This window comes from Piliocolobus tephrosceles, chromosome 6, assembly GCF_002776525.5.
Source record: "Piliocolobus tephrosceles isolate RC106 chromosome 6, ASM277652v3, whole genome shotgun sequence".
Lineage (NCBI taxonomy): Eukaryota > Metazoa > Chordata > Mammalia > Primates > Cercopithecidae > Piliocolobus > Piliocolobus tephrosceles.
Window position 1 is genome coordinate 35,378,548 of NC_045439.1, and position 72,089 is coordinate 35,450,636.

The following is a 72,089-nucleotide window of genomic DNA, read 5'->3' on the forward strand; positions in this document are numbered from 1 at the left end:
ATACAATGTGCAATGATCAAATACAGGTAATTGGAATATCCATCACTTCAAACATTTTTCTGTTGGGAACATTAGAATTCATCTTTTCTAGCTATTTTGAAATATACAATAAATCATTAACTATAATTTCCCTACTGTGCTATTGAATACTAGAACTTATTTCTTCCATCTAATTGTATTTTAGTCCCCATTAATCAACTTCTCTTTATGCCCCATTCCTCCTTCCCTTCTCAGCCTGTGGTAATTACCATTGTAATCTGTACCTTTGTACGATCCTCTCACTCCTACATATGAGTGAGAACATGGGATATCTGTCTTTCTGTGTCTAGCTTGTTTCAGTTCACAAAATTTCCTCCAGTTCCATCCACATTGCTGGAAATGACAAGATTTTATTATTTTTTGAGGCCAAATAATATTCTATTGTGTACATGTCCCACATTTTCTTTATCCATTCATCTGTTGATGGACACTTATGTTAATTCCATGTCTTGGCTATTGTGAATAGTGCTGCAATAAACATGAAACTACAGATATCTCTTTGATATATGTAAATCCTTACTTTTGGATATATACCCAGCAATGGGATTCCTGGATCATACAGTAGTTTTATTTTTAGTGTTTTTGAAGAACTTCAATACTGTTTTTCATAATGACTGTATTACTTTACATTCTCACCAACAGCGTATGAGTATTTCTTTGTATCCTCTCCAGCATTTGTTATTTTTTTCTTTTGTCTTTTTGCTAATAGCCACTTTAATTGTGGTGAGATAATATTTCATTGTGGCTTTGATTTGCATTCTTCTGATGGTTAGGGATGTTGAGCATTTTTTCATATGTCTGTTGGCCATTTGTATGTCTTCTTTTGAGAAATGTCTATTCGGGTCTTTTGCCCATTTTAAAATTAAATTATTCAATTTTTTGCTGTTGACTTGAGTTCCTTATATATTTTAGTGATTAACCCTTGTGTTGGATAGATCATTTGAAAACATTTTCTCCCATTCTGTAGGTTGTCTCTTCACTTTGTTAACTGTTTCCTTTGCTGTGCAGAGGCCTTTTTAGCTTGCTGTAATCCCACCTGCCTATTTTTGCTTTTGTTCCCTGTGTTTCTGAGGTCTTCTCCAAAAAATCTTTGTCCAGACCAATGTCCTGTAACATTTCACCTATATTTTCTCCTAGTAGTTTCAAAGTTTCAGGTCTCACATTTAAGTCTTTAAGCCCTTTTGAGTTGACTTTTGTAAATGGTGAGAGATGGGGGGTCTGGTTTCATTCTTCTGCATGTGGATATTCAGTTTCCCCAGCACCATTTATTTAAAAGACTGTCCTTGTCCCAATATGTGTTCTTGGCACCTTTGTTGAAAATCAGTAGGCTGTAAGTGGGTAGATTTATTTTTGAGTTCTTTATTCTGTTTCATTGGTCTGTGTGTCTGTTTTTATGCCAGTGCCATGCTATTTTGGTTACTACAATTTTGTAGTATAATTTGAAGTCAAGTAGTGTGGTGCCTCTAGCTTTTTTCTTTTTGCTTAGGATTGCTTTAGCTATTCAGGGTGTTTGTGGTTCCCTACGAATTTTAAGTATGTTTTTTCTATTTCTGTGAATAACATCATTGGTATTTTGGTAGCGATGGTATTGAAAATATAGATTGCTTTTGGGAGGATAGACATTTTGACAATATTAATTCTTTCAATCCATGAGCATAGGATGTCTTTGCATTTGTGTGTGAGTTCTCTTCAATATCTTTCATCAGTGTTTTACAGTATTCCCTCTAGAGATCTTTCACTTCTTTTGTTAAATTTATTCCTAGGTATTTTATTTTTTATTTTTGTAGCTATTGTAAGTGGGATTGCTTTCTTGACTTAGTGTCAGCTAGTTTGTTATTGGTGTATAGAAACACTACTGATGTTTTTAGCTGAGCATGGTGCACACACCTGTAGTCCCAGCTACTGGGGAGACCAAGATGTGAGGATTGCTTGAGCCTAGGAGTTTGAAACTTCAGTTATCTGTAATCACACCACTGTACTCCACTGTACTCCAGCCTGAGTGACAGAGCAAGATCTCATCTCTATTCAAAAAAAAAAAAAGATAGCCAGGCCCAGTGGCTCACATGTGTAATACCAGCACTTTGGGAAGCCAGGGTGGGAGCATTGCTTGAGCCCAGAAGTTTGAGACTAGCCTGGGCAACATAGGGAGACCTCATCTCTACATATAATTTTTTAAAATATCTGGCGGTGTGGTGGCATGTGCCTGGGATCCTAGCTACTCTGGAGGCTAAAGTGGGAGGATCAACTGAGCCTGGGAGGTCGAGGATGCAGTGAACAGTATTTGCGCCAGGGCACTCTAGCCTGCGCAACAGAGCAAGACCCTGTTTAAAAAAAGAAAAGAAAAGGAATTACTGATTTTTGTATGTAGATTCTGTATCTTGCAACTTTGCTAAATTTGTTGATCAGTTCTAAGTCTCTTTAGGTTTTTTAAACTTAAGATCATGTTGTCTGCAAACAAGGTTAATTTGACTTCCTCTTTTCCGATTGAATGCCCTTTATTTCTTTCTCTTGCCTTATTGCTCAGACTAGGACTTCTGGTACTATGTTGAATAAAAGTGCTAAAAGTGAGCATATTTTCTTGTTCCAGATCTTAGTGGAAAGGCTTTTAATTTTTCACCATTCAGTATATTAGCTGTGGGCTTGTCATATATGGTCTTTATCACGTTGAAGTATGTTCCTTCTATACCCAATTTGTTGAGAATTAAAACAAATATTTTTTAGGCCAGGCATGGTGGCTCACATCTGCAATCCCTGCACTTTGGGAGGCCAAGGCAGGCAGATCACTTGAGCTCAGGAGCTCAAGACCAGCCTGGGCAGTATGGCAAACTTCAACTCTACAAAAAATTACAAAAACTAGCTGGGCATGGTGGCATGTGCCTGTAATCTCAGCTACTCAGGAGGCTGAGATGGAAGGATCTCCTGAGCCTGGGATTTTGAGGCTACAGGGAGCTGTGATCACACCACTACACTCCAGGCCAACTGACAGAATGAGTGCAGCAGCAAAATCATAGCTCACTGCCGCCTCAAACTCCTGAGCTCAAGCAATCCTCCCACCTGAGCCTCTGGTGTAGCTGGGATTACAGGTGCAAGTCACTGTGCCTGACTTGTTGAGGATATTTATCATGAAGGGATGCTGGATTTTATCCAATGCTTTTTTAGTAACTACTGAAATGATCATATGACTTTTGTCCTTGATTCTATTGATGTGATGCATCATGTTTGTTGATTCACATATGTTAAACCATCCTTGCATCCCTGGGATTTATCTCACTTGATCATGGTGAATGATCTTTTCAATATGTTGTTGAATTTAGTTTGCTAGTATTTTGTTGAGAATTTTTGCAGTGATGTTCATCAGGAATATTGGCCTGTAGTTTTTTTTGTTGCATCTTCCAATGCTCTTTGAACCAGCCTTACCATTTCACTGTTTCCCTCATTAATGAATGAGTTGAATAAAGCTGTCAACCTGTGTTCAGTAAGAAAGTCATGCTTTTAGCTGGGTACAGTGGCTCACACCTGTAATCCCAGCACTTTGGGAGGCCAAGGCGAGTGGATCACCTGAGGTTAGGAGTTTGAGATCAGCCTGGCCAACATGTGAAACCCTGTCTCTACTAAAAATACAAAAATTAGCCAGGTGTGGTGGTACACATCTGTAATCCCAGCTACTTGAGAGGCTGAGGCAGGAGAATCGCTTGAACCTGAGAGGCAGAGGTTGCAGTGAGCTGAGACCTCACCATTGCACTCTAGCCTGGGTGTCAAGAGTGAAACCCCATCTCAAAAAAAAAAAAAAGAAAGTCATGCTTTTAACTTTTGAACATTATACTTACCCAGTTAGAAATTGGGGGTTCTAAGTATTATGAGAGAAAAAAATGTGAATTGACATTATAACTTTATGATAGACTAAGAGAGTCATTACTCAGTTCCACTGTTAACAAAAGGAACCAGAGATCCCAAGGCGGGGATCTATCAGAAGGAAGAGCTCATAGACTAATTCAGTATGTTCACAGGTGAGGTTTGAGATTGCTTTGCTCATGATGTGTGGCTCAAGCTGTAAGCACTCCCCAGACTTGGAAACCTTAGGAAACAACAGCAAAATATGTGAGCATAACATTTAAAGGGCGGTTACCTTGGTGCCCCCATGTGCAGGCGTCTGGACCAGCTTGAGCATCATTCCAGCAGGGCAGGGCACTGGTCACATTGATCTGTGTAGGACTAGTTTTCATCAAGGCACCATTAGCAGCAATGACAATGGAGACCTAGGTCCCATGCGTGTCTGATCAGATATTCCCACCCCAGTCCCACTCTGCCTGACATTTGTACTCCAAACTGGTAAACTTGGTCACACCCATTATATATACATGAGGACATGTAAGAGATTTCCTTTCAAATAAGAAATCCAGGCCAGGCGTGGTGGCTCACACCTGTAATCCCAGCACTTTGGGAGACCAAGGAGGGTGGATCACCTGAGGTTAGGAGTTCAAGACCAGCCTGGCCAACGTGGTGAAACTCCATCTCTACTGAAAATACAAAAATTAGCCAGGTGTGGTGGCATGTGCCTGTAATCCCAGCTACTCAGGAGCCTGAGGTAGGAGAATCACTTGAACCCAGGAGGCGGAGGTTGCAGTGAGCCGAGATTGTGCCAGTGCACTCCAGCCTGGGTGACAGCGCAAGACTGATCCAGAAAAAAAAACAAAAACAATTCCTCAGCTAAAAAGGAAAAATTTGGAAAAGTCTTCTCTGGATCTGTAGGCAAGCATAAACAAACAACCAACCCCGTGAAGGAGGAAAGGAAAACCCCAGAGAGCATGAGCATCCTCCAGTGGTCACTCAGATCAGTCTGTGGGGCAGACCACGACAGCTAGGTTGGGGTTGTGTATCAGTTTCGCCATGTAACAAATCATCCCACGTTAGGGGCATAACGTAACAATCATCATTACCACGAATCTGTGCATTGGCTAGACGGTTCCCCAGTCTAGGCTGGACTCTGCTGGGTGGTTCTACTCCTTGCTGCAGACCTGTGGGTTGGCAGGGGTTGTTCTGCTCCCTTGCAAGAGGGCAAATAGAAGAACATGAGGCCTCTTAGGCTCAGAAGCATGCACTATTGCCTCCATTGGCATCATTGGCTAAAGCAAATCACACAGCCAAGGTTAAGGTCAAATTTTTGCCTATAATTAGGCCATGGCAAGGGTTTGGATGCAAGGAGAGGTGCAGGATTGGGGCCATCATTCCTAGGAGAGGAAGGGTTCGTGTGAAACCTGTGCTAATGGCCTATGGAAGCCCCAACCTCCTGCGTGCTTGCTTCCTTCTGGTGCAGCAGGCAGGGCTGGGCTCCCTGTCAGCCGTACCTCCACGTGCCCAGCCAGTCTCCAAGGGAACCAGGGCCAAGTCACACAACTGAATGGCACTGGGCCTGCAAAAAAATAATCATCGCCTCACTCTTTTTTTTCTTCTTCGTTTCCCTCCTCTGATGAATATTGTAATCATTTCAGAGTCGGTTCCTACAGCCCATTAAATTGGTTCTTGTTCCACCTCATTGTGCAGTGGAAGTTTCAAATCAGTTTAATTACCGTGTTGGCATCCAGGGACAACGCGACATGTCAAGTGGATTCTAATGGAGGCCTTGTGTTTACTGTGATGGTGTCTACAATTATCAATAAAATTTCTTGCAGCCCCTGTTGCCCTCCCTCGTGAGGATGGAGAAGAATTCTAATGACTAGACTGTGGACTGTGAGTTGGGGCCTCAGGACACAGACAGATAATCAGGGAACCAAACAACCACAGTTACTGTTTATTGGGTGTGACCCAATGCCCAAGCCATAGTTACTGTTTATGGGGTGTGACCCAATAATGTGGTGAGCCCTGGGAGGTATGTAATTGTGTGGGGGTCAGGGACCAGAATTCAGGGAGCTGGAGGGGGTGAGGAATTTCTGGATGTGGCTGAAATCAGAAACTGTTTCATACCAAATTTCCTGGCACTGTAGAAAAGAACCGTGTGTGTGTGCGTGTGTGTGTATGTGTATAAGAAAGAAAGAGAGGAGAGAAACTGGGTGCAGTGGCTCATGCCTGTAATCCTAACACTTTGGGAGGCTGAGGCGGGTAGATCACTTGAGGTCAGGAGTTCGAGACCAGCTTGGCTAACATGGTAAAACCCTGTCTCTACTAAAAAAAATACAAAAATTAACCAGGTGGGGTGGTGGGCACCTGTAATCCCAACTACTGGGGAGGCTGAGGCAGGAGAATCACTTGAACTCAGGAGGTGGAGGTTGCCGTGAGCCAAGATTGCACCACTGCACTCCAGCCTAGGTGACAGGGCAAGACCCCATCTCAAAAAAATAAATAAATAATAAAATAAAGAGAGAGAGAGAGAGGGGAGAGAGAGAGGTCAAAGAGCTGAGTAATTAGAGAATACACTCAAGCCTTGGCACTTACAGCCAGCAGCCCCCAGCCAAGGCCATGCAGATGGGGGAGGTGGAGTGGAGGAATGTGAATTTCACACACTCTGCAGTCATGGCCACTCCGTCCCCATCCTCATTGTCCAGAGGAAACAGAGACCATGGTGGCCAGGGCTTGCAGCAGCCAGCAGGAGCCCGGGATGCAGTGAGGTGCCTAGCTAGCTCTCTACTAGTCCACAAGGCAAGAGAGGAGGACAGTGCAGGAGCAGCCCAGAGTTCCAGTGCGACTCAAGTGACAGCAACCACCCAGATTCCTGCTCTACAGCAGGCTGGTGAGATTCTCCAAGTTCCTCTCCACAAGGAAGTTGCAATCAGGACCTGATGCCTTCAGCTGATTCTGCCCCTGGGGGTAGTGGATTTATCAGGGAAGGACCCCCCAGGAGCAGAAGGCTCAGGTCATGATAGTGACACAGATGACCAAGCCATTTATTCTGAATAGTAGATGAAATGTGTTCTTACATATACTGCACACTGGAGACATAGAACATAACAGCTGTACACATATTCTCCCTGCTACTTCACAACCCTGGGAAACAGATATGATTATTACTATCACTCCCATTTTACACATGAGGAATCAGAGGCTTAGAGGGGTTAAATAAATTGCCCAAGTCACATTTCTTTGATCCCATAAGGAGTTTTCAGTCCTTCTCCTCTTTGTTCTAATTCTCTGAGGTTAGACCCATTTTCATCCAGCAAGAACTGGCCAAAGCCTGGTCAGTCCTGTGCATGGACAGAGCAGGGCATCAGGCTGGGAAGAGAAAGCAGCCTGGAGCGGGGCGGATGAGCTGGCTGGAGGTGATGGGGCAAGCTGCCTCCCACAGTTCAGTGCCAGGGTGACAACAGACACTCAGAGGATCTCTAAGGAGACTCAGATGTGCTTGAAGGATACAGGGCTTCCTGAAGCTCCCAGGATGCAGGTTGAAATGACAGTTATCCAAATCTCTAAGGAATGGTTGGCTCTCAAGGGCTGGGGAAAAGGGAATCTATAGAAACCTGGACTGTGTGCGCTGCATCCCAGATACATGGTAAGTGCCGTGGCTTTTACATACATTAACAGGTTTTATCATCGAATTTTTTTTTCTTTTGAGACAGAGTCTTGCTCTGTTGCCAGGCTGGAGTGCAGTGGCGCGATCTCAGCTCACTGCAACCTCTGCCTCCCTGGTTCAACTGATTCTCCTGCCTCAGCCTCCCGAGTAGCTAGGACCACAGGTGTGCACCATCACACTTGGCTAATTTTTGTATTTTTTGTAGAGACGGAGTTTCACCATGTTGGCCAGAATGCTCTGGATCTCCTGACCTCGTGATCCACTCTCCTCAGTCTCCCAATGTGCTGGGATTACAGGTGTGAGCCACTGCACCCAGCCTACCACATTCATTTTTAACTGCTGCATAGTGTTCCACTGAACAAACGTATCCCTCTTTCTTTAATCAGTCCCTCTTTCTTATGGGTAGATCCCTCTTTCTTTAATCAATCCCTCTTTCTTATGGATAGATGTCATTCAGACTGTTACTAGGGTTTTTCAGTTACAAAAATGCTGCAGTGAGCATCCTTAAGCCTACATCTTTACCTACATATATGAGTGTCATATAACATCCCTGAATTTTAGTACATTTATTTGAAATGCTTGAAACTAGATGTGCTTTGGATTTCCATTTTCTTCTGGATTTTAGAATAGTTGTACACTGGTTGCATATCCCAAATCTGAAAATCTGAAATTCTCCAATGAGCATTTCCTTTGGGTGCAATGTGGGTGCTCAAAAAGTTTCAAATTTGGGGGCATTTCAGATTTCAGATTTTTTTATTTGAGATGCTCAACCTATAGGCACATGGCTCCCAGAATAAAGGCTACATTTCTTGGCACTGCTGCATTCAGGTATGGCCAAGGGACTAAGTGCTAGTCAATGGGACATAGCAGAAATGATGTGTGTAACTCTGGGATTGCTGCTTTAAAGGGAAGAAGTGTGGCTGTGTACCTTTCCCCATTGGCCCTGGCTGGAGTGTGGATGTAGAAGGGAGCTCTTTTCTATCATGCAGATAAGGGTAGCAGTCTGGGATAGCAGAGGAACAAAATATGAACCCTGGGCCCGCAACACCATGGAATCACACACTCCCACACCAACAGCTGTAGATTGATTAAGCTGGGCTACTATGTCCAGAAAGAGATATGCCTCTATTGTGTTTACGCCACTGTTATTTGGGTTCTCAATTACGGCAATCAATCCAATACTCTAATTAAAATTAATACATTCATAGGAGAAATTCAGAGCAGTGGAATTGCTACATCAAAAAGTGTATGCATTAAAAAATTTGATTACTAATGCCAAATTGCCTTCCACAGCTGCTGCACTAATTTACACTCCCACTAAGAGTACATGATGGCACCTGTTTTGCCAGAGCCTTGCCAACACTGCCCATTATCAAGCTTCAAATATTTGCCCATAGTTGAAAAATAGCTAATAATTAAAAATTTTACATTAATGCAATTATGATGGAAAGGCAGAGTCTATGCCTACGTTTATTATTTTTTGCATACACTATCTTTCATCCTTATGCCAATTCTATGGCATGTTATTATTATCACCATTTAGTTTACCTCTAAAATGTTAACTGTGCAAGATGGCACAGTGCGTAAGTGACGGAGCCAGCTCCGAATTCGGGTCTGACTCACTCTAAAACCAGAGCTCTTTTATCTGCCTCGCCAGGGTTTCCACCTCCCTATCACCACCTGTATGTGTACTAAACAGGAACATGAGGGCCCAGACAGGCAGATCGGCCTCCATGGCCAGGTCCGCCTGGGCCCACTGAAGCATCGATAAATTACGATCATCAGCTCTGACCTCAGGTAGTTGGACTCATGAACTCCTGCTTAAGACAGAGTAGCTGTGAGATCTTTTTCTGCTTTTTTCATTGAATGGGAAAGGCTACCAAGCTTGACCAACTTGTAAGCATCTTCAAAAACACATTTTTTCCTTTAGTTGTGTTATGTCTAAAACCAGTGGAGAAAATTGCCTTTCAGAATAAAAGTTGCAGCATGATCATCGATACCCTACATTCTAGGCAGAGAACAGCATCCTGACCAAAAGAAGAGGCCTTTGAGCTTCAATTTCCTCATCTTTATACTGAGAATAATCGTTAGCTTCTTATGTTTGGTGAGAGAGAAGAAGTAAATGTAAATGTATGCTTTGTAAATAGTAGACACTCCATAAATTATACCTGTTACTTTTTAATTGTTAGGACTTCTTTCCAATAGCCCTGCAGCTCACAGGTCTATGAAGTACACACATTTTTACTGATATAACTAGGCTTCATTTACAAATTCATTCAGAAAATATGTATTGCTGAGTCTTGACATCTTTGGGCATGACATGAGGATAAGAGTCATAACACCAGCTAACACATGCATAGTTCTTACACCAATCCAGGCACTGTTCCGTTCTTTTCATGTACTGACCCACCTAACCATCACAACCACAACTCTAATCTGGAGGATCCCCATCTTACAGATGGAGGAGTCTGAGTTGAGAGGGGCCAGTGAGGCCCACCTCTCAGAGCGTAACACCAGCGGCCTGGGTGAATTTCTTACACCTCCTGTAGCCACACCAGGCTTCTCACCATTCTCACTGCTGTTCCCAGGTGTTCCTCCCCTTGGAGAATATCCTAGCCACCTGTATTAGTCCATTCTCACACTGCCATAAAGCAATTCCTGAGACTGGGTAATTTATAAAGAAAAGAGGTTTAATTGGCAGGGCTGTGAGACAATTAAACCTCTTTTCTTTATAAATTATCCAATTAAACAGGAAGCAAAGCAGCTTCTGCTTCTGGGAAAGACTCAGGAAACTTAGAATCATGGCGGAAGGTGAAAGGGTAGCAGACACGTCTTAACGTGGATTAAGCAGGAGGAAGAGAGATAGCAGGGAGGTGCCACACACTTTTAAACAACCAGATCTCATGAGAACTCACTCACTATACAGTACCAAGGTGGGGATGGTGCTAAACCATTCATGAGAACTTTGCCCTCATGATCCATCCAATCACCTCTCACCAGGCTCCACTTCCAACATAGGGGATTACAATTGAATATGAGGTTTGGGTGGGGACACAGATCCAAACCATATCATTCTGTCCCTGACCCCTCCCAAATCTCATGTTCTCACATTCCAAAATACAATCATCCCTTCTCAACGGTTCCCAAAGTCTTAACTGAGTCCAGTAATAACTCAAAAGCCCAAAGTCCAAGTCTTATCTGAGATTAAGCTAGTCCCTTCTACCTATGGGCCTGTAAAATAAAATTTAAAAAAATAGTTATTCCCAAGATACAATGAAGGTGCAAGCATTGGGTAAATACTCCCATTCCAAAAGGGAGACATAAGCCAAAAGAAAGGGGCTGCAGGCCCCATGCAAGTCTGAGACCCAGCAGGGCAGCCATTAAATCTTAAGCTCCAAAGTAATCTCTTTTGACTCCATGTCCCACATGCAGGACACACTGGATGCAAGGAGTGGGTTCCCAAGGTCTTGGGCAGCTCCAGCCCTGTGGCTCTGCAGGCAATAGCCCCTGTGGCTGCTCTGATGAACTGTTGTTGAGTGCACATTGCTTTTCTAGGTTCAAGGTATAAGTTGTCAGTGGATCTACCATTCTGGGGTCTGGAGGATGGTGGCCCTCTTCTCACAGCTCCAGTAGGCAGTGCCCCAATGGGGACTCTGTGTGGTGGCTCCAACCCCACATTTCCCCTCTGCACTGCCCTAGTAGAAATTCTCCATGAGGGCTCTGCCCCGGCAGCAGGCTTTTGCCTGGACATTCAGGCTTTTCCATACATCCTGTGAAATATCGGTGGAGGCTCCCAAACTTCAACTCTAGCATTCTGGGTACCCACAGGCTTAAGACTATGTGGAAGCTGTGAAGGTTCATAGCTTACACCGTCTGAAGCAGCAGCCTGAGCTGTACCTGGGCTCCTTTGAGCTAAGGCTGGAGCTGAAGCACCCAGAATGCAGGGTACAGTGTCTTGAGGCTGCTCATGGTGGCAGAGCCCTGGGCCTGAAAAAATTCCACATGGCATTTTTATAGCAATGTCCCACTTTTCAGTACCAATTTTCTGTATTGCCGAGACCAGCTCAGTCATGGGGACCCTAATGCAGCAGTGCTAGAGGAATTAAAGGCACACACAGAGAAATATAGCATGTGGAGTGGGAAATCGGGGTCTCACAGCCTTCAGAGCTGAGAGCCTCGAACAGAGATTTACCCACATATTTACTGACAGCAAGCCAGCGATAAGCATTATTTCTATAGATTGTAGGTTAACTAAAAGCATTCCTTATGGGAAATAAAGGGATGGGCCAAAAAAAAAGGCATGAGTCTGGCTAGTTATCTGCAACAGGAACATGTCCTTAAGGCACAGATTGCTCATGCTATTATTTGTGGTTCGGGAACATCTTTAAGCAGTTTTCCACCCTGGGTGGGCCAGGTGTTCCTTGCCCTCATTCCAGTAAACCCACAACCTTCAGTGTGGGCATCACGGCCATCAGGAACATGTCACAGTGCTGCAGAGATTTTGTTTATGGCCAGTTTTTGGGCCAGTTTGTGGCCAGATTTGGAGGCCTGTTCCCAACACTGTATTAGTTCGTTCTCACATGGCTATGAAGAAATAACTGAGACTGATAATTTATAAAGAAAAGAGGTTTCATTGGCTCACTGTTTTACAGGATATACAGGAAGTATAGTGGCTTCTGTTTCTGGGGAGGCCTCAAGAAACTTAGAATCATGGTGGAAGGTAAAGGGGAAGCCAACATGTCTTACATGGATGGAGCAGGAGGAAGCGGGGGGTGCAGGTGCTGCACACTTTTAAACAACCAGATCTCGTGAGAACTCACTTACTATACAGTACCAAGGGGGGCTATGGTGCTAAACCATTCATGAGAATTCTGTCTCCACGATCCAGTCACTTCCCATCAAGCCTCACATTGGGCATTACAATGGAACATGAGTTTGGATGGGGACACAGATCCAAACCATATCACTGCCATTTCCTTCCTGGCGCACCTCCAGTATCACCTTCTCCTCCCTCCCTTTGTATTGTTTCCTACCCTGCTTCTGCCTCCCCTCAAGCCTTCTCAACTCCCTGCTTTATTGTAGGTCTTCACTGAGACCTATGACAGCCCTCAAGGGCAGGGATGTGTCTGATTCATCTGCGCATCTTGAGCCTGGTCTATCCAGGCAGAGGCAGTCTTTCCAGAGAAGAACTAAGGGAACAAGAACTCAAGGGAACAGGCCAGGAGCTCCCTGGTTTAATGGAACTAGGGAGAATTTTGCAATAGTATCTGGATTCTTAGAGTACTGGTCCATCTCTGTACTTCTTAGAGTATAGGAGAGAAGAGTTGACATCCACAGAGCCATGAGACCTCATTGAAACAGGGGGGAAATCTGCCATTTGGAAGACATGGCAGGAACATCTCCCACCCGACTCCCTTTTCTGAGACAGAGAGAAGCACTCACAGGAACATCTGCCCACACAGCCTGTGGGAGCAACCACTTCCTGTAGACCCTGGTGAGGGCTGGCTGGGGAGGAGGGGAGGGCAGCAGCAGCCCAGCATGTTGCCAGGTGGCTAAACCTCAAGGACAGTATGTGCCCCGTGGATCCCTATGCTGATGTCTCCAGGCTGGGTTTAGGCTGGCCCCTTCTCTTGTGTTTGGGCTTTGTATTCTGGGAGAAGTTTCCCAAAGATTATGTCCTAAGACAAGACAGTCAGGTCAGGAGAAAGAGTTCCTGAGTCTCCCTGAACCTAAGCACCAGGTGCAGGGGCCCAAGACTTCATGGCCATGGGGTGCCATGTGCCCGCTTTGGCATGTCCAGGAGAACTAAGACCCATCCAATACAAAAAGGGAAAAGTCCAGGGGATTTCCATCAGACAAGAAATCATAAAGTTGTACATGTTTTGCCTGACTTGAATCCAGCCAGATTTCTAGGTGGACCCGGGGAAGAAGTCAGTGGGCCAGAGGGCACTTTCTTATGGGACTTTGGCCTCTGACTACTGCCGGCAGTACTGGACCAGGAATGCCTTGAGGATGGGGATGGAGTATGACTCTTTTTTGTATCCCTAGCCATTAGCACAACCCGTGACATACACTGAGCTATCAATAAGTTTTTATTGATTGAATTAATGAATAGAAGGATAAATAGATAAAAATGAATGAAATGAAGATCATTAATGGATCTTTTTTTATTATTATACTTTAAGTTCTAGGGTACATGTGCACAATGTGCAGGTTTGTTACATATGTATACATGTGCCATGTGGGTGTGCTCATTCTGAGCAAACTGTCAAGGACAGAAAACCAAACACCGCATGTTCTCACTCATAGGTGGGAACTGAACAATGAGAACACTTAGACACAGGGTGGGGAACATCACACACCGGGACCTGTCGTGGGGTGGGGGGAGGGGGGAGGGATAGCATTAGGAGATATACCTAATGTAAATGATGAGTTAATGTCCATTAGGATCTTGATGATTCTAGTTTAAAATGCCAGTCATTAGCTAGACCACCCCTCCCACCACCACCGCCTAGTAACTAACATCATCTCCTTTCCCAATAATTAGACACGTTTTATGATAACTTAGGTCACACCTGCCAAGATGTCCCACATTTTACCTACTGAGACTAGAGAACAAGAACATTCCCATATGTGCTTCCAGGATAAAATCATTAGACCTTATTAGTTGAACGACTTTGAAGAACATTATAACTTCCGTTTCCCAATCTATAAAATGGGGGTAAAAAGCATAACTATCTCCAATTATCTCCAAATTAAATGAGATAATTCATGTAAAGCACTGAGCTGAGTTCAGGGCATCTATTAAGTTCTTAATAAATGCTAGCATCATTATTCCTGTCATTCCTGGTAGTCCAGGATACCTTTTCTTTTCTTTTTTCTATTTTTTGCTACAGGGTCACCCACTCAGTCTGTTCCCCGGGCTGGAATGCAGTGCACAATCATAGCTCACTGTAACCTTGAACTCCTGGGTTCAAGCAATCCTCCCACCTCAGCCTCCTGAGCTCGAGCTGGGACTACAAGCACGAGCTACCATGCTTGGCTAATTTTAAAATTTTTTTTGTAGAGACTGGGTCTCATTTTTGTTGCCCAGGCTGGTCTCAAACTTGTGGCCTCAAGCAATCCTCCTGTCTCAGCCTCCCAAAGTGCTAGAATTGCAGGCATCAACACTGCACCCAGTCCCAGGATACTTTTTCAGTGGACTTTAATTCCTTCATACTTTCTGTTTTATAATATTTTAGAGAATGGGATTTCCCACCATCAATGTTATTCTTGCCTGCCAAGCACAGGTGTTCTGTCTTTGAAAAGGACAGAGGCTTCTCTTTGAAAGACAGAGCCCCAGGACGGTGGTGGCTGCTGCCTCCAGAATGTGGTCTCCCCAGAGCAAGCTGGACTGTGAAGTCTGCCAGCCCCAGAGGGACTGAGCAGGAACTAGGTCGAGCAATGGCCTGGTGGCCACTCTGGATCTCCACACTCCCATCCCGCCACTCCCACCTGCAACGGAGGGCACTCCTCAGTCCTCCGGGCTGCGGCTCCCCAGGAGGGCTGCAGGGGGAAGGTGCTCTCACTCTGGCTACAAGACTGCTGAGCGCGGTTAATTTCAGAGCCAGAGGGTGGATTCTTCTTCAGGTTGTCAGCAGCATCTATCCCCAGCACGGATCCCTGTCAGCTCCTGCAGGCCCCATTCTGTGAAAGGAAATGGGAGACTCAGGGTCAAATCATTTGGAAAGACAGGAGTTCAGGCCTTGACAGAGTAAGAAAGAGGTCAAAGCCTGAGTTACTACCTTTACTGGGCTTAATTTCCACATGGGAAGGTAAGGCAAACACAGCAGCATAGCACGTTGTTGCTGAATGGAACACAGGTTGATCTGGTCTGGCTTTTCCGTTGTTCAGTTGAGGACACCAAGAGGCTTGGTCGCCCTGCCCAAAGTCACAGAGACACCTTGGGCTGAGGCAGACTAGACCCGGTCTCAGGCCTCATGCTCGACTATCCCTTTTTTTAGGGTCTAGTTTTTGTCATAAGGGAATGACCACAGTTTGCTGAGGCAGCCAGAGAGTTGTTGCTACTGGCATCTAGCGGGTAGAGGTCAGAGATGCTGCTGAAAACGGCACATGTATGACAGCTCCACAATAAAGAACTGTCATGCCCAGAGCGTCAACTCAGCTGGCTCTGTCAGCGAGCGTAGGTAACACTCTAGGCTGATCAGCCAAGCTTCCCGGAAGAGTGGAATTGCAAGAAGGGAAAAAATGTAGGAGAAATAGCTTGTAGTTTAGCATTTCCACTGTTTGGTGAGAGAACAGGTGTAGTGTTTTTTTCTGACACTTCTGATACCAAGTGTGTGCAGTGTGTTCCACACTCGTGACCTGTGACTCTGACATCAACAGGAATCCAACAATCAGTTCAGTTCTGACACTAACTCCTGGAGTTAGAGTCGACTGCGCATGTTCAAGGCTCCGTCCCAGACTGCCCCCGCTTCAGATGCCAGCCACAAGTCCAAGAAGCCGCCCATACCTCTGACCGACTATACGTTTGGGAGTTTCTACAACCCCTTCCTCAGTTTTGATAATTCACAGCTCATAAAACTCAGGAAAACGCATTAACATTTGCCCATTGATTATAAAGGATACAATTCGGGAACAACCAAATAGAAGAGCTGCATAGGGAGGGGGAGGTTTCCAGGCCCTCTCCAGATGCACCATCCTTGAAGTGCATCAATGTCTTTCTTTTATTTTTTAAACAGCGTCTCACACTGTCACCCAGACTGGAGTGCAGTGGTGAAATCGTAGCTCACTATAGCCTCAACGTCCTGGCGTCCTGGGCTCAAGCAATCCTCCTGCCTCAGCCTTCCAAGTAGCTGAGACTACAGGCACATGCCACTATATGGCTAAATTAAAAAAAAATTGTTTGAGGGGCTGGGCACAGTGGGTCATACTTGTAATCCCAGAACTTTGGGCTTAGGTGGGAGGATTGCTTAAGACCAGGAGTTTGAGATCAGTCTGGGCAACATAGTGAAACCTCGTCTCCACTAACAATAAAAAAAGTTGGCTGGGCATGGTGGTACACGCCTGTGGTCTCAGCTACTCAGGAGTCTGAGGTAGGAGGATCACCTGAGCCCAGGAGGTCAAGGCTGCAGTGAGCTGCCACTGCACTCCAGCCTGGGCAACAGAGTGAGACCCCCGTCTCTTAGAGGCTGGTCCTGAATTCCTGGCCTAAGGTGATTCTCTCACCTTGGCCTCTTAAAGCAATGTTTTACTCAACCCAGAAGTTCTCTGAATCTCTGTCATTTAGGTTTTGTTCTTGTTTTTATTAAAACAAACTTTTTTAAAGAGATAGGGTCTCTCTGTGTTTCCCAGGCTGGCCTCAAATTCCTGGGCTTAAGCAATCCTCCCACCTCAGTTTCCTCAGTAGCTGGGATTACAGGTTTCAGCCACTGTATCTGACTTCACTTAGGAATTTTTTGGGAGATTTTTATCTGACTTCATTTAGGAGTGTTTTTGCGGGGGTGGGGGGTGGGGGCAGGGATTTTAAACACAGCTATGCTGCTGTGCTTCTCTTACTTTCCTACATGGAAATTAAGCCCTTTAAAGGTAGTAACTCAGGTTTTGACCTCTTTCTTGCTCTGTCAAGGCCTGAATTATGCAGGCATGATTGATGAAATCATTGGCCATTTGGTGACTGGACTTAATCTCCAATCCCTTTTCCCTCCTTGAAGGTCAGGAGTGAGGAGGCGGGGCTGAAAGTTCTGACCCTCTAATCACATGGTTGATTTTTCTAGTGACCAGCCCCCATTCTGGAGTTATCTAGGGCCTCTCCATGATTCATCTCATTAGCATACAGGGCAATCAATTCCAAGGATTTTGAGGCGCTGTGTCAGGAACCAGGGACCACGACCAAATAATTATTTTGTATTATACCACAGCAAGCCCTGGATGGCTCAATGTCTTGGGCTGAAAGGGAGGGGCTGTTTGAGTCATGAGACAAGAGAACAACAGTGGGAGGTGTCCTCTGTGTTGATACTCTCCTGTGCAGCTTGGTGAGCCTCAGGCTTTACAGGATGTAGGTGGTGTGGGCCCTCCATTACCTCATCCTATACTCAGGCTATGAAATGCGTCAGATGCCAGGTTTCTTGTAAAGTTGGGGAGAGGCTGCTATGGTCAGAATGTTTTTGTTCCCTCCAAAACTCACGTGTTGGAAACTTAATCCCCGATGCAACAGTATCAGGTGGTGGGGCTTACCGGGAGGTGTTTGGTTCATGAGGGTGGAGCATGAGTGGATTAAAGCCAGTCTAAAAAGGGCTTGTGGATGCGGGTTCCGTCTCTTCTGCATTTCTGTCCTGTGAGGAACAGTGATTGCCCTGCTGTTGAGGATGTCATGTGTAAGGTACCATCCTGGGGGCGACCCTCTCCAGACACCAAGCCTGTTGGCACCTTGATCTGGGACGTCACAGCCTCCAGAACTGTGAGAAACAAATTTCTGTTCTTTATGAATTACCCAGTAATGTTTATAGCTGCACAAAATGGTTTAAGACAGACGTCATAGCAAGCTTCAGTTTTTACTTTTTTCCCTTGCATCTGAACAATTGCAAGCAGAAAGAACAACTGAGTGCTTTGTTTCTACAACCAACATGCTGCTACTGAGTGAAGGGAAGGGAGAGATAAGAGCTTGCCTTCTTTCCTTGTGTTAATTGCAGCATCTTCCAAAATCCAGTAAGGAAGGTATGAAGTGAGCCTACCTAGGCCAGTCTCCAGATGAGGGGACTGTAGCTACAGATTGCTATGTTTCCTGTTGGTGGTGGTGGCAAGATTTCATACTGTCCCGGGCTTGCCTTTGCTCAAAATGAAAGGCACTGATACCAAAGGAAGTGGTGAAACTGTGGGCATTCTACGCTTTAGAAATTTGATATTTGGAAACCTGCAGACCTGAAGAGGCAGTAGCTTCTCCTGAAGATCTGATACCCAAGTGCTACCCAGACAAGGAGCTGACTTGTCAGGAAGTGTGGTGGACCTTGACGCAAAAACTCAAACCACAAATGTTTCACTTCTAAATTTTGCAGCCTTTGTTATACAGACATTTTTGTTAAGCCCTGTATAAAACAATGGGACGGCTGGGTTCTTTCCCTTCCTCATGGTGACTACGTGCATCTACTATGAACATTCCCATGTCACGTGGTCAGCTTCCAAGAAAGACTTTACCAATGAGTCTGTTTACAGATTCTCAACCAGAGGACTTACAGGAACGCACAGTAGCTATTCTTTTGGGATGCAGAGGTACATGAGCCCCAGACCTCATCCCCAATCAGGCAACTGGGTGAAAATGGTGTGGTTACTGATGGTGGGAGGACAGGGATGGTGGGGAGTTTCCTGTGGAGGGTCCACCACTGAAGAAATCTCTCTATCTCCTGATTTGATCCAGGCTTTCCAGGGATAAAATAAGAGGGGAAAACAAAGAAGTAATCATTCCCCAGCCACGAATATGCCCCATCTCTGACTCAGCTCCCAGCAGAGCAGTAACAGGTCCTGGCTTATCAGATGGCTTCAGAAGGGGGTGGGTGCCTGGGTGGGTGCCTGGCTGTGTGCAGTTAGGAGGTCTCAGCAGCAGCTTCTGAAGCCAACTGCTTGGCTGGAATCTACATGTGCTACTCACTAGCTGGGGAACTTACAGCAAGTTACTTCACCTCTTGTAAGAGTCTCAGTTTTCTCATTGGTCAAAAGGTAGAACTAATAGCAGCTTCATTCACAAAAGCTGAAAGGTGGAAGCAAGCCAAGTGTTCACCCGCTGAGAAATGCATAAACAAAATGTGGCCTAGACATACATGGAATACTATTCAGCCTCAAAGGAAGAGAATCTGGACACGTACTACAACACGGATGAACTCTGAAGACATCCTGCTGAGTCCAAGGACAAACACTGTATGATTCCACTTAGATGAGGTACTTAGAGCCATCAAATTCATAGAGATAGAAAGTAGAATGGTGCAGGTCAGGCATTCAAGACTAGCCTGGCCAACATGGAAAAACCCTGTCTCTCCTAAAAAATACAAAAATTAGCCAGGCGTGGTGGTGTGCACCTGTAATCCCAGCTACTCGGGAGTCTGAGGCACGAGAATCACTTCAACCCAGGAGGTGGAAGGGTGGAACCAAGACCACACCATTGCACTCCAGCCTGGGCAACAAGAGCAAGACTCGGTCTCAAAAAAAAAAAAAAAAAAAAAAGGAAAGTAGGATGGTGCTTGCCAGGGGCTGGAGGAAGAGGGAAATGGGAAGTTCTTACTTAATGAGGGAAGTTTCAGTTTTGCAAGACGAAGAGTTCTGGAGATGGCTGGGAGGATGGATGCACAACAATATGAATGCACTTAATGCCACTGAACTGCACACTTAAAAACGGTTACAATGGCAAATTTTGTGTACGTGTATTTCACCATAGTTTTTAAAAATAAATTAAATAAGTAAGGAGAAATAGTACCCACATCAGGGTTGTTCTAGGATTAAATGAGTTAATCGAGTCAATTCACTGGTTCTCTACCAGCGAGCTTTTGTCCCCTCCACTCTGCCCCCCCAGGGAACATTTTGTTCCCAGACCAAACTGAGGGTCAGGCTGCTATTTCTCGCCACCCAATAACGAGATGCAGATGAACTAGGGGGCAAGAGAGGTTTTATTTTCTGCAATCGGTTACAGGGAGAAGGCCTGGAAATTATCGCCAGACCAACTCAAAATTACAAAGTTTTTCAGAGCTTATAAGCCTTCTAAGCTATATGTCTACATGTAAGTGTGCATCCATTTAAAGACATAAGTGATTAACTTCTTTTAATCTACAACTAAGGTCTGAGTCCTGAAGACCTTCCTCTGGAGCCTCAGTAAATTTACTTCATCTAAACGGGTCCAGGTGCTGGGGTGATTACCCTTATCTTGTCTCCTGTTAAATCACGGAGGTTTGAGGAGTTCCTTTAGACCCCCAATAAACTTATTTGTGGAGGCCTGGGGAGTTTCTTCAGACCCCCAATAAAATTCGTTTAATCCTAAAAGGGTCCTGTTAAGAATTCATTATTCTGTCATGCTTTAAGGCCCAGGAAAGGCCTGGGCAAAACTCTTGGTGGGCTTGTGTTACATTCCAGCCTTTGTATAAGGGCACTAGCTTTTTTCTTTTAGCTTTTAATGTTTAACTTAACCACGCAATCAGTACTGAAACAGTTGTTATGGAGGCCTGTGTTAGTGAGACCTGGCCTGCCACAATTTGACAAAAGTTGGTTACCACAACTTGTAGAAGGTGGGTTGGTGCTACTGGCATCTGGCGGGTAGAGACCAGGGATATGACGGGACAGTGCTCCACATCAACACATCAAAGACCTGTCCTGCCCAGGATGCCCAGGTTGAGAAGTTTCAGTGTAAAGTACCTGGTGCAGAGGCCAGAGGCGGTGGCTCACGCCTGGAAACCCAGCACTTTGGGAGGCCGAAGTGGGCGGATCACCTGAGGTCAGGAGTTCAAGACCAGCCTGGTCAACATGGTGGAACCCTGTCTACTAAAAAATAACAAAAATTAGCCGGGCGTGGTGGTGCAGGCTTGTAGTCCCAGCTACTCTGAAAGCTGAGGCAGGAGAATCGCTTGAACCCAGGAGGCAGAGGCTGCAGTGAGCTGAGATTGCATTACTGCACACTGGCCTGGGCTACAGAGTGAGGCTCTGCTTCCAAAAAAAAAAAAAGAAAAAAGAAATCTCCCTTGTAATTTCTATCAGTTGTCCTCATTAAGATTGGGTGTGTGCACACATCCCTCACCTGAGTGTGTGTCCGCAGCACTGAGGCCCCTGCACCCAGAGGCTGGCTGCCTGTGATGTCCTCGTGACCCAGGACACAAACGATCATTGTGGCATATTAGAACACCAGACACTGGCCGGGCGCGGTGGCTCAAGCCTGTAATCCCAGCACTTTGGGAGGCCGAGACGGGCGGATCACGAAGTCAGGAGATCGAGACCATCCTGGCTAACACGGTGAAACCCTGTCTCTACTAAAAAATACAAACAAAACAAAACAAAACAAAACAAAAAAACACCAGACGCTAGGCGTCCTTCGCTGCAGCGCAGTCACCTTGTCGCCGTCAGCGGTCCCTCTCTGTGCGGACGGAAGCAGGGCAGTTTGCTCTTTGTTCTCTACAGGCTGCCCTCACCTCGCTGTCCCCTGAGAGGAAAGGGTTAGTGGCTGAAGGCACATCCAGAGTCATCCTTACAGCCCCGCGTGCAGCCTCTCGTGAGAGTCAGTGCACTTTGCACACAGATTCTGCAATACCCAGGATATTTCCACCGGCGATTGTGATGGTAAAGTTTAGGGTGGCAGGGGTCGTATTTAACCAGGAGAAAGAACTTACACGTGGCAAATGCACAGAAGTATAGGAGTCACGCAATAGATGTGTGCACGAGAAACGGCCAGTTGCCAGTAGTGTGCAAACTCCTGGCTTAAACAGGTCCTAAGAGCCCTTCATTCATTGATTTTTCCTTTCTCACCTCTCTTTTGGGATGCGCGCATGTCTTGGGGGTCACTTTTCCATTCCTCTGACCCCAGCACCCCACCCTCAGGCTCTCGCCAGCGTCGGCTGAGCTCCTGCTGCCATCTTGTGGCCGTTCACGCAAGGTGCACCAGAGAGGCGGAGCCCCTGCTGTCCTTGTCCTAGGACTTGATTTGCAGATTTGGGAGCCTTCCTGACTCTGGGGTGCTCATTTCCTTCACGAACAGAAAGAAAAGCCACTCCTGGGCACATTGCTGTCATGTGTGAGGCTAGAAGCACTCCCTACCATGGGATTCTCTCAACTGTCCCTAATTTGCCTCTCTAGTCCTCACGTGCAGTGTAATTCACTGTGTGTGTGTGTGTGCGCGCGCGCCTCTATGAGTGTGTGTGTGTGTGTGTGTGTGTGTGTGTGTGTGAAAGAGAGAGAGAGAGAGAGAGATTATTGATAAGGGACAGGTACAAGAAGCAGGGTAGGCACTGATGCTAGTACTGTACTTCGAAGTCCTCAAGGAAGAAGTTGCCTCGTTTTAAACCAAGGATTTGGGTGTCTCTAGAGAGGAAAAACGGGAGCTGAAGAGCTCATGAAAAGGTCCATCCAAGAAGGATTGTCTTGTCTTTTTAGCCACATCCTCCCATTCACATTGCAGCATATTGAGATCTGGACACTGTCTCCACTCTTTCTTTGGCATATGGCTTCCAATTTGAGCTCCCCTGAGGTGAAGAACCTTTCAAGTCCACAAGCTGCATCTCACACAGGGCTGAGCCTAGGGAAGGTATTAAATGTTTCTTGAATGAAAGAACCTTATCTTCATTCAGATGCTATGAGATCAGCATATCCTGTCAATTTTTCTTCCAGAAATCATTTTCCTATCCCTAGCCCCCTCTCTTTATTCCCAGTGTCAATGTAATGCATGCCATGTGCCATTCAGCCACCCAGATTTTCCTTTATGATGAGATGCTCATTCCCCTTGACTGCACAAAGTTAAGTCCCTCCCCAGGGATTGCCCTCCATCCAAAGGAAACGGATTCATCCAAGGTTAAATCTCCTCCTGGGGGCAGCCCACATTCCATAACTAATCAATGCTGGCGGTGGTGGCCCCAGCCCCTGTACCTCAAATCGACACAACTCCAAAGGACCATCAGAGACCCAGAACTTCCCATGGGATTGGCTGAGGCCTCTGTGGTGACTGCATTGCAGTTCACCTTCCCCCTCTGCCCAAAGTGCTTCCTTCACTCCTCACAGGTTGAGGGCTATGGTTGCCCTGGAGAAAGACAGCAAAAGGCCGAGAGCAGTTACTCTTTGCAGAGGACAAAGTGTCAAAGTCCAACAGGCCTCCTTGGTAGCATATAAAGAGATCGTCGTCGTCTTCAACCAGAGGGCAGAAGCAGCTGAGGCTCCGAAGGGAGTGGAGCTCCAGAGAAGACTGAACTCTCAATTTAGACGAGTCCACTATGCCAAGGCCCCAGCTGGGAAGGAGACTTGAGATGGGAATCATGGCAGTTCTAGAGCTGTCTGTGAGATTGGCTGAAATCTCTGTCATAACTGCATTACAGTTCAACTTGAGGTTCTTGAAACCCCAGGTCCTCCAAACACTGGCCTACAGATGTGACCCATACCCCTCTGCTTGAAGACAACTGAAAGATTCCTCATCCCTTCCATAACCTACTCCCACCTCCCTGCATGGCTAAAAACTATGGTCAAGCCACAACATAACCAGGCCAGGAATGTACTGGGTCCCCTGAGGGAGAAGGAGACCATACATCAAAGAAGCTATAGGGCCTAGCCAGCATGTACTGGCAGAAGCAGAGAGGATATATATGGGATGGGATCTGGAGGGCACTGAATCTAGAGAAATAGAACATAAAGTTGGACAATAGAGAGTTTATTAATATGAGGACATTCTTCTATGATACAAGATGAATATCCTGTTGATATAGACAGGAGACAGGGAAATACTGGGTAGAAGAGGACAGTTCCTCAGTAAAGGCCCCACCCTCAAGCCTGGATACCCATGGCCCTAAATGGGAACAGGCAATCCTGTTTTCTTTTTTTTTTTTTTTTTTTTTTTTTTTGAGGCGGAGTCTCGCTCTGTCGCCCGGACTGGAGTGCAGTGGCCAGATCTCAGCTCACTGCAAGCTCCGCCTCCCGGGTTTATGCCATTCTCCTGCCTCAGCCTCCCGAGTAGCTGAGACTACAGGTGCCCGCCACCTCGCCCAGCTAGTTTTTGTATTTTTAGTAGAGACGGGGTTTCACCGTGTTAGCCAGGATGGTCTCGATCTCCTGACCTCGTGATCCACCCGTCTCGGCCTCCCAAAGTGCTGGGATTACAGGCTTGAGCCACCGCACCCGGCTACAATCCTGTTTTCATGTTCAAAAGTTGCCTTTTGGCCTGCCACACCTGGTTATCCTGTACCCATATAAACCCCAAACCCCCAGCTCCAGGAGTAGATGAGCAGATGAACAGAAGAGCAGCAGAGAAGGAGAGAAGAGAAGGAACATTGGGAGGAGTTCAGCTGGGGACAGCTGGAGAGGAAATCAGCCTCAGGACAGCCAAACTCCATGGAAAGATCACCTTCCTACTTCATCCCCTTTCCAGCTCCCCATCCATCCCACTGACAGCCACTTCCACCACCCAATAAAACCCCTGCATTCACCATCCTCCAAGTTTGTGTGTCACCTGATTCTTTCAGAACACTAGACAAGAGCTCAGGATACAGAAAGCTGTCACACTGGCCCTCTGCCCTTGTGAAAAGGCAGAGGGTCTACTAAGCTGTTTAATACTTAAGCTATCAGTGGATGGCAAAGCTAAAAGAGCACACTGTAACACATGCCCACCTGGGCTTCAGGGGTCCCAGGCATCCACCCTTAGATGCTGCTGTGGGGCCAGAGCCCATAAGCGCTCGCCCCAGCTCCTGCACCTGCCTGTCTGTGTGCTCCCCCTCCCATAAGGGGTTTGAGCAGTGGCTGTGGCCAAACAGACAAGCCACACCCCATTGCGCGTCCTGCAAGGGGGGTCAGGGAACCCTCCCATGTCCTTATCGAAGTTCCTATATGCAAATATGCTGCTAGGTTGATTCTTAGAAGCTAGGAAAAATCACCAGCCCATACTAAGTGAAGCAGAAATGCCAGAATTGCCATGGCAAGTGATAGAGAAAGGGACCAAAGGCCCAGAGAAGTGGGCTTGATAACTTCTCTGGGCCCTTCAAAGGCATTTTATATAAAGTGAGAAAACCCACTAGCCAATTACGTTTCATAGGATGGAGGCCTAGAAAGAATACTTTGACTAGCAAAGTGATAAAAAATGTGTTGATGAGAGGGGCACCAGCATTACTGAAGAAGCTCAGTGGTGGCCATCCTTTGCATACCAGGGCTGAGACTAGCAAATGCTCTTATAGAACTAGCTTTCCCTATAGCCACAGGATGATGGGGTTTCAAATTAACAGAGGCCAGGAAGCACATGGCATCAGAAACCAGGTGTTTATAATTACTGTAATAAGGAACAAGGTTGGAGTGGCAGCCAGGGCAGCCTGATCCAGAGAGAATGTGACAATTGTTAATAGAACATGGCATTCTGAAGGTCAAGATAGATACGTGGGCAGCCACCAAGGGTCTCACTCAATCTATACAATCAAGGAGTCTGAGGGAAGCACTCTCATAAAAAGTCACAATCTGTTGTCTAGTTTCTACACCTGGGTCAGTTTTCAGACCTAGAACTTGGTGGCTGAAAGAAGAGCTGGGCCCTCAGAAGAACCTTGCAACACCACAGCAATGTATATGCTATGATTATATTTATTTAGCCTTCCCCACAGGACCTATGGGCCAAAGGCAATATCCAGAAACTTTGAGGACTGGTTGGACACAGACACAAGGCCTGAGCTAATTGATATTGGACACCCAAGCCACCACCAGGGAGAATGGAGGGTGAGGAGGCCATATGGGGACCAGCTAAGGAAGTCCTGGTGCAGGTCTCATGGTGGGCTCATTGGGTCAGAGAATTGTCCCATGGTTATTTCCCATGTCCTTAAGCATATAAGCAGAATGGACATATTTGGCAGTTAGGTGAACCAACTAGTTAATCAACCACACTGGGGAAGGCCAAGTGGAAATCTATGAGATTTCTCCCCACTTCCAGCCAAGTTGGTAAATCACAAACAATCCTATTAATATATCCTGTGGGGACTAGAAGAGACATAAAGGAGAGGGTTTGTGGCCTCCATATTCCAACTGATTCACTAATCATCCAGCCACCCAACAGGTTCACATTGCTCACTGCCTAGACAGAGCCGATTTACCAAGACAGGGGAATTGCATCAGAGAAAGAGTAATTCACATAGAGCCGGCTGTGTGGGAGACTGGAGTTTTATTATTACTCAAATCAGTCTCTCCGAGCATTTGAGGATCAGAGTTTTTAAAGATAATTTGGCAGATAGGGTCTCGGGAAGTGAGGAGTGCTGACTGGTCAGGTTGGAGATGGAATCGGGGTGGAAGTGAGTTTTTCCTGCTGTCTTCTGTTTCTGGATGGGATGGCAGAAATGGTTGAGCCAGATTATTGGTTTGGGTGATGTCAGCTGATCCAGGGAGCACAGGGGCTGCAAAATATCTCAAGCACTGATCTTAGGTTTTATAATAATGATGTTATCCTCAGGAGCAATTTGGGGAGGCTCAGACACTCACAGCTGGAGGCTGCATGACCCCTAAACTGTAATTTCTAATCTTGTAGCTGGTTTGTTAGTCCTACAAAGGCAGACTGGTTCCTAGGCAAGAAGTAGGTTTTTTAGGGAAAAGCCTAGTATCAATTTTGTTTCAGAGTCAAATCATAAACTAAATTCCTTCCCAAGATTAGCTTGGCCTATGCCCAGGAATGAACAAGGACAGCTTAAAGGTTAGAAGCAAGATGGAGTCAGTTGGGTCTGATCTCTTTCACTGTCATAATTTCCTCAGTTATAATTTTTAAAAAGGTGGGTTTCAGTCAGGCCCCTATAAAAAGCATACAAATGTGGTATCTTTCCTAGAGCAAATTAACACTGTATCAGGTACATGACATACAGCCACTCTGGCAAGTCTATTCTCATCCACCTCTGCAGAAAATGAGCACCGGAAGTAGTTTGCATTCGTGAGGTGAATAATCCTTTGCATTTGTAGGCTTGCCCCAAGGTTATGTTAATTCTCTGCCCTCTGTCAAAATATAGTCTGAAGAAAGCTGAACCTTCTGGACATGCTGCAGAACATTACATTAATCCACGACATTGATGACATTATGTTGATCAGACTGGATGAGCAAGAATTGGGAAGTCTAGTGAGAGATAAACCCTATCAAGATTCAGGAGCCTGCTGGGATATCACCTTCAAATTAAAGGACTCAAAAGGAATCATATGCCCTATATGATCAACCTGGGTTCTGAGATCAGCATAGTCCATTCATGGGAACATTATTCTGGCCCATTTGCCAAGACACATGGAAAGCTACCAGCATTGAGTAGGACCCAGAGGAGAAAATAGCTCCACAGCCAGTCCAGGCTGTGATATAAGCAGTCTTGTCACTTGGTCCATGCAACCTGATATTCAAATTATCTGTGATTGAGAAAAAATGCTATATAGAGTTTATGGTAAACCTAACTGGAGAATCACAATGTACACTCATAGGGTTCTGGAGTAAGGTAACAGAGAACTATATGCTACAGTTTATATATTTGCAACAGAGAATTACATACTATTTAGAAACAGCTCCTGGTTTGCCACTGGGGCTTGGTAAAGAGTATTTGATCACAGAACTTGTCAGACACTAAGCCACATGTCTGAGGGGGCCTAGCAGGAATCCATCCTAAGATGGAAGTGGCACAGAGGACCTACACAGACTGTATGAGCAGGGGGTGCAGACCCTCCCATGTCATTCACTACTGTCACACGAGGACCTTTCCTCAGCTCACGCAGATGGCCAATAGGGTGAGGGGTGAATCCCTTATAACCAACTGATGGAGGAGGAAAAAAGCCAAGTTCGGCTCAAGATGGGTTGGTTCAATATGTATATGCAAACCATTAATGGGCTGCTGCAGCAATGCAGCCCCGTGCTGGTGGCCTTTAAGACAGTAGTGAGGGAAATCAGAGAGAGGCAAACGTCAGGCTATCAGGTCATCCACTTTATGTGGAAAGAGAACAGAGGCCAGAAAAAAACATGGACTCAGGGGAATAGCAAATGGCTGGGCTAGTTGGTCAGGGGCCTAGGAGAAAGAAAAGACTGGGGACAAGGGTAGAGGCACATGAACGGATCTCCAGGAGTGGGAATGGAATGTAAAGATCTTTGAGTGCACGTTCATGCTCACCAGAGAGTATATGCTGTGGAGGAGGCACTCAACAACCCAGTAGTCCGAATCATTGGTAGTGGTCCAAACAAGTAGTAGTCTAGTTGACATCAGCCATCTTCTTCCATGGCCACTCCTGTGCTGGCAAAATTGGGTGCATGAGAGGAATAGCTATGCTGGCAGCACAGACTACATGTAGAAAGATTCCATTCACCAAGAGTGATCTAGCTACTTACTTATGCTGCCAAATATTTAACCTGAGTGCAACAGAAAGCAATGGTGAGCCCTGATACAATACCCATCCCTTAAGGAGGGCAGTCATCCCTCTGATGGCTGGTTGTTCACGCTGGGCCCCTTCCACTCTAGATGGGAGCAGTTGTTTATCTTGACTAGAATTGACACATCTTCTAGGGTTTTGCCTTTTCTACTTGCATAGCTTCAGCCAACAGCGTCGTCAAGGATTTATCGTGTGTCTGATTCACCAAACACATGACCATGGGACCCACTGATCCTATCACATACTGTAGAAGCTAGTGACTTGATAGTGCAATTGGATGGTCCTTTAAAAGTACAGCTGAGATGCAAGCTTGGAAATAATATTCTTTGAGGATGGGGTAGCATCCCTTAGGATGTGGAGTACACCCTAAATCAATGACCACTATTGTGGTTATGTGGCCCCAATGGGTGGAATACATGAAACTGAGAACCAATAAGTAGAAACAGAAGTGGCCCCACTTACCATCTTTACCAATGACTCACTTGGAGAATTTGTTCTTCTTACTCTTGCAGCTTTAGGCTCTGTAGATCTAAAGATCCTGGTTTCCACAGGGGGAATACTTCCATCAGCAGAGACAGCAAGAGTCCCATTCAACTTTAAGCTGTTGCTGTTGTAACTGGACCGAGGTTCAGCTGCTCACTGCTAGAAAGCCAGACATGAGAGGTGAGAGTTGGTGGAAGGAAAAGTTGGCTTTAAGCAAGTGCTAGCAGGCTTGTGGAGCTGGTCTTTACAACTTGGTTATTTTTCCTTCCACCACCCTCACTTCTCATGTTTGGCTTTCAAGTGGTGAGCAGCCAAACCTGGGTCTGGTTACAAACATGGCACCCCATTAGATACGAAGTGACCCCCAGCCCCGGCTCTGCCAGCCATAACTACAGCTTTAATTAGACAAGAGACTGATTTTAGTAACTTTCTCCTAATAAGAGATCATGAGTATGCACTAGTTCCGGCCTGTTTAGAGAAATTGTGCACTTGTATGCCTTTGTGTCCCGGAAAGAACTTTTTTTTTTTTTTTGAGACAGAGTCTCTCTCTCTGTCGCCCAGGCTGGAGTGCAGTGGCACAATCTTGGCTTACTGCAAGCTCTGCCTCCTGGGTTCATGCCATTCTCCTGCCTCAGCCTCCCGAGTAGCTGGGACTATAGGAGCACGCCACCATGCCTGGCTAATTTTTTTGTATTTTTTAGTAGAGACGGGGTTTCATCTTGTTAGCCAGGATGGTCTCGATCTCCTGACCTCGTGATCCACTGCCTCGGCTTCCCAAAGTGCTGGGATTACAGGCGTGAGCCACTGTGTCTGGCTGAAAAGAACTTTAGACATATAGGGCCTAATTGTAATAGATTTAAATGTTAAGTCTCCACCCCAAAGGGAACATGGGTCATGTTACATGCATATTTGTTTGATACATGTCATGAATACACTTTCATGCATATTAATAGCTTCTCCTATAACCTGTCACATATATGTTTAGCTAACCTGCCATGTTGTCCCCACAGGAGCTCTGGGTACAATTGACAGCAGGGAATGTGCACTATAATTAAGACTGAATACTGTGTGTACATTCCGGATAACTCTGGAAATACATGCTCAACCCTACAAGACAGGCACAAGCAAATTAATGCTATGTCTGATCCCACAGTGTCCTTAAATCAATGGCCCTCTTCATGATCTAGGATAGGCCCCTCCTGGTGAAGAAAAAAAAAAGTTGCTCATAATTTTGTTACCAGGAAGGGGTCTTGATCCAGACCCCAAGAGAGGGTTCTTGGACCTTGCACAAGAAAGAATTCAGGGTGAGTCCATAAAGTGAAAGCGAGTTTATGAAGAAAGTAAAGGAATAAAAGAATGGCTACTCCATAGTCAGAGCAGTAGCACGGGCTGCTCAGCTGAGTATCCTTACAGTTATTTATTGATTATATGCTAAACAAAGGGTGGAATATTCATAAGTTTTCTGGGAAAGGGGCAGAGACTTTCTGGAACTGAGGATCCCTCCCCTTTTTACACTATAGGGTAACTTCCAAATGTTGCCATGGCATTTGCAAACTGTCATGGCTGGTGGGAGTGTCTTTTAGCATGCTAATGCATTATAATTAGCATATAATGAGCAGTGAGGACTACTAGAGGTCACTTTCACTGCCATCTTGGTTTTGGTGGGTTTTGGCTGGCTTCTTTATCACATCCTGTTTTATCTATCGGCAAGGTCTTTATGACTTGTATCTCGTGCTGACCTCCTATCTCATCCTGTGACTAAAAATGCCTAACTTCCTGGGAATGGAGCCCAGTAGGTCCCAGCCTTATTTTACACAGCCCCTACTCAAGATGGAGCTGCTCTGGTTCAAATGCCTCTGACAACTTTAGCCATGATTATAGGGATACGTTTATTCTTCTGCTGTGGGCTGTATTGCTGTCACACACTCACTATGATGCTCCAGCAGATGTCTTCTGTAAGTCCAGGGACTCACAAATACTTTCAACTCCAGGAAGACAGGTTCCATTCCATGGCCCCCTAACTATGCTGTTTTTCAGCAGGAAGTAGCCAGATGAATATGCCATCCTTATTCCATAGAGATGGAATACAACTCAACAGTGGGGGAGTTTGTAACCAGGAACCTGAGTTTTAAAAAGTGCCCACTTTCTTCTTGCTTCCCTCCCCTCTCATCTCTTCCTTCCTTCCCTCTCTTGGCACTCCCCTCTGACAGTGCATGCTTATCTAATTATGCTTTTGCTTGAGAAATCCCAGAGGCTAATCTTGAAACAAACCAGGAATGGAGCTTCCATTGTGGAATTCTCCTGCTTAAGGGGAGTCATGAACAATTAGTCCACCACCACCACCAAGGTGGAGGGCGGGTGGGTTAAGACAATGCCAACTAGACCTTGAGAAAAGTGATGATCTAAGAAAGCCCTCGAAACAAGACATACAGATTCTGAACCTGCACTCTGCCTGCATGTCTCCCATACCCAGTTTCCCTTTCAAAGTCCTAAGGTAAAATTTAAAATTTAAGGTGGTACTTCAGAACACTAGTTCACCATCTTCTTGGTTTGCTGGCTCTCCATTTAAACCTGCTTTTCCTCCCTTCAGTCCTCTGTCTGGCTTTTGCATGGTGAGCAGCTGAATCTGGGTCCGTTTACACTGTCACCTAGTCACTTGTGCAGAGACAAGCAGGCGAGGAAAGAAGCTACCACCATGGCAGAGGTAACCCACCAGGATCACCAGGAGGAGGCGGGGCTGTCACACAGTGGTGGTAGGAGGGCACACATCTGGCATCGAAGTGATCCACTAGGGTGTCTCATGCAATCCCTGCCCAATTTAAATGGAAGATGGTCAGCCATGTAGAGCAGACACTGAGAATCAGGGCATGTGGACTAGAGGTTCCGAACTCTCAAGGATAAGGGAGCTTGGGTCACACCAGGAGGTAATCCACTTTGACTAGGAGAGGTGCTGGCTAAGGGGAACTCTCAAAAGGGTAGTAGGGGAGGGAGATATGCAGAGATGAGCAGTACAAGAACTAACAGGGATGTTGTGGTATTCTGCCCAGATTCCACTTCAGGAGGGAGGTCATCGTTCCCCTAGATTCCAGAAGTGATCCCTTCCCAGGAATCACCCCCAGCATTCTTTTTAAAATTCAGGACATCTTAGAAGGGTCATCTAGCTCCAGGCCTCCCCATGGATTTTGACTAAAGCCTTTGTTATAATTGCACTGCAGTGCCATTTCTTTCTCTGTCCTATTTGCTGGTGCTGCTTTTTTTTTTTTTTGAGACGGAGTCTTGCTCTGTCGCCCAGTCTGGAGTGCAGTGGTGCTATCTTGGCTCACTGCAAGCTCTGCCTCCCGGGTTCATGCTGTTCTCCTGCCTCAGCCTCCTGAGTAGCTGGGACTACAGGTGCTCGCCACTACACCCAGCTAATTTTTTTTTTTTTTTTTGTATTTTTAGTAGTGATGGGGTTTCACTGTGTCAGCCAGGATGGTCTCCATCTCCTGACCTTGTGATCCACCTGCCTGGGCCTCCAGAAGTGCTGGGATTACAGGTGTGAGCCACCATGCCCGGCCCTATTTGTTTCTTTCACTCCTTCACACACATTGTTCCTAAAAGCACTCTACCCCAATAAACTTCCTCTGCAAAAATGTCAGGCTCAGAGTCTGCTTCCACAGAACCTAACCTACTGCAGTCAACATCTTAGTTAGTCCAGGCCAACATTGCCTGGCAGCTGAATTACTGTAATAGCCTTCAATGACTTCCTTAGGGACTCCCTTTCAATGCAAATGTCCTTTAGGTCTGCAGTCTAGCTCCTAAAACTAAAAAGTCTGTTCAATTTAGCGCTGATAATGTCAATTATAAGCGTATCTTCCCAGATACAGAACAAAGACAGATGAGATCAATGTTGCATAATCTATTCTTTTTTAACTCCCTTTTTCTTCTTCAAACACTTTTTTTTTTTTTTTTTTTTAAGACAAGGTCTTGCTCTGTCACCCAGGCTGGAGTGCAGTGGTGCAATCATAGCTCACTGCAGCCTTGACCTTCCAGGCCCAAGTGATCCTCCCACCTCAGCTTCCTGAGAAGCTGGAACTACAGGCACAAGCTACTACACCTAACTAATTTAAAACAATATATGTATATTTTTTGTAGAGACAGCGTCTTCCTATTTTGCTCAGGCTGGTCTTGAACTCCTGGGTTCAAGTGATCCTCCTAACTCAGCCACCTGAGTAGCTGGGACTACAGACATATGCCACCATGCTCAGCTAATTTTTAAAATTTTTTATAGCGATGAGGTCTTACAGTGTTTCCCAGGCTGGTGTCAAACTCCTGAGCCCAAGCAATCTTCCCACCTTGGCCTCCCAAAGTACCGGGATTATATGTGTGAGCCACTGCATCTGGCCTAACCTTTCTTTTAAAAATTAGACTTTACTTTTAATGTCTTTGAAGTATTTGTTTGCTCCTAGTTTAAAAGTTATAAGAAAAAATATTTGATATAATTCTCCCTCTGCCCCAAATTGATGGTGTATTTGGGAAAAATAATTAAATTATTCTTAGTTAGAAATGTAATAAAGTAGGAGGTCTTGTAAAGAGGTATCCTTTGAACTGTAAGATGAAGGGAATTTCCAAGGCTTAAAACTAGTAAATTTGACATCTGTGGTTAAGATCTATTCTCCCCAGACAAAGCAGGAAGGACAAGGGCTGCAGTAACCCAATTAAAGTGGCTAGGCAGAGGTAGGAGGTGGATGTGAAAGCTGGAGCCTAACTCAGTTGTATGAGCATAACCAAAGCAAGAACTTGATCATGGAAGAAATGGGGTTGTTCTGCTCGGAGTCTTGCAAAAGGAAGTCTGGTTGGGCGCAGCGGCTCATGCCTGTAATCCTGACACTTTGAGAGGCCAAGGCAGGTGGAAAAGGAAGTCAGTGAAAATTTTTGTGTTTGCTGGAGTAAGGATAAAAATGAAAATAATTATTCTATTACTAGTGATTCAGGATTTTTCTCAGCCCCTTCATGAGACTTGTGACAGGGGTTCCCCATTTACTTGGCCTGCCGCACTAAACCCCTTGTGGGAGACTTGTGACAGGGGTTCCCCATTTACTTGGCCTGCCGCACTAAACCCCTTGTGGGAGAGAGCATGTGAGTGAGTGTGGGATCCAGCCGGCCACTCTGGGTGCCAGCAGGAGCAAGCTCCGTGTGGGGGTGCCTGTGACTCCAAAGCCCCAAAGGGAATGTTACAATGCTTTCTCAGCTATGCAGTCTGCAGATGGCTGTGAGTTAACAGCTCAGTTGGCCCCCTGCCTTGTCACGTGGGGTGGGTGCCCTCCACCAGCAAGGGCAAAGGGCCAGTGTGACAGCCTTTTTGGGTGCTTGCACTTGGTGGCTCCCAAGCTCTTGTCCAAGAAGAATGCAGTTGCACAGATACTTGAAGGATGGTGAAGGCAGATACTTTTATTGAGTGATGGAAATGGCTCTCAGTGGAGAGGGGAGTTGGAGAGGGGATGGACAGGGCACTTAGTCTTTCCTGAAGTCTGACCACCTCTTCCCTGAAGTCCAGCCATCTCTCCTCTCTACCAATTGAATCTGGGGTCTTTATAAGCACAGAATGGGGGTGGGGCGGGCCGTAGGTAGTTTTGGAAAAGGTAACATTTGATTGGTAAAAAGGCATTACTCAGAAAGAACCAATCAGGAGATGGTGGGCAAACAGGAATATTAGTTCGCACTTTGGGCGGTGAGTTTCAGGCTAATTTGACTTGAAGGTGGGGTTTCATCAGGACCTGCCCATCTGCCTAGAATTTCTCTGTCGCTCGCCTCTATCACTAGAACAGTAAAAAAATAATAAAGCATGTGTCTCCCAACACCGGAAGAAAAAATATACTTCCTTGTGCTCTGTGTTCATTAACTTCTGATGCCAGTGTGGCCTCTCAGCTATCTTCTGACAGGAAGCTGGGAGTGCCCTAAATCTCTAGAACTGTAAATTAATAAACTGGCATATTGATCAACATATTGATCTACTACTTTTATTACCATTAGTTGGTTCTGAGGCTAATTCAGGTTCTCAAAAAAATTAAGTTTATAAAACCTTTAGGTCCTGAAAAAAATCAAGTTTAAGAACTAACTCCTAACAAACCCTAAAACCAACTATATTTCAAGAGTCAATCTGTCCCTCTCCATCCACATTAATTCCAGCTCTTATGTCAGCTTTCTCCTTTATCTAAAACACACCTGGTACTTTTGAGGAAGTAATGTTAATAAAAATTTCATTATGAAAAAATGCATCCCAAATTTGATTTTATTTTCCATGTTATCTAGAAGAGCAGAGACTGAGGATCTTGGATTTTTAAAGATCTCATGTCCAGTTTCCATGAGGCTTGCTGTGTGGCCATGGGCAGGTGAGCCAGGAGAAAAGGTGAGCTTGGCGTTATGCCAAGCCATCTAATTACTGGAGACGCCAATGCCTCCCCTGTTTCGCTAGCCACCATTTTTCTTTTCTTTTTCTTTTTTATTATACTTTGAGTGCCAAGGTACATGTGCACAATGTGCAGGTTTGTTACATAGGTATACATGTGCCATGTTGGTGTGCTGCACCCATTAACTCGTAATTTACATTAGGTATATCTCCTAATGCTATCCCTCCCTGCTCCCCTCACCCCATGACAGGCCCCAGTGTGTGATGTTCCCCTTCCTGTGTCCAAGTGTTCTCATTGTTCGAATCCCATCTATGAGAGAGAACATGTGGTGTTTGGTTTTCTGTTTGTGACAGTTTGCTGAGAATGATGGTTTCCAGCTGCATCGATCTCCCTACAAAGGACATGAACTCACCCTTTTTTATGGCTGCATAGTATTCCATAGTATTCCGTGGTGTATATGTGCCACATTTTCTTAATCCAGTCTGTCATTGAGGAACATTTGGGTTGGTTCCAAGTCTTTGCTATTGTGAATAGTGCATATAAGCATATGTGTGCATGGGTCTTTATAGCACCATGATTTATAATCCTTTGAGAATATACCCAGTAATGGGATGGCTGGGTCAAATGGTATTTCTCGTTCTAGATCCTTGAGGAATTACCACACTATCTTCCACAATGGTCGAACTAGTTTACAGTCCCACCAACAGTGTAAAAGCATTCCTATTTCTCTACATCCTCTCCAGCATCTGTTGTTTCCTGACTTTTAATGATGGCCACTCTAACTGGTGTGAGATGGTATCTCATTGTGGTTTTGATTTGCATTTCTCTGATGACCTGTGATGATGAGGATTTTTTCATGTGTCTGTTGGCTGCATAAATGTCTTCTTTTGAGAAGTGTCTGTTCATATCCTTTGCCCATTTTTTGATGGGGTCGTTTGATTTTTTCTTGTAAGTTTGTTTGAGTTCTTTGTAGGTTCTGGATATTAGCCCTTTGTCAGATGAGTGATTGCGAAATTTTTCTCCCATTCTGTAGGTTGCCTGTTCACTCTGATGGTAGTTTCTTTTGCCACACAGAAGCTCTTTAGTTTAATTAGGTCCCATTTGTCAATTTTGGCCTTTTTTGCCATTGCTTTTAGACATGAAGTCCTTGCCCATGCCTATGCCCTGAATGGTATTGCCTAGGTTTTCTTCTAGGGCTTTTATGGTTTTAGGTCTAACATTTAAGTCTTTAATCCATCTTGAATTAATTTTTGTATAAGGTGTAAGGAAGGGATCCAGTTTCAGCTTTCTACTTATGACTAGCCAGTTTTCCCAGCACCATTTATTAAATAGGGAATCCTGTCCCCATTTCTTGTTTCTGTCAGGCTTGTCAAAGGTCAGATGGTTGTACATGTGTGGTATTATTTCTGAGGGCTCTGTTCTGTTCCATTGGTCTACATCTCTGTTTTGGTACCAGTACCATGCTGTTGTGGTTACTGTAGACTTGTAGTATAGTTTGAAGTCAGGTAGCATGATGCCTACAGCTTTGTTCTTTTGGCTTAAGATTGTCTTGGTAATGTGGGCTCTTTTTTGGTTCCATATGAACTTTAGTTTTTTCCAATTCTGTGAGAAAAGTCATTGGTAGCTTAAAGTCACTGAATCTATAAATTACCTTGGGCAGTATGGCCATTTTCATGATATTGATTCTTCCTATCCATGAGCATGGAGTGTACTTCCATTTGTTTGTGTCCTCTTTTATTTCATTGAGCAGTGGTTTGTAGTTCTACTTGAAGAGGTCCTTCACATCCCTTGTAAGTTGGATTCCTAGGTATTTCATTCTCTTTGAAGCTATTGTGAATGGGAGTTCACTCATGATTTGGCTCTCTGCTTGTGTGTTATTGGTGTATAGGAATGCTTGTGATTTTTGCACATTAATTTTGTATCCTGAGAGTTTGCTGAAGTTGCTTATCAGCTTAAGGAGATTTTGGGCTGAGACAATGGGGTTTTCTAAATATACAATCATGTCATCTGCAAACAGGGATAATTTGACTTCCTCTCTTCCTAACTGAATACCCTTTATTTCTTTCTCCTGCCTGATTGCCCTGGCTGGAACTTCCAACACTATGTTGAATAGGAGTGGTGAGAGAGGGCATCCCTGTCTTGTGCCAGTTTTCAAAGGGAATGCTTCCAGTTTTTGCCCATTCAGTACAATATTGGCTGTGGGTTTGTCATAAATAGCTCTTATTATTTTGAGGTATGTTCCATCAATACCGAATTTATTGAGAGTTTTTAGCATGAAAGGCTGTTGAATTTTGTCAAGGCCTTTTCTGCATCTATTGAGATAATCAAGTGGTTTTTGTCTTTGGTTCTGTTTATATGCTGGATTACGTTTATTGATTTGCATATGTCGAACCAGCCTTGCATCCCAGGGATGAAGCCTACTTGATCATGGTGGATAAGCTTTTTGATGTGCTGCTGGATTTGGTTTGCCAGTATTTTATTGAGGATTTTTGCATCGATGTTCATCAGGGATATTGGTCTAAAATTCTTTTTTTTGTTGTTGTGTCTCTGCCAGGCTTTGGTATCAGGATGATGTTGGCCTCATAAAATGAGTTAGGGAGGAGTCTCTCTTTTTCTGTTGATTGGAATAATTTCAGAAGGAATGGTACCAGCTCCTCCTTGTACCTCTGGTAGAATTTGGCTGTGAATCTGTCTGGTCCTGGACTTTTTTTGGTTGGTAGGGTATTAATTATTGCCTCAATTTCAGAACCTGTTATTGGTCTATTCCGGGATTCAGCTTCTTCCTGGTTTAGTCTTGGGAGAGTGTATGTGTCCAAGAATTTATCCATTTCCTCTAGGTTTTCTAGTTTATTTGCAAAGGGGTATTTAGAGTATTCTCTGATGGTAGTTTGTATTTCTGTGGGGTCAGTGGTGATATTCCCTTTATCATTTTTTATTGTGTCTATTTGATTCTTCTCTCTTTTCTTCTTTATTAGTCTTGCTAGCAGTCTAACAATTTTGTTGATCTTTTAAAAAAACCAGTTCCTGGATTCATTGATTTTTTGAAGGGTTTTTTGTGTCTCTATCTCCTTCAGTTCTGCTCTGATCTTAATTATTTCTTGCCTTCTGCTAGCTTTGGAATGTGTTTGCTCTTGCTTCTCTAGTTCTTTTAATTGTGATGTTAGGGTGTCCATTTTAGACCTTTCCTGCTTTCTCTTGTGGACATTTAGTGCTATAAATTTCCCTCTACACACTGCTTTCAATGTGTCCCAGAGATTCTGGTATGTTGTATCTTTGTTCTCAGTGGTTTCAAAGAACATCTTTATTTCTGCCTTCATTTCGTTATTTACCCAGTAGCCATTCAGGAGCAGGTTGTTCAGTTTCCATGTAGTTGAGTAGTTTTGAGTGAGTTTCTTAATCCTGAGTTCTAGTTTGATGGCACTGTGGTCTGAGAGACAGTTTGTTATAATTTCTGTTCTTTCACATTTGCTGAGGAGTGCTTTACTTCCAACTATGTGGTCAATTTTGGAATAAGTGCGATGTAGTGCTGAGAACAATGTATATGCTGTTGATTTGGGGTGGAGAGTTCTGTAGATGTCTATTAGGTCTGCTTGGTGCCGAGCTGAGTTCAATTCCTGGATATCCTTGTTAACTTTCTGTCTCGTTGATCTGTCTAATGTTGACGGTGGGGTGTTAAAGTCTCCCATTATTATTGTGTGGGAGTCTAAGTCTCTTGTAAGTCTCTAAGGACTTGCATTATGAATCTGGGTGTTCCTGTATTAGGTGCATACATATTTAGGATAGTTAGCTCTTGTTGAATTGATCCCTTTACCATTATGTAATGTCCTTCTTTGTCTGTTTTGATCTTTGTTGGTTTAAAGTCTGTTTTATCAGAGACTAGGATTGCAACCTCTCCTTTTTAAATTTGTTTTCCATTTGCTTGGTAGATCTTCCTCCATCCCTTTATTCTGAGCCTATTTGAGTCTCTGCACATGAGATGGATCTCCTGAATACAGCACACTGATGGGTCTTGACTCTTATCCAACTTGCCAGTCTGTGTCTTTTAGCTGGAGCATTTAGCCCATTTACATTTAAGGTTAATATTGTTATGTGTGAACTTGATCCTGTCATTATGATGCTAGCTGGTTATTTTGCTTGTTAGTTGATGCAGTTTCTTCCTACCATCGGTGGTCTTTACATTTTGGCATGTTTTTGCAGTGGCTGGTACCGGTTGTTCCTTCAGGAGCTCTTGTAGGGCAGGCCTGGTGGTGACAAAATCTTTCGGCATTAGCTTGTCTGTAAAGGATTTTATTTCTTCTTCACTTATGAAACTTAGTTTGGCTGGATATGCAATTCTGGGTGGAAAATTCTTTTCTTTAAGAATGTTGAATATGGCCCCAACTCTCTTCTGACTTGTAGAGTTTCTGCCAAGAGATCCGCTGTTAGTCTGATGGGCTTCCCTTTGTAGGTAATCTGACCTTTCTCTTTAGCTGCCCTTAACATTTTTTCCTTCATTTCAACTTTGGTGAATCTGACAATTATGTGTCTTGGAGTTGCTCTTCTCGAGGAGTATCTTTGTGGCGTTCTGTGTATTTCCTGAATTTGAATGTTGGCCTGCCTTGCTAGGTTGGGGATGTTCTCCTGGATAATATCCTGCAGAGTGTTTTCCAACTTGGTTACATTCTCCCCATCAGCTTCAGGTATGCCAATCAGATGTAGATTTGGTCTTTTCACATAGCCTATATTTCTTGGAGGCTTTGTTCATTTCTTTTTACTCCTTTTTCTCTCAACTTCTCTTCTCGCTTCATTTCACTCATTTGATCTTCAATCACTGATACCCTTTCTTCCAGTTGATCTGGATCTTGTGCATCTGTCCCGTAGTTCTCGTGCCATGGTTTTCAGCTCTATCAGGTTATTTAAGGACTTCTCTACATTGGTTTTTCTAGTTAGCCATTCGTCCAATCTTTTTTCAAGGTTTTTAGCTTCTTTGTGATGGGTTCGAACTTCCTCCTTTAGCTTAGAGAAGTTTGATCGTCTGAAGCCTTCTTCTCTCAACCCATCAAAATCATTCTCCGTCCAACTTTGTTCTGTTGCTGGCAATGAGTTGCGTTCCTTTGGAGGGGGAGAGGCGCTCTGATTTTTAGAATTTTCAACTTTTCTACTCTGTTTTTTCCCCATCTTTGTGGTTTTATCTACCTTTGGTCTTTGATGATGGTGATGTACAGATAGGGTTTTGGTGTGGATGTCCTTTCTGTTTGTTAGTTTTCCTTCTAACAGTCAGGACCCTCAGCTGCAGGTCTGTTGGAGTTTGCTGGAGGTCCCTCCAGACCCTGTTTGCCTAGGTATCAGCAGCAGAGGCTGCAGAAGAGTGAATACTGCTAAACAGCAAATGCTGCTGCCTGATTGTTCCTCTGGAAGCTTCATCTCAGAGGGGTACCTGGCCGTGTGAGGTGTCAGTCTGCCCCTACTGGGGGGTGCCTCCTGGTTAGGCTACTCGGGGGTCAGAGACCCATTTGAGGAGGCAGTCTGTCCATTCTCAGATCTCAAACTCCATGTTGGGAGAACCACTACTCTCTTCAAAGCTGTCAGGAACATTTAAATCTGCAGAGCCTTCTGCTGCCTTTTGTTTGGCTATGCCCTGTCCCCAGAGATGGAGTCTATAGAGGCAGGCAGGCCTCCTTGAGCTGCAGTGGGTTCCAACCAGTTCGAGCTTCTGGGCTGCTTTGTTTACCTACTCAAGCCTCAGCAACGGTGGGCGCCCCTCCCCCAGCCTCACTGCCACCTTGCAGTTAGATCTCAGACTGCTGTGCTAGCAATGAGGGAGGCTTCGTAGGCGTGGGACCCTCCAAGCTAGGCGCAGGATATAATCTCCTGGTGTGCTGTTTGCTAAGACCCTTGGAAAAGCACAGTATTAGGGTGGGAGTGACCCGATTTTTCAGGTGCTGTGTGTCACGGTTTCCCTTGGTTAGTAAAGGGAATTCCCTTACCCCTTTGCTTCCCAGGTGACGCGATGCCTTGCCCTGCTTCAGCTCTCGCTTGGTGGGCTGCACCCACTGTCCTGCACCCACTGTCCAACACGCCCCAGTGATATGAACCTGGTACCTCAGTTGGAAATGCAGAAATCACCTATGTTCTGTGTCGTTCACGCTGGGAGCTGTAGCCTGCAGCTGTTCTTATTCGGCCATCTTGGAACCACCCCTTTTTTCTTTTGAGACGGAGTTTTGCTTCTGTCACCCAGGCTGGAGCGCAATGGCACAATCTCAGCTCACTGCAACCTCCGCCTCCCAGGTTCAAGCGATTTTCCTGCCTCAGCCTTCCAAATAGCTGGGATTACAGGCTTGTGCCACCATGCCTGGCTAATTTTTGTATTTTTAGTAGAGATTGGGTTTCACCATGTTGGTCAGGCTGGTGTTGAACTCCCGACTTCTAGTGATCTGCTCGCCTTGGCCTCCCAGAGTGCTGGGAATACAGACGTGAGTGAGCCACTGTGCCTGGCTGCCATCATTTTTTCCGTCGGCCCTCTCATCCATGACCCACACTATCTGTAGGTTGCTTTTGTGACCTGAATTTCAAGGGGGTGACTTAATATAGGTAGAGAAACAGCAATGTTAATGAGGAACATGTTGGAACTTACAGAACTGAATATTTTTCTGGTTTCCAGAAAGGAAAATATTTGATCCCAGTGAAGCTATTTTTGGCTTCCTATTTTCTGGCCCCAAATCTTCCAAGAAAAAGTCTAAGGTCACACAAAATGAATTATATGCCTGTGGACTGGGTGGTTTTCAGTAGCTAAACCATTTAACTTTTCCAAACACTCATCCCACCAAACTCAGGAAAAACACAAATTTCACTCCCTTCTTACCTGAAACCTATTTCAGTCCTTTGGTTACCAGTGGAGATTTTATTTCATTTAGAATGAATGGAAAGGTTAAGCTAGGGCTGGAAAAGCACCCTGCATTGGCTAAATCCTCTCTCTGCTATTGCTGCAGCTATAACTCCCCAGGGGGTCATGTCTGAAATGGAGGAGAGTCAGTAAGACCTTAGGCCAGGCTGGGCCTGGTGGCTCACACCTGTAATCCCAGCACTTTGGGAGGCTGAGGTGGGCGGATCACGAGGTCAGGAGATCGAGACCATCCTGGCTAACACAGTGAAACCCTGTCTCTACTAAAAATACAAAAACAATTGCCAGGCATAGTGGCACGCACCTGTAAAAGACCATCCTGGCGAACACAGTGAAACCCCGTCTCTACTAAAAATACAAAAACAATTGCCAGGCGTAGTGGCACACACCTGTAATCCCAACTACTCACGAGGCTGAGGCAGAAGAATTGCTTGAGCCTGGGAGGCGGAGGTTGCAGTGAGCCGAGATAGACTCTGTCTCCAAAAAAAAAAAAAAAAGAAGACCTTAGGCCAGGAAAGTCACTGCCCAGACATGTGAACAGGAAAAAACTCACTGTACTGTAACAAAAAACACTGATTTCGAAATCCCAAGTAATGTGACTCTGTCATCTAACCAGAGCCTGCAAGAGTACAAAATGTTGGTCAGATCCTGTGTGTGTCTCACTGGTCTAGACATCTCTGCTTTACCTGAGGTGCCTGGCCTACCTCTATGATACATTTTGGGCTGGATAGGACACAAACTTCAGATAGCTGTGATGCCCACACCCACTTCTGAGGCCACTGATCTTGTTTTCCCTCAGCTCCTATTATTCTAGTGGATTGGTTTGTACTACAAAACCCTGTGCACTCCTCTCACTACTCTAACCCTCCAATAGTGGCTGGGTACAATCTGTAGGCTAGTTAGCAACTGAGGCATGGCTGAACCTGAAATGAAAGAATATAGCAAGTAAAGTCAAGGCAAAGGCAAATCAAAGCTTAAGTAATTAGATGTTATAATAGATGGGTGAGGATGCCAATTGACATCAAGAAAAGACTTGACAAAAGGTTAGCTTGTTTCAGATCAATGCTTCAATCAAAAATAATGAGGAAAGCTGTACAAAGCATAAAAATATACTTGAAGGGATTGGAGTGCTACCACAGTAACTAACACTTTAGGGGCCAAGAACCCAGAAAGAAGGGAAGCCCAGAGAGAGAAGAGTGGTATTTGGTGTTGTAACAGAACTGTCAGGTTTGTATGTCTGTGGGGCAACAACAGATCAATATTACACTGACAACAGGGACTGCAGCAACATTGGAGTTTAATAATCCAAGGCCACTGGATGAGAAAATGGTGGGGAGTTCTCAAGCCGTGAATCTGTTTCCTTGAGAGGTTCTGGGCAAGTGTTTTTAAGGGGACGGTGGAGGACAACAGGCTGGAAAATTGGGGCTGTTGATTGGTCCTGGTAAAGAGATGAAATCATAGAATAGGCAAACTATTCTTCCATGAGTCAGCTTCTTCCTGGGCCCTTCAGACCAGCTGGTGTCGGCAGTTTCCTTGGTATGCAAAACCTAAAGGAGAAATTCTTAGATTTTATCTATAGAAGAAAGTCTTGTGACAAGGCCTACATTATCCTGGGGTACTAAGCACTGACTAGCTACAAGAAAGTGGGCCAAAGGGCAAGTTGGCTTAATGATTACTGCTGATTGTACTGCAAACCTAGTTGAATTTTATTTTCTCCCTTAATCAATTTTATAAAGTTTTCTTGGGGATGGTTTCAGTGCCACATCTGCCAATTTGAAAGCAGGGGCTGAGAAGCTGAGCAGTGATTTTGGACTCTCACAAGGCTGGGGTGTTTGTAATTACAATTCAGGACCTGCCAAAGATGAAACCCAGTCTTAAAGTTTGGATATCTAAAGGGCTACAGCCTAGGAGTAAAGGTGAAACAGATCAGTTCTCAGAAGGCTGAAGACCGTCTTCCAAACAGCTCATTCCCTTATTTCCTACCTTGTTTGTCAGAAGTAAGAGTAGATAATCTTGAGGAAGATTATAACATATACAGCCTCAATTATGTACAGATTTTCATATACAGCGTCTGGCATTCAATCAGAAATACACAAGCAAACAAAAGACAAAACAGAACCAAGAGGGGAAAAAAAAACAGATAACAGAAGCAGAATCACAGGAGACCCAGATGTTGGAATTATCACGTATGAGCTTTAACTGTAGTTAGTATGTTTAATAAATTAAATAGTGAGCAAGAATATCAGCAGGTAACTGAAAATATATTAAAGAATCAAATGCAAAATCTGGAACTGAAACATACACAAATTAAAATTAACAACTCAATAGATCAGTTTAGCAGAATATTAGATATAGATGATGAAAGAAAAATAAAAACTGGAGGATATGTAGAATAAAATATTTAAACTAAATATGGAAAGACAAAAGATAGGAAATTCAGAAAACAACATGAGATAAGGGACATGGTTAAAAGGTGTAATATATGTGTTTAAATGTGGTGTGAGAGGAGGAGAGAAAAATAATATGGCAGAAGGAATATTTGAAGAGATAATGGCCAAGATTCAAGAGATAATTAAAAAAGCTCTGGCAAGATAAATACAAAGAAATCTACACACAGGCACTATATGGAAAGCTATTAAAAATCAAAGACAAAAATAATTGGAGGATTAAAAATACATTGCCCTTAAAGGAGCAACAAGACTAAAAAAACCATGAAAGGTAGAAGACAATGGAATGATTCCTTTGAACTGCAGAAAGAAAATAACTGCCAAGCCAAATCTCTGTATCTCACAAAAACCTTCAAAAATGAAAACAAAAAGACATTTTCACAGTAAGAAAAAGAAAAACACAAGGAATTTGTCACCAGCAGACCAAGAAATGGTAAAGGGAGTTCTTCAGGTAGAAGAAATATAATTCCAAAGAAACCACAAAGGTACAGAAAGGGTTAAATAACAATGGGAAGAATAGGCTGGGCGCAGTGGCTCATGCCTACAATCCCAGCACTTTGGGAGACTGAGGCGGGCGGAACACCTGAGGTCAGGAGTTCGAGACCAGCCTGGCCAACATGGTGAAACCCCGACTCTCTTAAAAATACAAAATTTACCTGGGTGTGGTGGTGTGCTTGTAATCCCAGCTACTCGGGAGGCTGAGGCAGGTGAATCACTTGAATCCAGGAGGTGGAGGTTGCACTGAGCTGAGATCATGCCACTGCACTCCAGCCTGGGCAACAAGAGCAAAACTCAGTCTCAAAAAAAATAAATAACAAATAAATAAATACGTGGGCAAATATAAATATATATTAAATAATATATTTAAAGTTTAAAATATACAGAGTTACAAATGCAAGACAAAACAGTACAAAAGATGGAAAGGGAGTAATGTAGTTAAAGGTTCAAAGGCTCTTACATAGTTCAGGAAGTGTTAAAGTACTCAGTAGACAAGTTGTAATTTTGATGACTACTAAAAGAACAGTAAAAATATGTACAAGTAATATGCAAAGGGAGGGACATACTAAAGCAAATGATTTATTCCAAAAATGTGATGAGAGATATGCACACAAAAATGGGACAAACAGGATACAGTAAGATGGTAAATTTAAGCTAAAAATATCAATAATTATCTTAAATATAAATGAACTAAATACTCCATTTAAAAGACAAAGATTGGCCGGCAGGTGGCTGATGCCTGTAATCCCAGCACTTTGGGAGGCCAAGGCAGGTGGATCACCTGGGGTCAGGAGTTCAAGACCAGCCTGGCCAACATGGTGAAACCCTGTCTCTATTAAAAATACAAAAATTAGCCGGGTGTGGTGGTGCGCACCTGTAATCCCAGCTACTCAGGAGACTGAGTCAGGAGAATTGCTTGAACACCGGAGGCAGAGACTGCAGTGAGCCAAGGGGGAAAAAAAAAAAAAAGATTGTCAACAAGATCAAAAATCCTAACTATATGGTGGTTTATACCGGGCGCAGTGGCTCATGCCTGTAATCCCAGCACTTTGGGAAGCCAAGACAGGTGGATCATGAGGTCAGGAGATCAAGACCATCCTGGCTAACATGGGGAAAGCCCCTCTCTACTAAAAATACCAAAAATTAGCGGGCGCCTGTAGTCCCAGCTACTCAGGAGTCTGAGGCAGGAGAATGGTGTGAACCCGGGAGGTGGAGCTTTGCAGTGAGCCGAGATTGTGCCACTGCACTCCAGCCTGGGCGACAGAGCAAGACTCCGTCTCAAAAACAAACAAACAAAAAAGGCATACCTTACATATAAAGCTACAGAAGTTGAAAGTAAAATGACAAAGCTATCCTATATAAACCTGATATAGCTATACTAACACCAGACAAACTAACTTTAGGGCAAGAAGTATTACTAGAGGAGAAGAGGGCATTTCATATTAAAGGGGACACTCTATAAAAAAAACTTCCAAATTTATATGTATCTAATAACACAGTCTCAAATATATAAATCATAAATTGATGAGTAACAAATGTAGAACTATAGACTTTTCCCAAAAAGTCTATAATATGCAGCATCTGAATAACATAACAAAACTGAATTGATATATATATAAAAAATATATAAGGCTATCATTGCAGAACATGCATTTTTCCTCAATTGCCAATTGCAACATTTACTAAAATTGACAACATACTGAGCCAAAAAGCAAGGCTAGCAAGTTCCAAAGAATTAATATCATACAGTTTATCTGACTACAGTTAAGTAATAACTAGAAAATAATCTCTAGAAAATCATCCAATATTTGGCAACTAACAAACATGAGTCTAATTAATCCATGGGTCAAAGAAGAATTCATAATGGAAATTAAATAATAGTTGAACTGATTAGTTTAAAAAAAGACATATCAAAACTTGTCTAATGCAGCTAAAGCCAACGCTTAAAGAGAAATTTATAACCTTAAAATGTATACAATAGAAAAGAACAAAAGCTGAAAACCAAAGAACTGAGTGTCCATCTCGAGAAGCTAGAAAAATAACTAAATAAGAAAACAGAAGGAATAATTATAAATGCAAAAATGAATAAAGTAAAACAAACAAAACCAAAAATGATCAACATAACCAAAAATTGGTTCTTTGAGAAGGCAAAAATAAGCAGTATCAGGAATGAAAAAGGGGACATATCTATAGCTGTTACAGAAATACTGAGTTACTTTATGTCAATAAATTTGAAAATGAAAATGAGATGGACATATTCTTGTAACAGTGACTCTCACAGCATAGTTTATAGTCCTCTGGGAGTGTTCAAGGCTGTCTTAGATAATCAAGGAGGTCAAAATTATTTTTATCATACTACTAACATATCACCTTCCCTTTTATTAAGTGTATTAACATTTGTAATAATTGTGCAAAAGCAGCGGTAAAACTGCGTAATTTGTCAGAGCCAATCATGGCAAGTCTATTTCTCTTGCCAGTGATTGGCTTAGAAAACCAGGGCATAGGAACAAATTAAGGATCTTGTATATGTCAAATGTTATATTGACGAGACGCAAGAAGAAACACCCTGTAGCTTTGGAGAAGTTTTTCCTTTCAAGAAAGGTAACTGGAAGTAGTTTTTTCCTTTCTGGATGATGATGTGTGTGGAATGCAGCCCAGAACTACAGGCAACTGTCTCTCACCTGAAAAGGAAGCGGGCACACAGAGGTTGGAGCTGAGAAAATTACAGATACACAGAGCTGAAGTAACATGAATAATCCAATCCTGAAAGCTCAGTTTCATTTTTCAGTGAGCTAATTTTCTGTTCCAGAAACTTTAAGTTTTTGCTTTCTTGAAATTGTTAACAACCCAATTAAATTAACATTATAGAATTCACTGCTTAAATAAATGCTGTTTCATAGTGCAAATGTAGAAAAGGAGTCTCTCAAATTTACAAGCTAGACAAATTTTTCTCTAAACAAAGGTGCACCTTAGACATTTGTACTACACTGTAGAGTTACCACTGCAACATTTGTGGAATTTTGTATTATTAATTGGTATACAACTGAGAAGTGGTGTGTGATGCATTATTGAGTAAACTCATTAGCAGTACAGCCGACGCTTTAAAAAACACAGGTTTGAACTGCATGGGGCAACTTACATGTGAATTTTCTTCCGTCTCTGCCATACTTGACAGTAAGACCAACTCTTCCTCTTTCTCCTCAGCCTATTCAATGTGAAGGCGATGAGGATGAAGACTTTTATGATGATCCACTTCCACTTACTGAATAGTAAATATATTATGATTAACATTTTCTTTTCTCTAGCTTACATTATTGTAAGAATACAGTATATAATACATATAACATACAATCAATCAACTGTTTATTGGTAAGAGTTTCAATCAACAGTAGGCTATTAATAGTGTGAAACTGAAAGAGCTAATTCTTCCAGATGAATCCCAAGTGGCTAATTGGCCCTGGATTTAAAATGGAGCCAAGCAGCCATTTGCTGACTGGGATCACACAGAAACTCTAAGTTCCCTGACAACCCATACCTTTTTATCTTTGGAACTATCAGAGCTCACCTGAGCCAACCAATCAAGGCTCCACTGTATTGACCAGTCGGAACTGAGCAAGTTTCAATTCTTCATTTGCATAAAAGGACCTGATTGGGAACCTTGGGTAGGAACTTTTGCTATAAAACCTCAGTCTTGGGCCTGGCGCAGGGCTCATGCCTGTAATCCCAGCAGTTTGGGAGACTGCCTGGGCAGATCACCTGAGGTGGGGAATTCGAGATCAGCCTGACCAACATGGAGAAACCCCGTTTGTAATAAAAATACAAAAATTAGCCAGGCGTGGTGGTGCATGCCTGTAATCCCAGCTACTCGGGAGGTTGAGGCAGGAGAATCGCTTGAATCTGGGAGGCAGAGGTTGTGGTGAGCTGAGATCGTGCCATTGCACCCCAGCCTGGGCAACAATAGTGAAACTCCGTCTCAAAAAATAAAAATAAAAAAAAAAAAAACACCCCAGTCTTCCCTTTGTTCTCTGGGACGTACCTCCATTTTACACCAAACGCTGCATCTCCCCAGTTTGCAAACTGTTCACTGAAATAAAGTCTCTTTCCAGAAGTCAAAAGTTATACGCGGATTTTCAACTGTGCCAGGTGTTGGCACCCCTAATCTCTGCGTTGTTCAAGGGTCAACTCTATTACAAACACACAGAGACACTATTGGGTATCTGGTTAAGTTCAGTGCTACCCTGGGATGCCGACTTTATATGACAAAGACAGGTCAAGAATATTTGCTTTAAGATGAGGCCAGAGAAGTGTAGTATTTTTATATAGGCCAGTTGCTTCTGCATCCATAAACAGTGCTCTCAGAAGAAAAAAGGAACCTCGGACTAAAAGATGACGTCTCCCTTTTGGCATGGTTCACTAGGCACTGAAACTGAACGGAATCTTTAAAAGTTTCACAGACAAGGTAGATTCATCTCGTTATTTGCTGTTAATGCTTATCTTGAGAAATTGCAAAGCAACCTAGGGATCCTCTTGCACTAAATTACATTTTCCCAAGGATGAAGCTTAATTATATTCAGTCGCTTGGATAAGCACATATGGAGGAGGAATTTTTTTTTTTTTTTTTTTTTTTTGAGACAGCATCTCGCTTTGTCACCCAGGCTGGAGTGCAGTGGCTTGATCTCAGCTCACTGCAACCTTCGCCTCCTGGCGGAGTGATCTTCCCACCTCAGCCTCCCAAGTACCTGGGACTACAGGCACACACGACCGTGCTCGGCTAATTTTCAAATTTCTCTGTAGAAAAGGGGTCTCTATTGCCCAGACTGAGAATATTTTATGTAAGTGCTGATTAAATACCCAGGAAGCCACCATTCTGTCATGCCCTTAACTTCACCAAGTGTTGCTGTTCACTCTACCCCAGGGGAAAACACACCTAACATGGCAAGATTCATTGGCTACAGTTCAGCAAAACATTCTTGGATCCTTTAGGAGGAAAAATCTTACATAAACTGCACTTTAAGAATAAGGTTGTGTAGGATCTGGATTTAAAAAGAAAAAAAAAAAAGAATAAGGAAGAAGTTTTATGGGAGCTAAATTTCATGTCAATAGCCCTTTGAATCTCTGGCTTTACAATGAATGCAACTTATCCAGGGAATGCTTCTCTGGAAAGTTGTGTTTTATGCCACTGTGACCCTAGAAGAAAGATACCTAATTATTTGGACTCTGATGCAAAAGGCATATAATCTGTATCCTGCTGGTTCTGGTTCTTACTAATAGTTAAAATGATGCATTAAAGGATTATAAGTGATTTAATCAAGAATATGTCTATTCTCATTTTAAATTAGCTTGCATTTTCTTTAAGTATTATATGTGAAATCACTGGGTTATTACACATTGCAAATATACCAACAAGTTTGTACCTGCCTGATTTTGAAGACCATGATCCAAATGTTCTTTCCATTTTGTATTGTAATTTAGTCTGTGATTGAACACACACATTTTTATCCTACATGTTCCATCTAATATTGTTAATATGTAACATCCATATAAATTCAGAAGATACAAACTACAACCCTGTACTAAGAAAAGTGTGAAACAGACTATCTTTTAACATGAAGTATGATGTATGCTTTTGATCTATCATAAGCTGAAGCACGTGTTTACAGGCCAAAGCTTGTTTAAAATTATTTCAGAACCAGGTGTGAACATGCCATACAGAACTTAATATAGTGTATTCTAATTTTTCTCAATTTGACAAAAAATGGACAGAAGGCAAAATGAAAAAAAATTTATTTCCTCAGTGTTTTATCCACTGTCAATACTGTATTTTTGATGCAATATATTTGCCAAAAAAACTCAGCCTTTATTTTCCATTTTAAACAACTACAATATTTACAAGCTGTTCAGAATAACACTCAGACACACACACACTCACAGACACACGTAAGTACATATGTCCTTATCTCTGGTTTATACTGAATGCTGGTAAAGGCCATGAACTTTCCAGAGGCCATGATCAGAAAAGGAAAACCCATTTTCCTTTCTTACATTCACTTTCCTAGAATCATTTTCAATATTCCTCCTTCCATTTCCTCATGCTGAGCTCATTGCCAGACTTGTATAGGGTTAATCAGTTTTTACATTTTACTTTTACTTAAACTACAAGCTTTTAAAAAGCATAAGCAGACATGATCCCCCCACCCATTTCTATTATTTTGGTTGTAGAATCAAGCTTCATATATAAAAAGTCTTGTTCAATCACAAGTACACTAAACCCAAGAGTCATCTGGAGCAGCCATCTTATGCTCTATTACTACTCTGCTCTGAATTCCGGGGCACCACCTCATTGTGCAGGTAACACCCAGGAATTCATCCCCATCACAGTGTTAGATGACCTTTGTTCCTTTCTAGCTTGGCTCCACTGAATCATAAATTGTCAGGTACAGAGCTGAGGCATAAGAAAAAAGGTGTAACCCTATATAATAGGTATAAGTCTTAGAACAGAGTTGTCATATAACTTTGTGGTGACGATCAGCTCTAGTTCCACCAAACAATGTGAGGCTGATTCCACAAAATGGCAGATAATGAAGTTCAACTCACAAATAGAAGTTATTTATCTTAATTCGGAAAGAGTATGTGGCTTGTAGGCAATAAAGATAAATTGTTATACATAATTCTTGACAGATGACTCTGGTGAGGTGATTCAAAGAAGAAAATATACTTCTGTTTCAAGCACTTACTCCACTCATATCCTACCTGATTTATTTGTATAATAATTAATTCCTTTCCAATTGCAATTCTTCCTAGACATTTAACAAGTAAAAATAAGACGGACTGGGTGCACATCAACCAAATTAAGAAAAAAAAGATAAATGAAGAAAAGGATTGGCTTTTTAATACTTATTTTTAAAAAGCCACATTCAATGCAATATTAGAATTATGCTGTCCCAATGCATGGTAGTATGTAATTTTCTTCTTCCTCAACACCAATAAAGCAATATTCACGTAAGACTGAAAGAGAATGTCTAAAGTCCATTAGCAAGTTCCATGTACCACATAAGGCTTGACTGACGTTATTCTCTCCACTAATCTTTGAATTAAAGGAAAAGCCTCTAGAATAAAAAGGGACATTTTATACCTTATCTAAACCATGTATCCTATCAAAAGAGAAAATTAACTGGGTCTGTTTCCAAAGTAACTTTATATGATTACATTACACAGAAAAAGAATACAAATGAATAATGAGGACTTAAAAAAAACAAACACACACCCCAGAAAAGGCTTTGTCCATATTCATGAAAAATTAATTAAAATAAATATACATGAAATTAACAATCTGGACAGCAGTTTATAGTTAAGTAGCTAGTAAATACAAGTTCAAAGAATTCTGACAAAATCATTATTACCTTTTTCTCAAGTCACATATTTATTTAGGCGGAAAGATGCTTGAAAGCTAGCTATACGAAAAGGACATTTTTAGACACTGGGTGAATCTTCAGCTTAAAAGGCCCAGTGCTGGATGAATGACTCACAACAGCAATCCACCAAATGCAGAGCTGCTAAGCAGAGGCAGAAGGATGCTACTCAGAAGCACAGAGGAATTTATCAAGGCTAAGCTAACCTTGCTGAAAAATGTGAGGCTGAGTTTCATATTTTGGTATGTGATCGAAAAATAAACTCATTCAGAAAGAAAAACACATCTTCTTAATGGGTTTCCTACACAAAAACTTATATTTTCATTGCCTGATATTTAGTATACAGAGTAATTTTCCACATCTCACTTAGGATACAAATATTGTCTGACTACTTCTGTTTTAATAATTAGAAGTATTTCAGATATACTTGAAATATTTTCCAAAATACTTCAAATCTAATAGAAATAGATTATCATCCTCCAGTAACAAAGTCAAAGAAGGCAGAACACTGGTTAAGTTTGTCCACCCATTTCCTAAAAGGTAATCTCTTAAAAAATATACATACAGCCTCACCACTTACTCCTCCAAGTTCCTTAAATATCAACATCTTATGTTAATCTAGATTCTTGGAAAAATTAAAGTTCTTTACCAAAAGTCAACATTAAAGTTTTATCCAGTGTTGAAACTGGTGAAAAAGAAAGTTCATACCAAGGTATAAGTTGGAAGATTAACTAAAAGCTTAGTTAGGAGTTAAAAAATGTTTTTTTGCCACTGAATGAAAGAAATAAAGGAAAAAAAGGCAACAATTTATAACTCATTCCATGATTACCTTTCTCTCAAAAGAGGAGGTGGGAGAAGAATTACACAAGATAAAACAAAGATTTCAATCGTACAATTCCATTAAAAGGAAATGAATAAAAAAGCTAGTATTTTAGTTACATCTTTTAACTTTCAAATTATGGAAATCAAAGCATTGGCAATTTATAAGCTAAAGACATTAATGTTTGCTGAAGTCTTGGACATAACTGAAAAGAGTTAAGCAGAGAATCTAAACGAGTCACTTACTATTCTCTGGGGGGTGAGGGGTGAGGCAGGAACAAGAATTTACGATCAATTTAGTTAACGCAAGTATGTTTATTTCCATATAATAATTTAGATGAAATTATTCTTAAGAAATGAATCTTTCTTCCATTAAAACCATTTCCCCGATGCAATTACTAGAAAAGTATTACGATTTTTAAAAGATTGTCGGTTTTAGACTCTTAAGAAAAACAACAGGGCTTCTCTCAGGTTCCTAATTTATAAACTCACTAAAGAATTATATGTTAACAAAATTCAACTTGTTTTGAGAAAAATATGTATCAATTGTTAACCAAAATCAAAACCCAACATATATGTTCCATATAAAATCTAGTCTTGCATTTGAAATCTGACTTTTCAGAGTATGTGATGTGCTTAAATTTTTTTTTGGAGGAGGGGCTAGAAATTAAAACATTCTAGCCCTTCTGATTAAATCATGTAAAGGTCAGATTTTTTTTCTGTGTGGGAAAATGAATTATCTTCCATCTAAGATTGAAAAGGCTCTACTTATCTCTTATCTAGGGAATGACCATGAAAAGATCCTATTCACTTCAGAAAGGGAACAAGCAGCAGGGAACATAGTTCCTTTCAGAAGATTTTAAAAATATATGTATATAGAGAAATAGATTATAAATTCAGTTTCAGAAAAAAACCTTCCAAAACCAAAAACAACACTAAACTTTGATGGCATACTGTAGATCTGCCAAAATGAGGCAAATGCAGAATATAATGACAGTATCAGAAAAATACATTTTTAAATGGTCAATTTAGAAAGGGCACCTTTGTATAAAGGTTCAGTAAATCATTTCGCAAGTATTTTTAAACAGTAAATTTTGTGAAGTGTGAAGTCTATGGAAATGTCAACACAAGGCACATTAGGTTCTGGATGACCACAGAAGTTAAAATTAGAAAAAGGAAAATAAATAGGTTTTAAAGTGGAAATGCAGTAAGATTTGTATGTTCACTATTTACTTTCTTAGTTTTCATTCCTTCTACTGTAATGTTATGCTATAATGTGAGATCTACATCAGAATTAGTAGGAAAAACAGCTTCTCTCTTCTGTCACCTCCACAAAAGATACTTTAAATCTGTACTGTCTAATAGAGTAACCACTACTTACATGTAGCTACTGAGTACTTGAAATATGGCTAATGACCTATGATGAAATAGTAATACTTTGACTATACTGGATTAAACAAAATGTGTCATTAAAATTAATTTTACCTGTTTCTTTCAATGTTCTGTTCACAAGGGGTAGAAAGATGGCTGCTCCTAAATGCTCAGAGGAGATGTACAATTTTCTTTGGAATTTCACACCAAAAGGGAAAATTTTAATCAAGGATTTAAAAAAATGCTAGAAGTGCCAAATTAAATCTAAATTGAAGTTCCCATATTGCCCAATTGTAAATATGAGTAATATATTTCCCTGAATATACACTTTAAAAACAAAATAAAATTTAAGTTATGACACAACATATGAATTAAGTCAATTTCACAGTTATAAATATTTCAATTTACAGCTACACACTATAAATTACAAGAAATAAAATTCAAGTAACAGAGAAAGAAGAGGGGAAAAATAAAAAGCAAAATTATTAAAGAAGGATTTAATAACAATAACTGCACCATTTGGATAATTTTATTTGAAAAAAATTTTACTTGATTAACTGAACTGCATGTGAATAACTTCAAGAGCTAGAAACTCATAAATAAAAGGCAATCGAGCCTTTCTTTAAATTCCTGGACATTCATCTGCTTCTTAAATAAAAGTGTTTTCTTCCCAGAAGCACGCCCAGCAGAGCTTGCCCTGGTGGAGAGAAGCAGAGCACATGGGCTCCTCTGAGATGTAGACACAGGAGCTGGCAGTGGTGTTCACATGACCGATCCGCTGACTATTGGCTCTGGGCAATGTCAATGATGAAGCTATGTATATCTTGAGATTCCATATTCACTTTAAAGAAAATATGCAATGTCCTGGCATGAAGCACACACTACTAACAGAAAAATGGGCAGCACAGTTCCTGCTACCTATGTTTATAAGGAAAGGGAAGGGGCTAATCCCAAAGGCAATTTAAATAATGGTATTTTATTTTTATATATAAATAAATGTTCTGAGAAATCTCAGACTTTAGTGCATTGCTGTAAAAAATTAGTGCAGTTTTTTCATTAAAGTTTTTAGCGCTCAAGGAATTAAGATAAATCTATGTCTGTTCATAGTCTCTTTCACTGTACATTAAACTTTTATACTGCTATAGGTCAAACGGAACATTTCTACACTGGTCTGTTTTTAAAAATTAAGGTAAATGAATTTCATGTTCTATGACAAAACATGGCAATTATTTTTGGCAAAGAAATTAGAAAAATATGAGATCATAGTTTAGAAATGAAGAGTTTGTTGATTTAAAGCATAGGCAATGCGTAGGAAAAACTTTTTTTAAGGATGTATTTTAACAGAACTTTATCCTTCATGCAAAATGTTTTCTCGGCAGCTAACTTAAAAAAATATTTCAGCTTTATTTGGGGATGGAGAGAGTGACAGGAGTCAGGGTGAGGGGCAAAGAAGAGGCGCTTAACCAAGCTCATTCTGTTTTCAGTCTCTCCCACATAGGATCAAAGTGATACTTGCAGGCATCTTCTGCTCGCTCCTCTCTTTTTCCAATGCCTTGGAATTGAGAGGGAAAAAGAAATGTCTTTATAAAACACTGGCTCACACTTCAGCCCCAAGTTCTAGTACCCCAGTTTCAATTACAGTCACATATTTATCATCAATCTGGACCAGAAGTACTGCCTTGTCGATGTGGGATCTAGTACCTGGATCTCTGCTGCAAGGCACCCATCGGTGAATCACCTAATGATTTAGAATAAAACAAGAAGTTAGTGCTGGAGACCTGGAATATACTCACCAACTCTTACCCCCACCTAGGATTAGTAGTAGCAATTTTGTCTGAAAATCATACATAAGTATAAATCAGCTAGAACTATGCATCCAAGTGAGACGGACTTCAAAAAAGGCAGAGTCCGAGACTGCTAGCTTGTAAAAGAACTTACATGGCCTTCCATGCCCTCCTGCGGACTCCAGTCTTTCCAGCTATTTCTCCCAGCTTTTAACCGAAGTCCTTCATCAGGCCACTGTAGCTCTTTCCTTTTAGATAGGTTGATCCCTTCCAGAATTTGACTGGGATCTACAATCTACATGGTAAATAAAAACATTTCCAATTCTTTTTTTTCTTGATGATGAAAAATTACATAATCTCAAACAAAATGTTTTTCACAGGACTCTGTGTCTCAAGTTATTTTTTAAATTCCTATAATGAAATAAAAAAAAAAAATCTTAAGAGCTACCTTTTGAATTCTTTTCAGTCTCTGGTAGACCTCACTGCAATGGCCATGTGACAATGGCTGAACAAGGAACATGTATCACCACCACAAAAACCATTTGCTTTCAGCTTTTAAGTTTGAAGCAATTTTTCCCCAACATTCAAAAATATTCTAGTCTTGAGACAAAGTGAGATAAGGTGTGTTTTCACAAGAGTCCTTCATTCAACAAATAAGAAATAAAAACAAATAAGCAACAAAAACAGCACAAGACCACCCCTGGGCTTACTTACTTGGACTCTGTAAATCACTTCTCCCTTTCTGGCGTGTGAATTATTGGCAGGACTTAAGGTGTTGCCTGGCTGTGCATCAGTGGCACTGCTCTGACCTCCCTCTGTTGCAAGAAAGCCCACGAGAGTGTGATGTTTGCAGGCTGGGATGCTTTGGCTGGAGCTGCTGGAGGAAGGGAGGCCGTGCTGCACACAGGCCAGGCCACTCTGACCTGAGGGTTCCATTTGGTTCACCATCGACAGTCGGGATTGGATGGATGATGGCAAGTTTCGAAGCGATATCTGACTAGTGGAAGAGCGCCGACAAGGCACAAACCCAGTGGTGGACATCCGGAGGGATGAATGCCGGCTGCTGTAGCAGTAGGAAGACTGGCTGGCTACTGAGGCCCGGGCAGGAGACTGCCTGACCAGGCCCGATTGCACAGAGTGAGAGCTGTGGCTAGTGCCTAGGAAGAGAAACAGCAGCGCTCACTCAGAGTAGAATGACTCAGACACAATACTTTTTTGCAGCTTCTAAGACTTTCTCCCCTAAGCAATTAATTGGTGAATTGATAGAATTTAATGTTTATGCCTAAAACTTTTAAAGTTAAGAAAAGAAATATGTATCTGAGATCTGTTTTCTTCTGTGGTTTTTGTAATATATTTTTTTTTATTTGCTGAAGTTTTTTAAAGTTCAAATTCTGGGGCATACGAAAGACATAATTAATAATTAATTATTTTACAGCAAATATCAGGACTTAAGGTTGGAATAAATCCTAAAATATGTTTCACAGAAATATTTTAAAAGAACAAGAATACTTCCATAATATATCAGAAATGAAATATCTCACAGAAATGAGAAGGTCAGAAGGATTTACTAAGAAATACTGCATTATCTCACTTGTGGAATCTGAAAAACCCAAACTCACAGAAGCAGAGAGCAGAATGGTGGTTGCTAGGGGCTGGGGAAGAGGAGGTGTTGATCAAAGGATCAAAATTCCAGTAAGTCAAGAGGAACAAGCTCTGGAGGTCTACTGTACAGCCCGGGGACTAGAGTTAATAATAATGTGTTGTATGCTTCAAAATTGCTGAGTAGCTCTAAAATGTTCTTACCACAAAGAAATAAGTATATGAAGTGATGGATATGTTAACTAGCTTAATTTAATCATTTCACAATATATTCACATATCAAAACATGATGTTGTATACCATAAATATATATAATTTTTGCCAGTTAAAAAAGAAATATTTATTAAGGCCCTACTATGTGGCAAGCTCTATAACTACTATTTTTCAAAGTATAGTATTACTGCCCTTTCAACTTCTACCAAGGAAAAGCTACACTGCCTATAGAGAGACAGTGAATACCATGCACTACTAAATAGGAATGATCAGTGGCACTGAAAAGCAGGTTCTTCTGCCTTTTTCAAGTGGCTTGATATGATTCTTCAGACTTGTCTTTTTCTTGACTCATAAGAGTAATGTAAAATTAATTACATTGCAAATATAGTTAAGAGCTCATCAAGGTAAGAACAAAAAGTACATTTAAAGAACACTGAAAGTTTTAGGTTTTCACTCAGAAGCAAAAAACGAACATCCAAAATGTTGATCTAACAGGTCCCTTCACTTGAATCCCATTGGAATATATATTTAAATTTAATAAATGTCTTTAAATTTAAGTAAATGTCTTAGAACTTTATCTGATTCATGTGAAGCAGTCAGGGGGGCAGTCGGGGAGAGGATCAACTTCTCCATCTGGCTGGATCAACTGCCCAGCCATAGGGAGACAGTTGAGACCTTATTCCTTCTGCACACCAGGTGTATTACAGATCTCATGTCAAAGGGAAATTAATAAAAGCATACTTTGAGGGCCTAGGGACAGGGAAAATTTTCTTAATTAGGACATAAAAAGTACTAATGACAAAATAAATGATTAGTAAGTTGTTTTCACTAAAATTAAGGACTTCTTATGAGAAGAAGGCAAGTAACTCTTCACAGTAGGAGAATGAAAAGACAAGGGACAGCATGGGAAAAGATATTTGTGGTACAGAAAACTGAAAGAGCTCAAATCCAGAATATAAAACACAAATCAATAAGAAAAAGGTAACCAAATAGAAAAATAGGCAAAAGATGTAACTAGGCACTTTAGAAAGAGGAGCTGCTGATAAATTCATTAAAAACTTCCATTCTTAGGTATCAGAGTAATGCAAATTAAAAGAATAAAATTAAAGACCACCCCTTCTCCGCCACCCTGGAGCAAGCCTGGAGAAAGCAAGAGCAAAGGCAGGAATTGACAATCTTCAAACTTACTAATCATTTATTTTGTCATTAGTACTTTTTATGTGCTAATTAAGAAAACTGTCCCTGTCCCTAGGCCCTCAAAGTATGCTTTTATTAATTGCCCTTTGACATGAGATCTACAGTCCACCCGGTGTGCAGAAGGAATAAGGTCTCAACTGTCTCCATATGGTTAAAAACAAAACAAAACCTTTCTGGAAAGATTTTTGGCATTATATATCAAGAGTCTTATTCTCATAAGCTTTGGCCTAGTGATTTCATTTTTAAAGTCTCTGACCTATGAAAACAATAAATGATCACAAAGACTTATATACAAAGATTATTACAACATTATGTTAGAAGAAAAACCAAGTCATTGTCCAACAGGGGAGAAGTTAATTATAATAGTTAAATATTGTTAGCTTTTAAAAATTATATTTTCAGCTGGGCGTGGTGGCTCATGCCTGTAATCTCAGTACTTTGGGAGGCTAAGGCGGGCAGATCACAAGGTCAGGAGACCGAGACCATTCTGGCTAACATGTTGAAACCCCGTCTCTACTAAAAATACAAAAAAAAAAAAAAATTAGCTGGGCATGGTGGCATGCACATGTAGGCCTGGCATGCACCTGCAGGCCCAGCTACTCAGGAGGCTGAGGCAGGAGAATGGTGTGAACCCAGGAGGCGGAGCCTGCAGTGAGCCGAGATTGTACCACTGCACTCCAGCCTGGGCAACAGACTGAGACTCCGTCTCAAAAAATAAAAAATAATAAAAATAAAAATAAAAATTATATTTTCAAAGAATCCTTAATATACTAAAATGTTTACATTGAATTACCAAGTTTTAAAAGTACATATACAAATAAATATATATTTTTATATATATAAAATAGTATGAACAAATGGAATAATGTACAACTTGGAATAAAAAAATTCTATTTCTGGGCTGGGCATGATGGCTTATGCCTGTAATCCCAGCACTTTGGGAGGCCGAAGCGGGCGGATCACGAGGTCAGGAGATCGAGACCATCCTGGCTAACATGGTGAAACCCTGTCTCTATTAAAATTCAAAAAATTAGCTGGGCGTGGTAGCAGACGCCTGTAGTTCAAGCTACTCGGGAGGCTGAGGCAGGAGAATGGCGTGAACCTAGGAGGCAGAGCTTGCAGCAAGCCGAGATTGTGCCACTGCACTCCAGCTGGGCACCAAAGCAAGACTCCGTTTCAAAAAAAAAATTCTATTTTTGAATTTCCAAGTAGATCACATATATATACTAATCAGCCTCTATGGCTAAGAAGCTAACATTAGACATATAAATTTGTTTCATATTACCTAGTGTTGGAGGATAAGATATGACAGGTGGGTGGAGTCCAGTTCCTGATCCCTGCCCAGGATTTCCAGTGCTTCCCTGGGACACGTTGCTGTGGGGATCATTGGCAGTAGTTGCATTGTTACCAGTGCAGGAAGTCCCGCCTCCAGTATCAGAATCTTCAATATTGCCACCACTGTTACATCCAGCTCCGCAACCTTTCCTAAGCCTAGGAACAAATACCAAAGTAGGAAGCATTATCCCAATATCACTTCAAAATGGGTATTTTATTCTTTTTCCAGCTATTCTGAACTGCTAATGCTACTAATGTTCACCTTTTAAAGTCTTTATGGTGCAATCAATATTAGGAACAAAAAAACTCATTACGTTTTCAAAGAATGGCTTAATTAAGAACTACACCCATCATATTCACTGCCTCAAATCTTTTATAAACTCTATTATCTGTCCTGCACCATAATAAAGAACTGTATATAACTCAGTTGTACCATTAAGATCATAGCTGAAAATGGAATTTTTTTTTTTGGGTGGGGGGGGGCAGAGTCTTGCTCTGTCACCAGGCTGGAGTGCAGTGGTGCAATCTCAGCTCACTGCAACCTCCACCTCCCGGTTCAAACGATTCTCCTGCCTCAGCCTCCTGAGTAGCTGGGACTAGAGGTGCCCGCTACCATGCCCAGCTAATTTTTGTATTTTTAATAGAGACGGTGTTTCATCATGTTAGCCAGGATGGTCTCGATCTCTTGACCTTGTGATCTGCCCGCCTCAGTCTCCCAAAGTGCTGGGATTACAGGCGTGAGCCACCGCGCCACCCCAGGCCTGGAAACAGAATTCTTACCAGTGCCAGTGTCTGTTCAGTGACTCTGAAGTATGTAACCCCTGAAAACCTAATTCATTTACACTGTTAATATACTGCACTTGAAGAGAGGTGCTGAAATCATTTTTTCCTATTTTTAAAAAATGGAGAGTGACTAAGCAAACAAGGACAATTGGGCACTCCATCTCTATGGCATTTGTCTTAGGGGGAAAGAATCTCTTTAAGGTAATTCCAGCATATTGGATCTTTTTTGGAAAGAAAATTTCTTTGAACACTCCCCTGGCTTATATTGTGCCTTCTGTTTGGGCAGAGGTTGAACATTTGAGAGTTTGCTAATTTAATTGCCAGATTTAGTTTTCTTAAGCTATATTTAAGAATCTGAACAACGCTTATGTTCTGCAATATTTCTTCATCATATAAACTATGATGTTCCTACACCAGACATCATAATTTACTAGACAAAAAAAAGAGAAAAAACATCATGTGAATATCTGAAAACACTGTAGATTTCAGATCTGAGTGAGAATGTATTGTTAAAAAGGCAGTAGTATCTCTGCATTGCCATCAAGTCTCAATGTGTACAGAGTGCCCCCCCTAGTGTTGGAACAGAACGGTAAATCAGAAAAAGTAATCAACTTGCATGCTATGTTTTTCTCTTAATTTCCCATTTGTATAGAACAAATATCCAAATATTCTAATAGTGGTAATATACAATAGAAAGTTAAAAAAAATTAAACAAATAAAGGGAATTTTCCAAGATTCTACCAAGTAATAGAGCAATGGTTTTTAAACCACAGTTATACATCATATTTACTTAATAAGATTTTGAAGGTAAGAATGCTCAGATTCTACTTCTTGAAGTTCAGAAATAATGGGTTCATATTATACCATGGCATTTGTCCTTTCTTCTACAAGCTTCCCAGGTGATGCACACTGCCTAGATTAACAGGGTCAGGAATACACCAGCACTGCATAATGCAACCCCTTGGCTCACCTGTGCCAGGTTGACACTATGAAGCTCCTGATATTTCCCAAGCTGATAGGACCCCCAAGAATGTCTTTAAGCTGTTCGTGGCTATCAGAGTAAGAAGTTGTCAGGGGTGAGACAAAGATTGGGTAGCCAATAGGTTGATCACAGGATGAGTTTATCATGTTTCTCAGGGCTTGCTTTGCATTTTGGATGCTACCTCTCTCTGGGTTACGGTTACGTAGAAAAACAAGCTCCTGCTGTTGCCCTGCCCAAAGACCTCGGACACATTCCTTATTCACCTGAAAACCAGAACACAAGGGAATTAGGTTAAGGGGCCAAGAATAAAATTCACAGAAACAGAAGAGCAAAAATGGGAGGAATACAAAAGACATTATGATAACCAGTTGTGAAAAGCAGGGAACAAATATAAGTAGGTCACGTTTAAATAGGAGGTAATCAATTTCCCTTTGTCATTAGCAGATTGCTAAATAATAAGTATCTACAGAGCTCTTTCTTCATGCTCTGCCTTTAAAGTATCAAGTAAAATGAAGTCAATTTAGTTTTTTAAATTGGCAGAGCACTGATAAATAGGACAACAGATATCTTTTATAGAAATGAGAGATAAATATTTAGAGTTGAAACAATGTTTATGACATTTGTGGGTTGATTAATGTAAATTAAAAAAATAAATAACTATAAACTATCAAAATTTCAGAAATTAAATGTCTTAAAGCCCTGAGATGTTTAAAAAAACAAACAAGGAAAAGTTAGAATGAACTATTTAACTTCTGATCTCTATTAAGTACATGGTATGCTATCATTTTGCAACCTAGGAATCATATTACATTAGCAATAGGGTGCTGACTTTTTAAAAAGAAATGCTGCTCAAATTGCATATATAAAAGATACAAGACCTGCCATTTAATGGATAAAAGACTGTCAAAACTGAAATAACCAAAAATGTTAAGGCTTTATGGCACATGAGAAACTTTCAGAGGAAAAAATAAAGTACTGAAAAAAATAAGTCAAATCAAGTGCTCATAAACAAGAAAGACTAATGTAATATGGTCATTACATTTTTTTTTTCTGTGAAAAAACTTTAAATCACTTTTTAAAAGTTTACATAAAGGCTGGGAGCGGTGGCTCACACCTGTAATTGTACAGCTTTGGGAGGCTGAGTCAGGTGGATCACTTGAGCCCAGAAGTGTGAGACCAGCCTGGGCAACATGGCAAAACCCCATCTCTACAAAAAACACAAAAATTAGCTGGACATGGTGGTACATGCCTGTAGTCCCAGCTTCTCGATAGGCTGAGGTGGAGGATCACCTGAGCCGAGGGAGGTCAAGAGCCTGCAGTTAGTCATGATCATGCCACTGCATTCCAGCCTGGGCCACAAAGTGAGACACTGTCTTAAAAAAAATAAAAATAAAAAATAAAATAAATGTTTAAATCAAGTTATTCAACTTTTAATTTTTGGACACAAATAAATACCTCAAACACTTACTTTAATGACCCTGAAGCTCAGGTAGCGTCTGTTGAGCATGATGATTTTATACTCATTGGTGCCGTCATCCATGACATGCCGCAGAGCAAGCAAAGAGGGAGAGTTGGCAAGTACTGCACTCCGCCACGCAGGGTCCCCTTCATGGGCTATTACGAGGTTTTTCTCATGAGATACTATGGCTTCATACAGCACAGCAGGGTCATCATATTCATCTGGAGAAGTAAAATGATCCTAAATACAAAAAAAAAATATAAATTTTTAAAGGAAAATAAGAGAACGGATAACTTCTACAGTTACTAAGTGAAAGTTCTTAAAAACTAGTTTAATATGAATACTTCAACACATGTTAATATTAGAGATAAATTATAAATTCTCAATCATAACTGAGTTAGGAATTAGCTCATTACTGCTATAATATTTTGGTAAATTCCTCAATCCAACCTTCTCCTCTAAGTTCTAGATGAATAAATATCATTTCTGGTTTTCATGTGTTTTGTTTTTCTCTTTCAAGTTGGTTTTTCATATCTTTGCTCATGTTTTTTTTTCTGTTGAAGGATTACATCACTATTAGCCAAGGGAGGCTAAAACTATATAAAAGGTCTCTATATTGTATTTATTTTTAACTAGATATTTTTTGTATAAAGTCATATCTCTAAAATGGGTTCTAATATACTACTTTATCCTGCCTCTCACCTAGTTAAGATACAGCTCCAATCTATGAGCTTTGAGCACAGATCTGGGGTCCTAGTCCTAGAGAAGTTGGTAAAGTTTTCTCTGAAAAGCCTCTTGGTCTTAATAACTACTCATTCATTTGATAGTTATTCAGTATTTACCATGTACAAGACTCTATGGCAGGCAGCACAGATGAAACAAAGAAGATATGAAATCTCCCTATTATAAAACCCACACATTAACAGGGACAGGACATATACTGAAATAACCGTAACATAAATCTGCAGTTTTGAAATGGTATATTAAAGAAATGTAAATATTATAGGCTGCTTTCATATTTTTATAGTTGGGAGGTTGACAAATTTCTGTATCCAGGTAAAGTAATCCATTTGCACTCAAGTCAACTGACCAGAATTTGTGCTATGTGAAAGGAGAAGAGAGAGAGTAAGAGATCTATCTTAAGGATAGAGCCTGTTAGCTGGGGGGTTGAGATATGTGAGATAATACTGTACACATAAATAATGCTTCACAACATAAAATGTTCTATACTATTTCACTGGACTCTTACCACAATCTTGTCAAGTAGGTTGAGTTGATAATACCTGTATTTTCGATGTTTAAAAACTGAAGCTTAAAGATGCTTAATTGCTTCCTAAGTTTAGGAAGTTAGTAAATGCCAGGCAGAAGATTTTGGACCTTGAAGACTGGTATTCTGGAATAACTCAGTCAGACAAAATAAAGAAAAAAGAATAAAAGAAATGAACAGAGTCTTTGAGGAATATGGGATTATGTAAAGCAACCAAACTTACCAATTAATGACATTCCTGAGAGGAGGTGGAAAAGTAAACAACCTGAAAAACATGTTTGAGGGAATAACTCAAGAGCATTTCTCTAATCTTGCTAGAAAGGTAGACATCCAGGTACAAGAAATCTGAGAACAGCTGTGAGATACTATACAAAATGAACATAACCAGGCATACAGTCACCAGGGTGTCCAAGGTCAACACTAAAGAAAAATTCTTAAAGATCAGATCACATACAAAGGGAACGCCATCAGGTTAATAGTAAACTTCTCAGAAGAAACTTTAAAAGCCAGAAGAGATTGGTGCCTGTTTTCAGCATTCTTAAAGAAATTTCAACCAAGAATTGCATATCCTGCCAAACTAAGCTTCATAACTAAAGGAGAAATAAAATCTTTTCCAGACAAACAAGTGCTAAGGAAATTTGTTACCACTTGACCAGCCTTATGAGAGATCCTTAAGGGAGCTCTAAACATGGAAGCAAATAATACCTGCTACCACAAAAACACACTTAAGAACACAGCCCACAGACCCTATAAAGCAACCACACAGTAGAACTATGAAGTAACTAGCTAACAACTTCATGATAGGACCAAAACCTCATGTATCAATATTAACCTTGAATGTAAATGGTCTAAACACCCCACTTAAAAGACACAGAGTTGCAAGGTGGATTAAAAAAAAAAAGATCCATTTGTCTGGTGTCTTCAAGAGACCCATCTCACATGCAATGACACTCATAGGCGCAAAGTAAAGGGGTGGAGAAAGATTTGTCATGCAAACAAACAAAACAAAAGAGCAGGGGTCACTATTCCTACATCAGATAAAACAGATTTTAACAACAGTAAAAATGGACACAAAAGGTCATTACATAATGACAGAGGGTTCAATTTAACAAGAAGATATAACTATCTTACATATATATGCACCCAACATTGAAGCACCCATATTCATAAAACAAGGTTTTCTCGGCCTACAAAAAGACTTAGCTACAATAGTAATAGTAGGGGACTTCAATACCCCACTGACAGTGTTAGATCATTAAGGCAAAAAACTAACAAAGAAATTCTGGACTTAAATTTGACACTTGGCCAACTGAATCTAATAGAAATCTACAGAATACTCTACCCATCAACCACAGACTACACATTATTTTTATCTGCACACAGAACATACCCTATGACTGACCACATGCCTGGCCATAAAGCAAGTTTCAATACATTTTAAAAATCAAAATAAAAGTAACCATACTCTTGGACCACAGTGGAATAAAAACAGAAATCAATACCAAGAAGATCTCTCAAAACCACACAATTACATGGGAATTAAACAACTTTCTTGTGAATGACTTTTGCATAAAAAAATGAAGTTAAAGCAGAAATTAAAAAAATTATTTGAAATAAATGAAAACAGAGATACAACATGCCAAAATCTCCAGGATGCAGCATCTATGACAAACCTACAGCCATCATACTGAATGGGCAAAAGCTGGAAGCATCTCCCTTGAGAACCAGAACAAAACAAGGATGTCCACTCTCACCACTCCTATTCAACACAGTACCAGAAGTCCTACCCATAGCAATCAGACAGGGGGCAAAAAAAAAAGGCAACCAAATCAGAAAATAAGTCAAAGTATCTCTCTTTGCTGCTGATATGATTCTATACCTAGAGAAGCGAGAAGACTCTGCCAAAAGGCTCCTGGAACTGATAAATGACTTCAATCAAGTTTCAGCATACAAAATCAGCATACTAAAATCAGCAGCATTTCTATTAATCAATAATATTCAAGCCGAGAACCTGGAACTGTTGACTTCAATCGAATTTCAGCATACAAAATCAGTGTACTAAAATCAGTAGCATTTCTATTAATCAATAATATTCAAGCCGAGAACCAAATCAATAATGGAATCCCATCTACAATGCATTCACACACACACACACACACACACACACACGAATACATCTAACCAAGGAGGTGAAAGATCTCTACAAAGAGAACTACAAAACAGTGCTGAAGGAAATCAGATGTGACACAAATGGAAAAACATTCCATGCTTATGGACTGGATGAATCAATACTGTTAAAATGACCATACTGCCCAAGGCAATCTACAGCTTTAATGCCACTCCTATCAAGCTACCAATGTAATTTTTCACAGAATTAGAAAAAGCTTCTAAAATTATATAGAACCAAAAACGGAGCCTGAACAGTCAAAACAATTATAAGTAAAAAGAACAAAGCCAGAGGTATCACATTACCTGACTTCAAATTATAAGGCTACGGTGACCAAAATAGCACCTTACTGGTAAAAGACAGACACACAGACCAATGGAACAGAATGAAGAACCCAGAAATAAAGCTGTACACCCACAGCCATCTGAGCTTCAACAAAGTTGTGAAAAAATACGCAACAGAGAAAGGACTCCCTATTCAATAAACAGTGCTAGGGTAGCTGGCTAGCCACATGCAGAACAATGAAACCAGACTCCTACCTTTTACCATATACAAATATTAACACAAGATGGAATGGATTAAAGATTTAAATGTAAGACCTTAAAATATAAGAATCCTAGAAGACAATCTAGAAAACACCAGGATGGACATCAGCTTTGGGAAATAATTTATGACTAAGTCCTAAAAGCAATTGCAACAAAACCAAAAACTGACAAGTGAGACTTAATTAAACTGAAGAGCTTCTGCACAGGAAAACAAGCTGTCAACAGAGTAAACTGACAACCTACAGGATGGGAGAAACTATTCACAAACTATGCATCCAACAAAGGTCTAATGCCCAGAATCTATAAAGAACTTAATTCAACAAGCAAAAAACAACCCCATTAAAAAGTGGGCAAAAGACAAGAACAGATTACTTCTCAAAATAAGACATACAAGCAGCAAACAAATGTGAAAAAAATGCTCAACAACATGAATCATCAAAGAAATGCAAATCAAAACCACCATCTCACACCAGTCAGAAAGACTATTATTAAAAAGTCAAAAAACAAGAGAGGCTGGCAAAGCTGAGGAGAAAAGGGAATGCTTATACACTGTTGAAATGCAAGTTAGTTCAGTCACTGTGGAACGCAGTTGGAGACTTCTCAAAGAAACATAACTACCATTTGACCCAGCAATCCCGTTACTGGGTATAAATCCAAAAGAAAATAAATTGTTCTACCAAAAATACACCTACACTCTTATGTTCATTGCAACACTATCCACAATACCAAAGATGCAGAATCAACCTAGGTCCTCATCAATGGTAAATCTGACAAAGGAAATAAGGTACATATACACCATGGACTACTATGCAGCCATAAAAAAGATGTAAGTCACTTCCCTTTGCAGCAATATGGATGTGGATGGAGGCCATTATCCTAAGCAAATTAGGATAATTCTTAGAAGGTTCCTCTCTTCTAGGAATTGCCTTTAGCTAATGGAGCTACCTGGGTAGGAAACACCAGTGTTTCCTACCAGTGTGGGGGGTGGGGAGGGGTACATCCTTCTCTGTATGGGGTGAGAAGTAAGGAAGTACACAGCATAACTTTTGGAGATACTGCTAACTCCAGAGCTGCTTCTAGAATCCAGCTAAGGCTAGAATTCAGCTAAAACACATTTTGCTGAGCTGCTTCCCTTTTTCCATCCCACTTCTAACACTTCTTTACCAACATTTCTCGAGTGCACCCCTCAATTAATCTCTTGCACAAGAATCTTGGACTCTAACCTGTTTTTAGACCACTTGATCTAAGATAGCATTCATAATATACTGATAAGCAGTTCTTAACTTCTGTATATCATACACCAACTCTCCTAATTTTTATTTTAAATACTGAGTTCATATTTTCCTATACAAGCAGACAGTCAGATGTTATATGATGTACTATCTTTTAGCAAATAGTTGTACTAGGAAAGGAATGCCATCTTTGTAGAGTAGTATTTTTACAATTACTTGAATGAAAAATAAAAGTCCAGACATAAGCAATAACATTTTTTTCTACTTTTTTTTTGGAGACAGGATCTCACTTTGTCACCCAGGCTGGAGTGTAGCGGCGTGATCATAGCTCACTGCAACCTTGACCTCCTTTGCTCAAGCAATCCTCTCACCTTAACCTCCTAAGTACAGGCACACGCCCCCATGCCCAGCTTTTTTTTTTTTTTTTTTTTTTCTTCTTTTGAGACGGAGTCTAGCTCTGTCTCCAGGCTGGAGTTTAGTGGCACAATCTCAGCTCACGGCAGCCTCCTAGGTTCAAGTGATTCTCCTGCCTCAGTCTCCCAAGTAGCTGGGACTACAGGCACACACTGCCATGCCCAGCTAATTATTGTATTTTTAGTAGAGATGGGGTTTCACCTTGTTGGCTGGGATGGTCTCGATCTCCTGACCTCATGATCCACCCACCTTGGCCTCCCAAAGTGTTGGGATTATAGGCATGAGCCACTGTACCCAGCCCAGCTAATTTTTTAAAATTTTTTTTTGTAGAAACAGAGTCTTTCTATGTTGCCCAGGGTGATCTCAAACACCTGAGCTCAAGTGATCCTCCTCCTGCCTCGGCCTCCCAAAGTGCTGGGATTACAGGCATAAGCTACTATGCCTGGCCAATAATCATATTCTTAAGAAAATGAACAAAATACTGGAAATTATCAGGCATGCCCAAAGTGGAAAATGTTTCATCTTGTTTAAATATCTCTTCACTGGCTTTAAAATGGTTGAATAAATATGTAAAGTTCTACGTACACTGAAAACTGTGAGGTGCCTCTGTATGTGGTGATTTGGAAAGATGTCTATGTCATGTTAAATGAAAAAAATAGCATGTTACAATTAATTTGCATAGCAAAATTACATTTTTCAAAAGGAGCATATCACACACATAGATGAAAATGTATGTGCTTAGAAGAAATCAGAAAAGATACATCAAATTACTGGCAGTGATTGCTTCTTGGGGATACTGTACAATAATACGGAGTGATGGAAAGATGTTTATTATTGAGCAATGTTTACTTTTTAAGAATATTCAAGAGATGTTATCAGTTTTACTGGTAAAAGTTTTCAGAAGAATTTTAGAAATATACTTGAGATGTTATAAGCAGATGCACAGGATACACTTTTTTAGAGCAATGAAACGCATTCATTAAACATTTACAGTCCACTGTCCCAAGCAAGGAGAACATAAAGATTAATAAGAAATTATTCCTGTCCTCAAGGATATCATAGACTGTAAAATTTTTAGCACATATCATATGTAAACTCATTTGGATTTTGATTGGTTTATTTCAGTTCTAACAACTATGTAATCCTCAAAGAGTGCTAATAAAGGAAAATAAATAGGAAATATATTTTACAAAAGCAAATAGAGGACAAGAAAGAGATGAAAAAAGGAATTTGCTTAATCTGAGTTTTGGTTAATCTTCTTCTGCAAAATTGGGATTAAAATAACTTTCTGGGTTGTGGTGATTTAACGCATATGAAAGTACTGTGTACATGTAGGACACTATACAATAGTAAATACTGTACAGATCATAACAGTTTCTTCTTGGAGTTTTTTTTTTAGAGACTAGGCATTGCTCTGTCGCTCAGGCTGGAGTGCAGTGATGCAATCATAGCTCACTGTAACCTCAAACTCTTGGACTCAAGTGATCTCCCATCTCAGCCTCCCAAGTAGTTGGGACTAACAGCATGTGATACCTTGCCTGGCTAATATTTCTGTTTCTTTTTTGCAGAGATGCAGTCCCGCTATGTTGACCAGGCTGGTCTCAAACTCCTGGACTCTAGAGATCCTCCCACCTTGGCCTCCCAACGGTGCTGGGATTATAGGCATGAGGCACTACGTCCAGCATACCATAACAGTTTTAATTACCAAAAAGTAAGCACATGTAATACATAAGGTTGGAGAGGGTGGGGAAAGAACTATAAAGAAAAAAGTTCAAAGACACCTATGAAGTACTAAAAGTACATCATCAAAGACTATGTCTGAAAGGCAAAGGTTAATAGAAATTTTATATTTTCAGCTCTCTGGAAACAGAATCTTCTTAAAAGTCAAATTGAAATACAATTTACAACAAAATGCACCCATTTTAAGTGTACAGTTAGATGCATCTTGATAAATGTGCATACCCAGGTAACCACTGCTGCAATCTAGTTGTAGAGCATTTCCATCACCTCAAGAAGTTCCTTCTGGCCTCTGGCATTCACTCTCTAAACTCCAAGTAACCACTGATCTGCTGTTTGTTATTAGTTTCTTTTTATTGCTGAGTAATATTCTGTTGTGTGGATATACCATAATTTGTATGCCTGTATGCTGATTGACATTTGAGTAGTTTCCAGTTGGAGGTTATTATGAATAGAAACACTATAAA

General features: G+C 41.7%; 1 protein-coding gene and 1 long non-coding RNA gene across 10 annotated transcripts in view; both read right to left on the minus strand.

Annotated features, from left to right (window-relative positions):
* Window positions 1-14,582: 14,582 nt before the first annotated feature.
* Window positions 14,583-29,694, minus strand: LOC111520327. Of its 2 annotated transcripts, none has more exons than XR_002724646.2 (3): window positions 29,095-29,694; window positions 28,357-28,471; window positions 14,583-15,226 (listed from the first exon to the last, which is right to left on the minus strand). It is a non-coding gene; the product is annotated as an uncharacterized LOC111520327 (long non-coding RNA). The 2 variants fall into 2 exon arrangements; XR_002724641.2 differs by having other exon boundaries at window positions 29,075-29,694.
* Window positions 29,695-42,904: 13,210 nt separating this feature from the next.
* PCNX1 (pecanex 1) overlaps window positions 42,905-72,089 on the minus strand; it is a 215,261-nt gene continuing 186,076 nt past the window's right edge. For 4 of the 8 annotated variants that reach the window (XM_023182929.2, XM_023182971.2, XM_023182937.2 and 1 more), the window contains 6 exons: window positions 64,270-64,500; window positions 62,790-63,064; window positions 60,987-61,192; window positions 57,407-57,849; window positions 56,847-56,987; window positions 51,076-56,646 (listed from right to left, as the gene is read on the minus strand). In XM_023182929.2, coding sequence (XP_023038697.1) covers window positions 56,506-56,646; window positions 56,847-56,987; window positions 57,407-57,849; window positions 60,987-61,192; window positions 62,790-63,064; window positions 64,270-64,500 — 1,437 coding nt within the window. In that variant the 3' untranslated portion in view covers window positions 51,076-56,505. Of the gene's footprint in view, window positions 43,912-47,114; window positions 47,991-48,448; window positions 48,572-51,075; window positions 56,647-56,846; window positions 56,988-57,406; window positions 57,850-60,986; window positions 61,193-62,789; window positions 63,065-64,269; window positions 64,501-72,089 lie in introns of those variants that run through there. The other 4 variants (XR_002724629.3, XR_002724630.2, XM_023182956.2 and 1 more) reach the window with 4 other exon arrangements.